General features: G+C 39.2%; 4 protein-coding genes and 1 pseudogene across 5 annotated transcripts; 1 reads left to right on the plus strand and 4 right to left on the minus strand.

Moving 5' to 3' along the window:
- Positions 1 to 8,562: 8,562 nt before the first annotated feature.
- LOC115734702 (glutathione S-transferase U8-like) lies at positions 8,563 to 10,066 on the minus strand. The gene is made up of 2 exons (XM_048281936.1): positions 9,726 to 10,066; positions 8,563 to 8,921 (listed from the first exon to the last, which is right to left on the minus strand). The coding sequence occupies exons 1-2, from the start codon at positions 10,036 to 10,038 to the stop codon at positions 8,563 to 8,565; spliced, it is 672 nt and encodes a 223-aa protein (XP_048137893.1). The 5' UTR covers positions 10,039 to 10,066.
- A 5,249-nt stretch (positions 10,067 to 15,315) lies between these two features.
- LOC115734703 lies at positions 15,316 to 17,541 on the minus strand (annotated as a pseudogene).
- Positions 17,542 to 29,729: 12,188 nt separating this feature from the next.
- Positions 29,730 to 33,512, minus strand: LOC115734648 (glutathione S-transferase U8-like). Its single transcript, XM_030665521.2, has 2 exons — positions 33,177 to 33,512; positions 29,730 to 30,107 (listed from the first exon to the last, which is right to left on the minus strand). Exons 1-2 carry the CDS (start codon positions 33,492 to 33,494, stop codon positions 29,730 to 29,732), a joined length of 696 nt encoding a protein of 231 aa, XP_030521381.1. The 5' UTR covers positions 33,495 to 33,512.
- A 5,237-nt stretch (positions 33,513 to 38,749) lies between these two features.
- LOC115734654 lies at positions 38,750 to 39,477 on the plus strand. Its single transcript, XM_030665527.2, has 2 exons — positions 38,750 to 39,138; positions 39,300 to 39,477. The coding sequence occupies exons 1-2, from the start codon at positions 38,796 to 38,798 to the stop codon at positions 39,314 to 39,316; spliced, it is 360 nt and encodes a 119-aa protein (XP_030521387.1). The 5' UTR covers positions 38,750 to 38,795; the 3' UTR covers positions 39,317 to 39,477.
- Positions 39,478 to 40,300: 823 nt separating this feature from the next.
- LOC115734972 (putative protein TPRXL) lies at positions 40,301 to 43,427 on the minus strand. Of its 2 annotated transcripts, none has more exons than XM_048281937.1 (6): positions 43,010 to 43,427; positions 42,452 to 42,539; positions 41,854 to 42,037; positions 41,388 to 41,445; positions 41,249 to 41,296; positions 40,301 to 40,687 (listed from the first exon to the last, which is right to left on the minus strand). In XM_048281937.1, the coding sequence occupies exons 1-6, from the start codon at positions 43,187 to 43,189 to the stop codon at positions 40,658 to 40,660; spliced, it is 588 nt and encodes a 195-aa protein (XP_048137894.1). In that variant the 5' UTR covers positions 43,190 to 43,427; the 3' UTR covers positions 40,301 to 40,657. The 2 variants fall into 2 exon arrangements, with proteins under 2 accessions (XP_048137894.1, XP_030521870.1); XM_030666010.2 differs by having other exon boundaries at positions 41,865 to 42,037; positions 43,010 to 43,421.
- Positions 43,428 to 72,089: the final 28,662 nt, after the last annotated feature.

Consider the following 72,089-nt stretch of genomic DNA (forward strand, 5'->3'; position numbering starts at 1 on the left):
TTATAATTTTTTTCTTGTGAAGCTTATCTTTATAATAACATAATTGGCAATAATTAATGTAAAAATTTATTAAGATCTATAATTAATAAATAATTTTATAATTATGTAATTAATTAAAAATATTCATAAAATAAAATTGGTAAGATATATGAAAAAAATGAGATTTTCATAATATATAACAATCGTCAACCGTAATTACATATACTAATGATGTCGTCCTCTTCTATGACCTCCTATTCCGCAATCGGGTCGTCTTCATTGTTCGGCGGGTCTAGTATTGTACCGACGTGGAGGACGATGATCCGGATGAGTAGGATATGTAGATGATGAAGGAATATCTTCTGAAAATATGCCCCGCCCGCACGCTACATATCCTACTGTATGAGGGTATTGAAAAAAAGGAGAGAAATCAAATTCATAGGGCTCCGCACAAGTAGCTGGAGTCTACGGAAGTGGATTGTCAAGAAATTGAAAAACAAATCCCCTGTGAGATGGGCCCGCAAATTGTGCGAACCCTACTTTGAAATATGAGTGACCAAACCCCGGAGTGAACCCCAAAGTGAAATCTGTCGTCCGATACTCCAAGGGGTAGGGGACGACATCACCATCCGGATGAGCTCGAGTAGTCCTCCGGATTGGCCGAGCAGTTTCGGGTGCATCATCATCTTGGGGCCCAACGGGTGCCGCCGTAGTTGCTAGTTGGGGCGGTGACATCATTGTTAGCCGTCTTTTCTCATTCTAAGCGTATAACATTGCCCTAGCTATATTCCCCATGACTACTCATGACTGACGAGATGGATTGACGTTATCTATAATATGTAAAATTTGTTCGACACCATCACCCTAGTAATGATATCAAAATTAACAAAAGTTATGAAATAATAATAAGTCACATTACTAAAAAATAATTAATGAATTAAATTGAAAGTATTTGAACGAACCGTTACACCCATTGTGGCCCCCGAAATAGAAATCCACCTCTGGGTATGTATACGGTACCACTTCATATATCCTGAATGATAGTGAAGTGCCTCCGTTGTAGGATCACCATTGACTAGGTAATCGATACGATGGTCCCACATATCAATCCACCGTCTGTGTTTACCTACCCAATCCATCCTAACTGGTTTTAATTCAATATCATGCAATGTCATATGATCATGCAAACGAGTATGTATTGGCTACTAAATACCGAACCGACAAAGTACTCGGCCTAGATAATGCCACTCAACTATCCAAGAACTGATGAGTGGGACACGAGCTCTCAAACTATCTTGTCCCCGTCGGCGGTAATATAGTAGAGCCTCCCGAATGTCATTGGAGTAGGGCTCCCAAATAATTTGATATCATAATAAAACATATCAAATTAAATCAATAATTAATTTATAAGCAAAAATTATATTAAACTCTTTAGTTTCTATCATTACTTACGTTTTCTGATTCCATTCTATCGAGTTGATAGCGCAAATATGGCAACGTATGTGTGGGGACCTCCGTTGTCAGTAGGCCTTGACTCTAGCTGCATAAACAAAAAAAAAATAAGATTTTCGTATATTATACGCATTGGAAAGAATTAATGACTTACGAATTAAAAAAAAGCAATAGATCACTTACCGACTACCGAGAGGTGCATCTTCTAAAGGATCACAATCCGTTAGGGATGGGGAGACACATCCGAAGCGTTCACACGCCCAAATCTGTAATACATGTAGGGCACCCCCGATTTGATGTTTTGATCGATCAATTGCACTACATAGCTCCCGATATAACCATGCAAGCGTTGCTGAATCCCAACCGTATCGCGTAGGGTTGTTGAGATCCGTCAACAGTGAAAAAAACAGCAAACTAACCCGTGCCCCGCATTTATCCGAAAAAATACATTCTCCAATCGAGCGGAGAATGAATGCCCTAGCATGTTGTACTATAGTAACGTCATCAGCATCTAGAGGAAAATCATCAAAGTGTTCTCTCGACCAACCTAAGTTTATCTGCGTTCCACGCAAATTGGGTAGGCGAGCACCAAGTAGATCATTACAGAGAGTGTCCCAATTGAAATTAGTAGGGCCAAGAATCGCACGTCCATTGATGGGAAGTCCCGTGAGCACCGCTATATCCTCAAGCGTGGTCGTACATTTACCTTTCGGCATATGGAAGGTGTGGGTCTCGGGTCTCGGGTCTCCACCACTCGACCAACGCAGTAATCAAATGTCAATCTAACTGAAAATTGCCTATCATATAAACTCCATAAAATCCCGAAGTTTGAAGATACGGGAGTATTCTTGATCATCCAAGTGCAGCATGGATCGTTGACATCTAAGGAGTGCATTTTGATATAGCTGTGAAATGTGATATGAACTGTTAGTAGCAATTTTGATATTGGTATTACGAATGACAGATGAATTGCTAAAATTTTCAATTACCTAAGCATTCCATACGGTCTTCGATCTATGTCGGGCATGTCGTGTAAGTAGTGAATTATCCCGAGGTCCCGACTAAATATGAGTCCTTTGTGCCATATCTACAATTGTGATATTATTTCCATCATTAAATTGACATATCTAATGTACATATGTAATAGAAGAAATGAATAAATATCGTGCAACCGTGATATTATAACATCACAATAAATTAATATATAAAAGGGTACACATTATTCAGTATAGGTAATTTACATAATTAACAAAAAAAAAAATCAGTATAGCTAATTTACATAATTCACACAAGTTTGCCGATCTATGATCTATTCCTAGATCGATCTGTGTCCTGTTATGCCCCGATTTCCCACATATCGTGCAATGGATACGGGAACTGCTACTACTCGACGTCCTCCAGTCCATCTCATTATGTATGCGTAATGCACAAGGCCTTCCTTTCTTCCTAATGCATCTCGGATCTGGCACTAATGGCAGCGCGTCCGATTCGGACCGGTACTCAACATGCCACAACGGATAAAATATATACCGATAGCACTGAAGGGTTTTATCCAGAGTGTACCACTCATCTGCGTACGTATCGTAATCAATTTCATATGCTTGACATGCTGCAATTACGTGAGAACATGAATTTTAATCTCTTGAAATTTTTCACATGTGCACGTTCGCAAGTCTAGGTGTACTATTTGTTTCGGCCCCCTTATCCTCCTGGATCCGTCACGTCCAGTTTTAACTTCGAAAATCCCTCCATCAGAGTCGAAACATGTAACTTCGTGCCCATTTTACACGTTGACTATTTTCCCCGAGCGTCTGACTTGCAAAATGTGTAAATACATGTTATTAGTCCTTCTGCATCCCGTACATTGTTCTTCTTGTGTCAAAATAGTGGACCAACCGATAGAATATCTTCTCCACCATAGCTTTTATTAGTAGACCACGATAACCCTTCAGTATGCCATTGATCGATTCAACTAAATTTGTTGTTATCAATCCATATCTTCTCCCTCCATCATAAGCCTTCATTCATTTGTCCCTTGGAATCTGGTTGCACCATGCCGTTGTGCGTGCATCCATACCCATAATTTCGTTCATGATGCGATCGAACTTTCGTTGTTGATTAGCCTAAGCTGTACATTACGATAATAATTAGTACTTCGTTCTCAAATATTGTGAACACGTATTTTCCTCAAATTTTAAAATTTCAAAATTTACCCGCCGCTTCAATAAGGGCTTTACCTTCGGCATTTTTGAATTGTTTGTTGTAGTTGCTTACAAGATAACAAACATAATATCTATGGTGGCCATGTAGAAGACGCCACCCCTTTGTCTCCATTGCTCTTTTATCTCCATATGTTTATCTGATATTACACAAATATCATCCCTACTAGTGACATATCTCCGCAAACGAGTCATAAACCAAGTCCAATTATCAATATCCTCTCAATTGACCACAGCAAATACCAACGGGAATATATGATTGTTGCCATCAAGTGAGGCCGCTACAAAGAGTGTTTCTCGGTGTTTCCCGTACAAATGAGTACCATCAACAAATATCACAAGCCGACAACTTGCGAAACCTTCAATCGTCCGCTTGAAAGTCCAAAATATCAGGTTGAAAACGGTGCAGCTTTGATCTAGGTTCATGTGATCATCGATCACAAAATGAGAACCTGGATTCCTTACCATCATTTCGTTCATGAACTTTCTCAACATACCATACGATTCATCCCATTTTCTAAAAACTTCCACAATTGCCATTTGTTTAGCTGCTTCGATTTTACGGTAAGTAGGTTCGAAGTGCAGCTTGTCTTGAATCTCCGCCATCGGTGCCTTGATTCTGATATCCGGTTAGGCGGTGACCATTGCTTTTATCTGGCTGCATATGTATCTCCGATCAAGTTATCGATGATCCCATGACATTTGAGGATGACTACATCTATGTGGCCCATTGTACTTAACTATTTTTCAAAATAGGGTACCCGCTTTATTAGATGCGCGAAGTCTCTAATCACACGGTCCATTCCGATTACCACACCTTATTACATATTAGGACTTATTTGTGATATCGCTGCGAAAGTGATGATTTTTTATCAAAGAATACTCTTTCGCAGCCAACCGTAACGCGTCCCGTGATGGAAATAACATGCCAACATCAAATTCTTTTGATGGATTAAATAACATACGTCCTGGCTTGGCTCTTGTCTCGACTTACATCATATCAAAGTCGATCTCCGAATATGGCGGCGGATGTACCAACGGCAAGATCGGATTGCTATAATGGGTGTTGTAGTAAGCCTCCATATTGTCACCTCTAATATATTCCTCATTCTTGTCATCAGTGTCCATCCAATCATCATCTTCTTCATTGCTATCATCTCCATCATTATTATCATTATGATAGGGGTCCACGAACCGATTATGTACACCAACGTCATCTTCACCAATATTACAACTTTCCTCAGCTGAATCATTTATCACTTGGTGTTCGGCTACGATTGCATAAAACTATAAAAATCCCGTAGCACCCGTCTAAAGTGTAAATTGCTTGATCATCCTAACGCTACCATCATCATGCACCTCTGTGATGTCTTATATGATACAATTCGATGTTAAAATCGGAAATCTATATATCGGCTTATGAATATACTGGTTGGGTGTTATATTCAACGCGCTCTCTATCGTAGTACGTAACTCATCAAATGTTGATATGTTTGCAAACTTGAACATGGTAGATTGTCCGCCTTCGTAATCATGTCCATATTCTTTTTGCACTATGCTATCTCCCCAGTATACAATCGCAAATAATACGGATGATATTCTGCTAAATAAAGAAATTACAAATTATTTCGGACATACAATTCAAGTAAACATTGTTCGAACACATTAACAAATTAACATTATAACAATTAAAATATCAAATGAAATAAATGTATGGTATAGCCCTAAGGGCTTTGATAATGTATGATCAAAGTGCATGGGAAAAATAGGAAAAATTTGAGAGCCAATTTGTCAAAAAGGGAAAAATCATCATTTTCAAAAGCACTGAAAGTCAAATTACAAAAATTAGGATTTGGCCAGTTGATTGTGGCCATTTACTATTCTTTTGGATTTTCTGGAATTCTAGCGATTTTTTTGGGAGAGATTTTGCTAGAAGGGCAAAATTATTATTATTATTTTTAAATCGGAGGCCAATATCCATAATAGTCCATGGCCAGTTAATTGTGGCCATTGTAGCAATGAATTTTTTGAATTTTCAATGAATTTTTTTGATTTTTTTTTTTTTTATGATTTTAATCAATTTTTTTTATTTTTTTTTGTATTTTTATTATTCGAATTTTGAAATTACTTTAAAAAAATATTTTTTGGACTAGGTCAAATTCGGCCTGCGATTCTCGGGCCATTTGATCACCTAGAAATGAATATGGACATAATTGCAAAAATGAGTAAAAAAAATTAACGAGATTAGGGCGAATTTTTTTATTTTCCCTGTCTCCAAATACGCTATCATGTTCTCCTTCATGGCTTTCTCTAGCGGCCGATAGCGTACTTGGAGTTAGGGAAAATAAAAAAATTCGTCCTAATCTCGTTAATTTTTTTTTAATCGAGTCAAATCCGGCCCACACTTCTCGTACTTTCTATCTGAGAACCTTTTTTTTTTTTTGTTCTTTTCCTAAAAATTCATTTTAAACTCCTAAAACAGTAAATATTTTCAAACAGTAGTTACATTCGCAAAAATTTTAAACAAATTACTAATAACCTATATATAACATAGATGATTCATATATAAATAACAATCACATAAATAAATCTATACTTACGAAACCGCAAAAAATAATGAAAACGAAATTTACTTTAAATTATAGAGAGAGCGCACGCACCGAATGAGGAGCTCAAACTATGAAGAAAAGTACCAAATTAATTTAAATATTAACATAAAAACGTAGTACTAACAATATATAAATCATATAAACAAAAATTCATACTTAACTATAAAAAAAAAAAAAGCGTCTAAGGGAGAGCGTTTGAAGGACAACAAGAGCGTCTAAGGGAGAGGGAGAGCGTCCGAAAGACGGAACAAGTGATGGAACGTTACGAGATGGAGGAAGAACGTCCGAGAGAGAGAGAGAGAGAGAGAGAGAGAGAGAGAGAGCGAGAGAGAGAGAGAGCGAGAACGCGTTCGGAAAGAGAGAAATTTTTTGGAATGAGCGAATGAGAGGGAAATTAAATTTTAAAAAAGAAAAGAAGGGGGGTAGGCGTAAAGATCGCAACGTCCGCACATTTGCAACGCCCGACGCTACAATGCGCAAAATGTGAGGAGCCCCCACTCTCGCTCGGCAGTTCAATTGCCGAGAGTGGGGACCCCTCCTTCCCCCACATACCAAGCGAGGGCGGCCGGGAAGGCCCCCCCGCAAACACGGAGAGGGGGGTGCCCCCCTCCTCCCGCTCAGCAATTGTATTGTCGAGCGAGACCCAAATCAGTATTTATTTATTTTTAAAAAATATTTTTGTAAATATTTTTAAAAAAAAATTAAATTGAAAAAAAGAAACCCGCTCTTATCACATGGAGTAGTAGGTGGATTTTAACTACATAAATTGGAAACCAAACGAGGGGTAATTTTAGAAATCAATTGAAAGATGATAAATTTGTTACCGGATAACAGAAGTTTGGGGACAAATTTGAGTTGTAATATAACGTGCAAAAGTTAATCGGGATCTTGCAAATTAAGTCAATGCGAAAAACATAAAAAATAACGAGAAACGATAAAGAACACCTGAAATTATGTGGTTCAATCCGAATATCGGTACCTACATCTACGAGCAGAGCCAACAATAACAATCCATTATAATCGGAAAATCGGACTTTCAATTGCTCAATACGCTCGTGTTTTTCGTACCTAAATTATACTCAAATTCAAAATATTTACAAATAAAATAATTCAATTGGATATAATAAGCTCGCTCCACGGATCGCCGTGTTCGAGCCCAAACAAATTCCAGACGAACGGCCGAAAATCATAACGTGCTGTACATTCTTTTCTAGTTTCCTTCGGGCGGCTGCTCTCCGCAAGCTTTCGGCTTTCTCTCGTTTGGCGTGCGGTCTCGTTTGGCGTGCCAGAGAAGAAAACCAGCAGCACAAAAACCTTCTTTATTTTCTTTCCTATATCTTCATCATGGGCCCCACAAACTTCCCTTTTAACAACGAAAAAAGATATGCACGACCTGCACCAAATTTGACCGTTCATATAGAGATATAATAAAAGATAAGTGGGCCCCTTTTTTTCGTCGTGTAGTGCCATCGTCAGAACAGAAGAAATTGTTATCCAGTGCACGCCGTAAGTGGATTTTGAACAAATCGATTTAATAAATCGATATATATATATTCATAAACAATTTAAATTCGAGACTTAATTTAATAATTTGTATCTAGATCGGAAGTTTGGATTTTTCAGAGAATCAAGCCAAAGAATCATCCAACAATTATACTCTAGCGTCGATTCATCATTGCCACTTTAGAATTCCAACACCTAGTAATATCTGCAATGGCATCGATGGCTTCGTCAATTGGGGAAGGTTCGCATCGATAACTGACATTTGGCATCTATGACTTCGTTGGTGAGTGCTGATTCCTTTTAAGTTATCGATTATTCTGACCCAAAGTTAGAACAGATCTAAACTTGATATTTATTAAAGAGAATTGGGCCAATTGGTTTTTGGGGTAGGCTGGTAGCATCCAATAGGAATGGGTTTCATAGGTTCACCGTTCAGCGATTCCCCTAGAGTACGACAAATACCATTACCTGTTCGTCAACTCTCGAATATGTTCGACCAAAAAAAAAAAACTCTCGAATATGACAAATACCCATGCACAGTGTCCAAGTCCAAGACGTTAAGATCTTATCAGACTAGTCGATCCACTCATCACGCCCACGAAAAGCACAATAAAAAAAGGCATTTTGAACTTCATTTATCCAATAAAAAAGGACATATATTTATATAGCAGCAAATTACAGCATATTGATGCTTAATTAAACCACGCCACTTGATTCAGCTTTATTACTAGTAAAAGTCATGACTCAAAACACAAGAACCCAATCACACCTCGACCCAAGGTTGACCCAAAACTCGCACTTCATTTTTGATGGCTATTCAACATCTCGGAATGAGTCTTCAAGAAGGCCAAGAGCCTGTCCTTTGGAGGCAGATTCTCCTTGACGACCGGGCAATTCCGAAGGTCTTCGGCCCACCTGCACAGCGCGGGGAACTTGTCCTCGGTCACGACGTCGACCCCGGCCGCTTCCTCGAGGACTCCGACCCAGTACCCGAGGATGACGGCCGCGATGTCGAGGAAACCGATGTTCTCGCCTCCGAAGAATTTCTTGCCCTTGAGCTCACCTTCGAGAGTGCTCAAGAGCTCATGTGCTTCCTCATGTGCCTTTTCCCTTTCGGGCCCCGAGCTCATGCAAGATTTCCAGATAGCTGGCAGACATTGTTTACAGCAGAAAGAACATATTTTTCTTAGGCAATTGATCTTCTGATCATGAATTAGATCTAGCTAGAGACGTTGTGGTCAGCAATTGCAACTGAAAAATTTCTTTGGTGGTGATCAAAGTCTAAGCTTATTATTATTGAAAGGAGGATTACATTGGAAATTCAAGTCCTAATGTAAACAAATCCTTGACCTTTTCTCTTTTCTCTAATGTAGTCTCGATCTAATGGAGATGCAATACGGTCCTTTCAAGTTCTCATGTCGGAGAAGTCACGGAAGCCATTGCTACGAGGACTTGGCGGAACATCTAACCTTAATAAGATTAGCACCGTTGCACCAATGAAGAAAGATTATGACTTTTTCACCTTTTTACCATCAATGGTCTACGACTTCCGATATCATTACTTAGTTTCTGAAGTATATTCATGATGTTAAGAAAAAACAAAATTGTTTTTTCCTTGTAAGCCAAATATTTACCCAGCAAATACAGGCACTACTAGTACTCGATCCAAAGATTCAGCTCAGCCTATCATAATTCACAGTTTCGAATCTCGCACTTTCAATGTCTTCCATGCTAGCTAGTCAAAGTCAACCCACAGTTTATGCCGCAACTACATTACCATAATACGTGGCCGGTTTCCCTACTTTCACAAAGGACGAAATAATATTATCTTCCGGCTCTTGCTCTGCTTGGCTCATTAAACCTCTGGAGTCCACTTCAACTTTTGCATATTAAGTGTAAACACAACCCAAATGAGTAGGTTACAGAGTGCGTCAAGCTCAATTTTAAGACGAGATGATTACCTTTTCATCCAAGACCTTAGCCCAGAAACGGGCCATCGCTCTCTCGTAGGGATCTCGTGGCAAGATTGGGTTGTCCTTCCATGTCTCGTCGATGTACTCGAGAATCACCTGAGACTCTGCGATGGGTTTGCCGTTATGGATGAGCACGGGCACCTTCTTGTGCACGGGATTGTACTTGAGAAGCGAAGCGCTCTTGTTGTGGAATATGTCCTCCTCCGAATACTCATACTCGACCCCCTTGAGCTTAAGAGCTATCTCGACTCGCCGGCTGAACGGGCTCACCCACGCACTCAACAGCTTCAGTTCTTCACCCATCTATCAGAACACGTATACCGCGCGCTCTGCCACACACTGAGAAACGCTCTTCTTGGGTAGTAGCCAAGTAAGAAGTTGTGAGAGTCACTCGTTTTTTCGTTGGCTTCTTATAGAGTTCAATTTTGGTGATGTTTCCATAGCGCCTAAGACAGCCCATCGACATCCATGTTTTTTGGTCAAACTGGAGTTGGTGGTTCGAAAACTTCTTGTTCAATGTTATTTAGACAAGTCAGTTCTACGAAATGTTTGGGGATTGGCTGAACTGAATTCTATGCATCTCGCACAGGGAAGGATGGTCGGATACACTGTTCAACGTGGACAGAATTATAAAAAAGAAAAAAAATGACAAAGTTTTATCAAATGATGGCTTCGTTCAATTTAGATTTTCATATGTGAAGCCCATTTTCAAAGATAAATATGAATTTTCAAGTGGTACTCGACTTGCATCGACTGGCAGTTGGTGACTTAGACGGGGTCAAGAAAGCTACTCAAGACACGATAATTAATTAAATGGTGGCTTTCGCTTTCAGGGTCAATTTGTGTCACTTTCTCGTGAAAAAATGAGAAAGCAAAAATTTTTCACACAGGAATTGGAAAATTGATGCTTGTTGGGAAAATCCCCTATAATATTTGAAGATGACAAAGACAATCAAAAGTTACTAACGCGTATATTGATCAAATAGTACTAGGTGATATATACTAGACATGGCCAAATGGGCCCGGCGGCTCCGGAACCAGCCCGTTGACCGGCCCGAAACAGGCCCAGAACCGTTGGTTCCGACCCATTTTTTTATAATAAAAAGAAAAGGAGAGGCACGGGAGAAAGAGCCGTTGGGCTCGGGAACTAACGGTTCCAAATCGGAACCGAAACTAGCCCGGAACTGCTAGTTCCACCTTTTTGTGGAACCGGAACCGGCGGTTCGGCCGAATTGGCCATGTCTAATATATACACTAGCCGCAGTGTAGATGGTGCCTTAATGAGTATCTGTTATGATGTTGAGAATTGGGAATGCTCTACCAATATGGAAGGATCACTGTCAATATTTGAGGAGAAAAGGACATTTGACGTGGAGATGTCTATAAGCTAGAAGGATTTCTACAAAGCTGAATAAGCTGGAAAAATTTTGATTAAGGGTAAACGAGCCCAGAAGAACGGAGATATTCGTGATGGTTTGGAAGGACCAAAATAAGGTGAACAGTTGGATGGAACTTAATGATGGTGAACAAGCCTGGAATATAGATGAGTCAATATGAATTGACAAAGGATATGAAGGGTCATTTGTTAATTTTGGATAATGGCATGACAATTAAACATACGAACACCGAAGACAATTAGCTATGTAAATTGCAGTAAAATGAAGATAAAGATGCATATGCAAGGCAGAGTTGAATTTTTTTAGTAATTGCAAGAAAGTTCAAAACGAATACACTTAAGATATTTATAACCTTCTACAGACTGTTACATACAACGATTACTAAATTTTCAAAAATAATTAACTTTCTAATCATACATGTAGTTACAAGAAGTGACTCTGTAATCTTTCTAATATTAAGCAACACTTATCTTAATTCGCTTAGGAGAGCAACGTATTGAGCCGGATCGAAAAGTTTATGCCCGGTCCGGTTCTTTCGATGGCGGTGTTAATGGCCTCGGAGACGTGATCCTCGTCGATGGGATGGCTTTGTCGTTGGACTCGAAGTAGAGTTTGAGGCGACCGATATAAGGGGTTCCTTGGAGTCAACATGATGAGAGGGATTCACAGGCAAAAGCCCAGCCCTCGTGGCCGGTGGATGCCCGCGAGGGATCGGAGGATGCTTGACTTACCGGAGGATCACTCATCAATGACGATGTTGGGGAGCTGCATTCCCTCATCCACGACGATAAGGTGTCTAAGCTTGTCGATTGCGACGGATTGTTTTAGGGGAGGGAGAGAGAAAGAGACAACTCAGGACATGGAATTAATTTGGGGGTTTATTTATTTTTTCTCTTTCGCCACTCTCTCCCAAGTTAAACTTCGTCAGAATGGTCGCTCTTATCACGTGGAGTAGCAGGTGGATTTTAACTACATAAATTGGAAACCAAACAGGGGGTAATTTTAGAAATAAATTGAAAGACGATAAATTTGTTACCAGATAACAGAAGTTTGGGAAAAATTTGAGTTGTAATATAACGTGCGAAAACTAATCAGGATCTTACAAATTAAGTCAATGCGAAAAACATAAAAAATAACGAGAAACGATAAAGAACACCAGAGATTACATGGTTCGATCCGAATATCGTACCTATATCGTACCTACATCCACAATGAGAGCCAACAATCACAATCCACTATAATTGGAAAATCGGACTTTCAATCCTCAATACGCTCCTGTTTTTCGCACCTAAATTAGACTCAAATCCAAAATATTTACAAATAAAATAATTCAATTGGATATAATAAGCTCGCTCCACGGATCGCCGTGTTCGAGCCCAAACAAATTCCAGATGAACGGCCGAAAATCAGAACGTGCTGTACGTTCTTTTCTCGTTTCCTTCGGGCGGCTGGTCTCCGCAAGTTTTCGGCTTTCTCTTGTATGGCTTGCGGTCTCCTTTGGCGTGCCGGAGAAGAAAACCAGCAGCACTTCTTTATTTTCTTTCCTATATCTTCATCATGGGCCCTACAAACTTCCCTTTTAACAACAAAAAAAGACATGCACGATCTGCACCAATTTTTTTTTTTTGGTCCTTCAACTTTCACTTATATTTTACTAACCATGAAAGGCGAAAAGTACAAGATAGATGGGCCTCCGAAGAAAGCAAAACCCAAAGTAGACAAGGAGGAGAGGAGGCTTGACATATCCAATGGGCTACTCGGTTTGCGTCTTTAGAATAGTGGTTGAACGAAACTGCGGGCCCAACTTGGTTGAGAATATGAAGACATTCTAGAAGGATGGGAGTTGTTTGCCATGAGGTCGGTGACGACCTCTGCTCCGATTGAGGATTTCGTTGATCCGCCGGAAGAGAAGCCATGAAGGTAAGGTCTACTACATTGGCACAATCGGATTCAATAATAAGAGATAGCGCGGTAGATTGCTGTGCGGTTTGAGATTGTTGACGATTCACCCACAATTGTGCCCCTTCCTTACAGGCCAACGCTTCAACTTATTTTGAGTCAATGGCGGGGACATCCTTGACAAAGCCGTCAATGCAATTTCCCTGCTCGTCGCGTAGAATGCCAACGACCACTCCCGACGTCTCACTTGAGAGGAAAGACGCGTCGACATTCAATTTCGTGTCCCGAGTTGAAGGAGGCTGCCATTGCTTAGGTAGGTTTTCTACTTGTAGCCGTCTATTTGGTTGCCATCCGCAATAGCTAGAATTATTAGCATGTGCAATGCAAACCATATGTTCTTGATTTAGTGATTGTTGGCGGAAGATCACTACATTTCTGGCTTTCCAAACCTGCCATAGAAGATGGGCGGTAAGGGTCACCGACAACCGGTTCGATGATGGTCTCTGCAGCGGGTATATTAACCATTCTTCAATTTGTGCTATTCTCTACGGATTAATCAGCATATTTATTAGTGGATGTGACCGGACATGTGTTGTCCAGGGGCACAACAATAACAAGTGTTCAACGGTTTCTGGGGCTTGGCGACATAGACTGCAATCGGGGTCGGGTATGATGTTTTGTCGAAATAGATTAGATGCTGTCGATATTGTATTATGACACACGCGCCATTGGAAATGTATGATCTTAGGAGGCACTGGTAGTTTCCATATTTGTCTCCATAACCGAGGAGGGGGCCGATAAGAGGTAGATGGGTGCACTATAGGCTTAGTAGGGGTGGACATTTGGAGTGCTCGACAAGTTGTTTTAACCGAATACCGACCTGAAGTAGATTGAGCCCACAACGATCGATCTTGGGAATTCTAGTCGGTGAGAGGGATTGTCATTATCTCTTCAACCTTTTGTGATGAGAAGAAATTGCGAAGGAGATGTTCATCCCATTGAAAGGACGGAGTAATAAAACGAACGAGTAGTTTAGGTTTTGAGGGTGCTGGTTCACCACCTATAGGTCCAGTTGGTAACCAATTATCATAGCGAATGTGGATTCTATTTCCATTACCAACTTGCCAACGCACAAAAAGGGCAATAGAGTCATGGCCAATCAATAGGCTTTGCCATCCCCAAGATGGCCTTGCCCCCTTTGTGGCTTCCCAAAATGTACTATGTGGGAAGTAGAGGTCCTTCAATAAGGTAGCCCAAAGCCTGGCAAGGTCAGAGTGGAGCCTCCATGTAGTTTTTCCAAGTATTGCATGGTTAAAGCAAATAAGATCACGAAAACCAAGTCCGCCATTAAGCTTGCTACTTTTAAGAAGCTCCCAACTGCGCCAATACAAACCAGAACTCGCACCTTATTAGACCACCAAAGGCTGCAATCCTCCTTATTAGACCACCACCGTGCATATAGAGATATAATAGAAGATAAGTGTGCCCCTTTTTTTTATTCCTGTAATGCCATTATCAGAACGGAAGAAATTGTTACCCAGTGCACGCCGTACATGGATTTTGAACAAATCGATTTAACAAATCGATATATATTCATAAACGATTTAAATTCAAAACATAATTTAACAATTTGGATCTAGACTTGAAGTTTGGATTTTTTAGAGAATCAAGCCAAATAACCACCCAACAACAATTATGCTCTAGCGTCGATTCATCTTTGCTACCTTAGAATTTCAACACCTAGTAAAATTTGCAATGCGTTGATGACTTCGTCAACTGGCGAAGGTTTGCATTGATTACTGATATTTGGTGTCGATGATTTCGTTGGAGAGTGCCGATTCCTTTTAAGTTATCGATTATTCTGACCCAAATTTAGAACAGATCTAAACTTGATATTTATTAAAGAGAATTGGGCCAATTGGTTTTTGGGGTAGGCTGGTAGCATCCAATAGGAATGGGTTTCATCGGTTCAGCGATTCCCCTAGAGTACGACAAATACCATTACCTATTCGTCAACTCTCGAATATGACAAATACCCATGCACAGTGTCCAAGTCCAAGACGGTATGGTCGATCCACTCATAACGCCCACGAAAAGCACACAAAAAAAGGCATTTTGAACTTCATTTATCCAATAAAAAAGGACATATATAGCAGCAAATTACAGCATATTGATGCTTAATTAAACCACGCCACTTGATTCAGCTTTATTACTAGTAAAAGCCATGACTCGAACACAAGAACCCAATCACACTTCGACCCAAGGTTGACCCAAAACTCGCACTTCATTTTTGACGGCTATTTAACATCACGGATTGAGTCTTGAAGAAGGCCAAGAGCTTGTCCCTTGGAGGCAGATTCTCCTTGAGGACTGGGCAATTCCGAAAGTCCTCGGCCCACCTGCACAGCACGGGGAACTTGTCCTCGGTCACGACGTCGACCCCGGCTGCTTCCTCGAGGACTCCGACCCAGTACCTGAGGACGTTGGCCACGATGTCGACGAAGCCGATGTTCTCGCCTCCGAAGAATTTCCTGCCCTTGAGCTCGCCTTCGAGAGTGCTTAGGAGCTCACGTGCTTCCTCATGTGCCTTTTCCCTTTGGACCCTGTGCTCATGCAAGATTTCCAAAGAGCTGGCAGGCATTGTTTACAGCGGAAAGAATAAAGTTATCTTGATTAAATGATCTTGTGTTCATGAATTAATCTAGCAAGAGAAATTGTGATCACCCATTGTCACTAAAAAATTTATACTTTCGTGGTGATTGATGTCTAAAATTTTTATTATCGAGAGGGAGACTGCATTCGAAATTCAAATATTAAATTTTATTCGTACATAAATTATAACAAATCCTCATTTACATATATGCTCAAATCATAGTAGTCGTGGAAGCCATTGCTCTGAAGACACGTCTCATATAATTATGATTAAGTTAGGATTCTTGCATTAATCAAAAGGATTATGACTTCGCTACCTTTTTACAATCAAGGTCCATGTCATTCGATATGATTGTTCATTTTACGAAGTATACTCATGATGTTAGGAGGCTAAAGAACACTAGAAGTGCCAAAACTTGTGTACAGCGCTCACTTTAATGCCGAGACTTTCAAAACGATCACTTAAGTGTCAACTTCTTTTCAAAATGATCACTTCGGTGCCAACTCCAATTTGAGCCGACGTGGCTTGCCGGAAATTCGACACGTGCTATTTTTTATTAATATTTGAGGCGACGTGGCTCGGTAGAGTTAACACTAAAGTGATTGTTTTTTAAAAAAATTGACACTTAAATGATCGTTTTTAAAAGAAATTGGCACTTAAGTAATCGTTTTGAAAGTTTTGGCACTGAAGTGATCGTTTTTCAAAAAATTTGGTATTTAAGTGATCGTTTTGAAAGTTTGGACACTAAAGTGAGCGCCGTACACAAGTTTTGGTACTTGTAGTGTACTTAAGCCGATGTTAGGAAAACACATATTATTTTGTATTTCAAGACTGGATGTATGAGGTCTCTTTATGATAATCACTAATTCAAACAATAAGAAAAAAAAATAATAGATTTGCTCGGTGCTCACTTGATGCATCAACGAATACCAATTACAATAGTACAGTTTAAAAATACGAGATGCCCATGTGCTCTGGAGCAAGCTTTAACGTAGGTTCAGTGTTCCTTTATGATGAACTACTTTTATCTTCAGTACGTTACAGAGAGCATCAAAGCTCAATTTCGAGACAAGAATGATTACCTTTTCATCCAAGAACTTAGCCCAGAAACGAGCCATGGCTCTCTCGTATGGATCTTGTGGAAGGATCGGGTTGCCCTTCCATGTCTCATCGATGTACTCGAGAATCACCTGAGACTCCGCAATGGGTTTGCCGTTGTGGACGAGCACGAGTACCTTCTTGTTCGTTGTACTTAAGAAGGAAAGCGCTCTTATTGTGCTATATTTCCTGCTCCAAGTACTCATATCCGACCCCTTTGATCTTCAGAGCCATCTCGACTCGCCGGCTAAACAGGCTCCCCCACATACCCAATAGCTTCAATTCTTCGCCCGTCTGTCCAGACACTCTCACACACACAGAGAAGAGCACTCTTCTCGTGCCTTGGCTAAGTAAGAACTTGTGAGAGTGGCTTTTCTTTTGGCGTCTTATAGGGTTCAATTTTCAGAGAAGAATCCTTAGCGGGTGAGACAGCGCATGGACATCGACGTTGTCCGGTGAAACAAACCGCCACAGAACATTGGAGTTGGTGGTTCGAGGACTTACTGTTTATAAAATAAGCAGAGACTGGTTGAACTGATTTCGGATACATCGCATATTCGCACCCAAACTGAACTACAACAAACCGACAAAAGTTTTCACGGGCACTGCTATTAAGAAATGACTTGATCAAAGCTCAGCCGTTCAGTTGGTTCGCTATATGACAAGCAAACCCTGCTGCATCGGCTTTCTAAGCATCTCTAGACTACCCGTGAAATCTTTTCTGATGGAGGACGCATCCCAGTAACATTTCTGATGCATGAATTTGTCACTGTCATTTAGTGGACTCGGTACTTTTGGTCATGGATAACATTCTTTCGACTCATGTTTTTGGTCATTTAAATAGAAAGTAAGTGTTGACACCTAAATTTTGACTATCTTTTTAGTCATTTATTTTGCATAAAAATGAGGAATTAATTTTAATTCCTACCAAAAATAATCAAATCATTTTTCATATTTATTTTTATCATCATGTTGCATTACATTGCATTTACATTTAATCGGATGGGCGGTGGAAAATGGATTCCAATCGAAGAGCGGTGGACCAAAGCTCAAAGAGCAGAATTCGGCTAGCTAGGGGGCAACTCCGAAAAAATTCATTAAGGTCTTGAGGTCCAATTTGAGTTTAAACCAGCCCATTTAATGTTTTATTTGGGAAAAAGCCTTTTAATTAAGGATGCTCATTAATTGAGAAAAAGACTTTATGAAATGGAATAATTTGTCTCTGGATCAAATTGCGATTACCTGAAGTTAAGGGACTACTTCGTAATTAAACGAAAGTCGCGAAACCCTAGTTTGTTCTATAAATAGGGAGCTTGTTCACAACATGACGGGGGGGAATGGAATCGAAAATCACACGGCCAGAAAGTAAGCTTTTTTCGCTTCATCCAAGACGAAGGAACCTCCCTCGCTTTTGTCGATGAACACTGATCACAAAAGACAAAAGGAGAGAGAGCGAGTTCAGCAAGGAGGATAATTTACAATTGAGGAGCACAAGACCCGTCTAATAAGCAAAATTCAAGAAGTCTTCAAGAGACTCACTCTTTCACTGTGATGATCACGGTTCATCAACTCCTTAGAAAGTCAGAGAAGACAAAAAGAGGCCATCTTTATCTGGATCTTTAACTTCTTCCCTGGAGGAACATGATCAATAGACACTGGGACAAAGGTAAGCCTTTTGACTCTTTTTGACGTGAACAGTTTCTAGACATCCAATCCTTCCTCGCCATCCGCTACTCCTTCAACGTCTCCATCCCCGGGACGACGTACGTGGTGCCTCGAGCCTCCCCACCAGTGAAGCTATTGCCACGTTACCAATTGCGATCGGTCATCAAGCTGTGCTGCCAACGCGACGAGCAAAGCCCACTTTGGCGACAATCGTTTCTTGGCATTTTCTGTCGTCACAGGTTATCCGGTGCCTCTATCGAGCTTCTGATCTCGCTGAATTCCCAAATCCAAGCTTGGCGTTTTTTTGGAGTTTCACAGTCTCCTTCTCGGTTCTATCTCGGAGGGGACTAATTTCAAGCACAAACTGAGGCGAATTGTCAAGCAATATCACAGGGAGCTCTTGATCCATTATAAGTTTCACTTTTGTTCCTTTCTTTGGAGCCATGCACAAGGTCTCATGCCACGTTCATATTCATTGACTAGAGACAAAAGAAAAGTGCGATTTTTATTTTTTTTATTTTTTATTTTTTTTGCAGGACTACAGAGGTCTCACGGCCAAATTAGAGAGGATGAGAAAGAGAAGGACTTTGACCACCGTTTGATGATGATGACTCTTTTGGAAAGTTAACAGATGGTTGTGAGTGCGGAAAAGAAGCCACGTTCTTTGCCCAACAACAATTTCATATGGGTCGCCTCGTGGAGCAAAGAAAAGTTTTCTGATTTTTGGGTGGATTCGTGGTCAAAATTACTGCTGCGAGTCGAGATGCGCTTTCACCAAAACCTTTGATTTGTGCACAAATCCCCTTAGCCAATCGGTTCAGTTTTCAAGCTTGAATCACGAGATTGGTTCGGAATTCGAATTCGGAAAGTTTTCCGCGAATTAGGTAACAATCGTAATCTGAATATATTTTAGATATATTGTTGCCTATTTCGAATTATTCTTATATAATCATATCTTGTAGAATATTGATATATTTTCGAAATATTAAATAACTCAAGATTCGATCAGATTTTTTTTAGGAATATTGAATGCATCTTTAAAATTCGGGAAGTTATCTAATATACTTTGAAAAATTTCAGAAGATAATCTTTCCATTTTTTTAAAAAGATATCAATCCTTTGTGGATAGGAGACTATCTCCTTGAAAATTTCAGAATCCCTTAAGGATTTTAAAAATTCAATAAATATTTGCACATCTTTAAACAAAGCTGCCTATAATGTATGCTCCTTGGTGCCTAGTCCCGTCGGAAAATTAAATCACACGCCTTAGCCACGATCTCGTGGAATGGGATGGTGATTTAAATATAGAAATTCGTATTCTGCCCTTTGGTGAGAAGGGATGTTGTATTTCTATATATTATCCGCATCTTGGCTCGAATCTTCGAGGATGTAGCGGATAAAATCTTGCTCTGGCCCGGATCTTCGGGGATGAGAAGATTTATCGGAAATCGGATTTAAAGGTATATTATGGGCATTTTTGTTTAATTTTGTTCAAATTCATCTGTTTCAATTCAAAAATCCGAAAATAAAAAAAGGGAGATCAAAAATCACAAATCATCAATCGGGAAAAGGCATTTTCATGAAACTTGGTGCCGAAAGGGTGTTAATTAAAAATTAACATAATCAAGTCCTCGAACACTAAATCTCTGGTTAGCAGAAAATAAAGTATTCTCCCGTACTTTATTTAGGTATCTAATCTACTTACCAAAAAAGATTAGTGGCGGCTCCTAAATCAAAAATCAAACCTAAGTTGCGAATTGGTAGGGCTTGGGAGAGTCCGTATTAGGTTAGTTAATTCATCTAATTAACCCAATAATCCATTAACCTAAATTAATTTTTAGGTCGCGACAGTAAGCAAACGTGCTATCAGACCACTTTCTTCTATTGCTCGTTCCGGTGCACACGAGCAGAACCTTCTTCACTCGCTCTTGGAGTTGTATTGATCGTGCCAAATTTCGATCCAAAGACATCTCTTCGTCCTCCACCGAGCTCGGGACCGTCACAGGTGTATCCTCGATTCTAAGTACAAAACTGTACGCTTCAATTTTCAATGTCGTGGCTTCTCCATTCATGATTAGGTGAGGATATTAAAATTGTTTGTGAATGCCGTTTGCTACTTTTTTGTATGAATCCGAACTCTCTGATTTCCAGTGCTATTGAAACTATAAGTTATGTCGTTATTGACCGTTCTTGATGGTCATGTCTAATCTTAAATTTATGAAAAATTTTACATTGCCTTAATTCTTCCTTTGATTAGCAAAATGAGATAAAGTGAACAAATGTAAAAACATCCTAATGAGATCAAGGAAATAGAAATTAAAATTTACACTTGAACAATATATTTGGCAACAATTAACATACTGGAATGTTAAGATCGATCTCTAGTGCTTTTCACATGCTCTTGGGAGATTAATATGTCATCCCCCGCAAAGAGATTTCCAATATATTTGGCAACAATTAACACACTGGAATGTTAAGACTGATCTCTAGTGCCTTTCACATGCTCTCCGATTTCCAATGCTGTTGAAACTATAAGTTATGTCGATTCTTATTGTTCTTGACGGTCATGTCTAATCTTAAATTTATGAAAAATTTTACATTACCTTAATTCTTCCTTTGGTTAGCAAAATGAGATAAAGTGAACAAATGTAAAAACATCCTAATGAGATCAAGGAAATAGAAATTAAAATTTTCACTTGAACAAAACATTTGGCAATAATTAACACACTGGAATGTTAAGACCGATCTCTAGTGCTTTTCACATGCTCTTGGGAGATTAATATGTCATCCCCCGCAAAGAGATTTCCAACAAGTCCAATATCACATGCAATCGCTAAATCATAAATTCAATATTTCAGGCTTAAGTACATTACAAGTACCAAAACTTGTGTATGACGCTCATTTTAGTGTTAAAACTTTTAAAACGATCACTTAAGTGTCAATTTTTTTGAAAAATGATCATTTCAATGCCAAAACTTTTAAAACGATTACTTGAGTATCAATTTTTTTTTTAAAATGATTACTTAAGTGCCAAATTTTTTGAAAACAATTCACTTCAGTGCCAACTCCGGCAAGCCATTTCAGCTCAAATGTTAATAAAAAATAGGCCACATCGGATTTTCGGTGACCTACGTCAACTCAAATCGAAGTTGGCACCGAAGTGATCGCTTTTTAAAAAAAGTCGGCACTTAAGTGATCGTTTTTAAAATAAGTTGGTACTTAAGTGATAGTTTTGAAAGTTTTAGCACTAAAGTAAGCGCGGTATATGGATTTTGGCACTTGAACTTGCACCCAGGCTTATCAGGTTTATGAACTATTTTCATGACCTTCCAAGAATCGGAAGCTAAGGGATTACTAATTCTAGAAACTTAGGTCGGTACTCTAAGTCCTACCCATCGCAAGTTGGGATTTAATTAACATGCAAAATTTAAGTCATCCAAGAGTTGTCACTAATCAAATTTTGACAGGTTGATAAGACATCTAAGTACACTATGGGAGTATACTTTATTTTTACGAAAGACTTTGGATTCAGAGACTTAATCATACTAAATTACTCTTAAAGCCCTTTCGGTTCCTTTTCTCTTGTATTTTGAAAAATATTTCACAGGTAATTTGAATTAGTTTAAAATATAGCCACTAACATGCAAAGTAATCATCCAGGTGCGCAATTAATAAGAATAACACTCAATAATAAAAAAAGTAAGGAATTGCATGAAAGTAAGAATCGGACATCTAAGGTTAGGGAATTGATTTTTTAGGGTTTTCTCTTTTTTAGTAAAAACTAAGCTATATGCTATGATACTTATTTAGATCTAAATGCAATGACACGGGACTACGCGAACTATTCTAAATGTAACATGGGAATGCATGACCTCAATGTAACGCTGTACAAATTAAATAAAACGTATGAACATGATATGTAAATTCTAATTAAATAAACCAAAACATGCAATTCTAAATTACATAGCATGAAATCATGGCAATGACGCAACGTAAAACTATATGACATGCACGATGGTGTTATTTTTAACTTTTTTATATTTTGTGAAAATTCTTAATAAAAAATAAATGGGACTAAATTACCTAAAGCATAACTAATAGCTTGACAAAAAAAAAAAACCTAATAGATAATTCCTAGCATGCAAATTCTATCAAAAAATTCCATCCTAATCTAGTTTGCATCGCTATCTTGAACCTTTTCTATTCTAACATGAAATATTACCTAAAAGGTATACTAATCTAACATGCAAAATTTATCTAGATTCTATCCTAATCTACACGAGATGCATTCTTTTTTGTATTTTCAAAATTAGGAAAGTTATCGGAGTCAAAAGGCAAGAACATATCCAACCCACCTTGTTATATCCATTAAATTTCAAAACAAAAAATTATGATAATTGAAAAAGTAATTCGATTTCTCATGACTTGAATAAACAATTATCCTAATATTAAAAAATCAACTAATAAAAAAAATGATCCAAGGTCTTGCGGATCAAGTTTATGATTACAATGATATTTTGTCAATCAAGTCCTAATCGGATAATGCCTAACATATCCAAAAAGAAAAATCCAAGTTAGATGACAATCTGATCAAAATAGGCAATTGAATCAGAGGTTCAAATTCAAATAAGGATAGTTAAACATCTTGCGAACTCCAACGGATTCAGACAGCGGAAGTGGTGGCCCGGTAGTCAGTGTAGTGTGTGGCTGTTGGTGATGAGCTCATGGAATGGAGAGGTGCTCGACCAAGGACGGTGGCTGGTGTGGTGGTCGCTTATGGTACAGGCTGCCAATTAACCTACAAAACAGAGACACTCACAACGCTGGTGAAAGGAGGCAGCTACGTTGAAGAATGTTGGACAGAATTGAAGGCGACGGTAGGCAGTTAGCTCCCGGAGACGTAGGCGCAGCGAAAGTGGGACTCATCGGATGGGTTTGTGCGCTAAGTAATACCGACAACGACATGTGACAAGTGACATGATATGACACGCCGATACGTCATTTCTAAAAAAATTAGAGAATTTCGACGCGTTGGGACGCATTGTATACCATATATATTTTCATATATACAAAAAAAATTATAATTTATATAATTATTTCAATCAAAATAATATGATTCAAATCCACAAATGAATAAAGGAAAGTTTTAAATAAGAGTTCCAAGTGCTCTCATTTTCTAAGATAATGTAATGACCACAAAATTCCAGTCAACTTACCCCTAAGCTAAGTGCCACACTAAGTGTGGATAAATATCCGTAAAGGATATTAGAAATTTACGATGAGACGATGGGGAATTACATTGCACTTAGATGCAGTCCTATTGAACCAAATACACGAGAAATTGGGACTAGATGAGAACAAATGGCAGACCACCACGTGGCAGCCGAAGGGCCATGTGTCCCCATCATGTGATGCTTTTGGGATAAAGCTTTAAAGAAATAAGAGAGGTTAGCAAGCATTTCTAGAAGCTCGTTGCGTGTTTGGGACACAAATAAGGGTCTAAAGTGGTTCTTATTTTAAATAAAGGGCATGAAGTACCATCATTGTTTCAAATAAGATCCGAAATGGCCATAACTGTTTCAAATAAGGGTCTAATCTTGCTCATCGGCTAAATATTCCGGCCAATCGGGGGTATTTTAGTCAAAATATAACTTCAACCTAATTTTTCTTTAAATTAAATTAAAAATAAAAAACTAAAACTAAAAAAAAAAAAAAAAAGAAGAAGAGGAAAACATAGGCTAAAGGGCCCCCTCCCGCTTATAGCGAACGCCCTAAAATCGAGGGGTAGTAGCGATGGCTAGTGACTACGCCAACCGGAGGTGTAGGCCAACGGGTTCGCCAAAGCAAGGAGAGGTCCTCAACCCTCGCCAAGTCCGGGGGAGGGGCTTAGCCCTCGGTCGGTCCATGGTGACAATCGCCGACCCTCCACCGATCTTCGCATTGGACCGGCCGAGGACCCGCGATCCTCACCCAAATGCGTGAAAGGGTCGGAGCCATCGTTGCCACCCCAACATGCGGGAGGCAACCTCCCACTTGTGTTTCATTTTTTTTTTCTTTTAGTTTTTTTAATATTTTGGAAACTAAAAAAAAAAGAAAAAGAAAAAGAATAAAATAATAGTAAAAATACTAAATGACCAAAATGCCCTACTAATAGATGAGTCAAGCCTTTTTTTTAGACTGATAAGGTCACTTCATGTCATTATTTGAAATAATGTCCAATTCGAGCCCTTATTTGAGACAATGAGGACGCTTCGGGATCTTATTTGAAATAATGTCAACTTCGGGCTCTTATTTGAAAAAATGAAGGCACTTTCGGGCCCTTTTTTTAAAATTTCCCATGAATAAATAATAAAAAAAGCCTAGAATGAATTTACACAAAAAACATTAATTCATTATTTGTTAATACATTCATTTTCTCGAATTGACAAATCAAACTACATTCCATTCCAATAATCCATCAAACTTGGAGAGAAAAAGACAAGCAATCCACATTCCACCATTAAATTTAATATTTAACAATAAGTCGAAAAAAACAATGCCCGTTTCACCATTAAATAATAAGAAGTCACTCATCTACATCATGCATTCCTTATGAAAAACAACAAGACTCCGTCTCCGACTCATCAAGTGAAAGATTCGTAATGTCAAGTAACCCAACATCTTCAAACGTGTCAAATCCATCTGCGTCAATATCCTATATCTCGATCTCTCCTTCTGTATGTTATGGGCTTTTTCTTGATAGAAGACAAAGCGTGTTGTGAATGAAAACTGAATCTTCTGCATGATTTGGGGTCATCTTATTTCTTGTCACCGAGTGAACAAAGGAGTAAGTGCTCCAGTTCCTCTTGTCACATGATGAGGAAGAAGATTGTACAAAAAGTTTTAAGGCCATGCTTGGAAGCATAGGTACACATGCACCTTGAATAACCTACCAAGCCTTAGGATCCATAGAATATCAATTTTGAATGGAATCAAATTCTCTAAAATCCTCATTTTTGCTCACAAAATCTACATACTTCAAATTCATCTTGTTGTGCTCATCCAAGTTAGGAAAGTATTTCCTAAAACATTTTAGTCTTTCTTGGTTGATCTCTGTATCTTTGTGTGGAGAAACTCAAGTAGGATCTTCATTGAGATATTTTAGTCTTTCTCAATTGATCATTCACTCTCACTTCCAATCTTCAATTTTTTTTTTTTTTTTTTTGGAGTCAAAGAATGGATCCATCCCACCACCACCTCCACCACTAATTGAAAAACTAGAAAGGGGGTAAAGGTACATTTTTAGGCACATTAATCTTTAATTTTGTATTGACCTCTTCATCTAATCTTTCCCTCTCCAAAAGATCCTTGTTTAACTTTTCCTCATTTTCCAATTTCTTTTTCACTTATCATCAACAAATGGGCCCAAACTCTCGTGTATGAACTCTTAAAATCTTTTTCACAAAAATCACATTTCAAAGACAAATTCCACCCCCCCCCCGCCCGTTCCCCGCATTGCTATGATTAGCTAACTTATTAATATGCCCCCATAGTGGTTTATTTAAATCTTCATTGCTATATGTAGGTGGTTGTGTACTAGAAGTGCTATTTGATGCTTAAAGTCATTCTACAAAAAATACAGTTACAGGAACTGTAACTTTAACATATACTACAAGTAAATGTGATGGACAAAAAAAAACATTTCTTTTAACACTCACTATCTCGCATAATATAATGGTAAATAATAATTTATTGTAAAATTGTGTCTAGATCGACAATCGTTGTGACAAAGCCCTTAATAACATTGCAGACCCAAGCCCCATTGTTTCTTGAAAACAAAAAACAAGGTACAATACATAGAAAACCGTTTCTAAATTCTTGCAGTACGCAGCTAAAAAAAAAAAAAAAATTCTTGCAGTACAATTGGAGTCTCCTTTTTGTTAGTCTGTACCTAGTGACACGGTCTCCTCTCTCTCTCTCTCTTTCTCTCTCTCTCTCTCTCAATTAAAAACCCTTCCTCTTTTTACATTAAGCTCTATCTATGATTTTTAAATTTAATTTCAAATTTGGATCCAATATTTTAATTATTATTGTTTTACTATCAAATGATTAATGAAGAGGCAACTCATGTAAAGACAAAGTGTATAGATCCGTAGAGAACCTTTCAAATTAGTGAAAGAGACTTTGAGAACGCGAGAACAAGAGAGATTGAGAAAGAGAGACACAAAGGGAGAAAGAGGACATACATATCAGCAGTGAGTTTTTTCTTCTTTTAAGGATTCACGATTAGGTATATTAATTTTGGGATGACTTGGTGAATGACTTAAGTATATAAATTTGTTATAGATTTGCATTTTGACCCATAATTTATTAAAAAAATGTAAAATTGACCCTGCATGTGTCGTCGGGATGCTAGACTCACGTGTTGCTGCCATGTTTCTAGCATTGACCACGTGTCCGTCCCCTGCACCAACTCGCATATGATACTGACGCAAAAACTCTCGGATAACGTCTGTGCTTCCTAGCCTAAGTTTGGAATAGTCGCCGAAGGAGCAAGCAACCGCTTTGTCGAGGGACAAGGCTGGGCCGAGACCTCGACTTCGGTGTGAGGTGGTACCTCCGCCGAATCAGCAGAAGGGCACAATGGCAGCAGTTTCTCATAGTTGTGATTTGAGTGGCTGGTCAATGCAGTAGCTCAGGGCGGCGAAGCAGGGACGAATGACGGAGCAAAGAAAACAAAGCAAGACTATTACACGAGCAGGGCAAATAGCTTTGTCGCTAGAGGGAGGCGTAGCTACTTCAAGGTTCAGTGGGACTCTTCACGGCGAAGGGAGTAGCCAGCGGCCACAGCAGATAGGGCAGCCTTCTCGGGATAGCCGGCAGATGTACAGTGAGGCACCAAAGTAAAACATGCTAGGCCGTGAATGAGACACGGCTGAGATTCCCTTTTCTACAAACTCTCTCACTCATGTGTTTCTTAATGCTTTGAAGTTCTAATTGCCAACCTTGATTAATGAAGACCTAATGTGTTTGTACAGCAAAAACTTAGGTCTAATTCTGATTATACAGGCTTCAACTTCGGCCTCATTGATGTAATGGGTTTTAATAATCCAAGGCTATTTTCAGACTAAACTTTAATGGACTGAATCAACTCAATTAGGTCCAGTTAAGTCTCATTTACTTGTAATTTTCTGCCAGCCTTCAGTTATGGGCTTAATTAATAACAGGCTTTATCCCTTTAGGGGCCTGCTCTAATTGAGCTCAAAGTCTCTAGCTCTAATGGGCTACATTCAGGTCCATTAAAGCGCCGAACTACCCATCCCCTCCATAAGTTTCGGCCGCCTGCTCCCCTTATAGCCTGGCCGAGTTCTACCCTCCCTTTGGGCTCAATCCTAATAATTCGATTAAGCCCGGGACCTTCTGCCGCGGGACCAAATTCAGAACGCAATTAATGAACCTATTTATATGCAAAATGCTCCTGAAATTACACGCAAGCTAATTAGTATTTTTGGTAGTATTTTTCTTCAGGGTTCGGCGTCGGTCCCTAATTTTCTATCCAAGAAACTTTTAAATGATTAGTCAAAATTTAGGTGTCAACAATCGTATATCGTTTTGGTGACTTATCATTTTAAAAAATCATTATTTATCATAACTTAGAGCCTTGACAGTTTTATTCGAATCAGAAACCTCTAGGGCCCTTTCATTTGGGTATCGAAAGGATTGGCTAAAGCTAACCGGCGATTAGTCCCTCGTTCGACATCTGTTCGACTTGATTTCGTTGCATTGGGATGTTCTAGATAAGTAATTGAAATCGAGAAACCGCAAGCTTTCCGACATTATGAAAAATGGGCAATCGTTTTGAAGGGTAGAACAAATTTACTGCGTCATACAATTGACAATACGAGTGTGAAGGGATTTGTTTGGATGTCTAGAATCCATTTCTTATTATTTCTAAAAAGTGTTTTTGGCCTTGTGTCTTGCCGGTCAACATTTAGTCAATCATGGTCAATCCTGGGTGAAACTTTATGATCTAATGAGAATGGGGACAAAATTTGAGGTGATAACAAGGGCTATCCGATCTGAGTGAATTGGGCATATTTGAAAAGCTCTTGCAGAGCATGGTCCCGTTATGTCCTTCGATCGTAATCTTAGCATAGTCTAGTTTCGATCAAATTCTTGGTCAAACCTGATGAAATTTACGTCCAAAACCGATTACACCCTATTTGCAAAACATTCCTTTAGGGGTTCAATCTACGTTTTTCTTTTATGCTGATAACATCTTCAATGGCTGAAGTGTCTTCTAGATGATTTTCATATTTAACACGTACAACCCATTTAATTGCACCGTGACAGTCAAGCGGCTCCAGATTAGTTTGAATTCATGAGTGTACTATGCACATTGAGATAGATCAACGTTAAGTTCTTGGGAAAGTCGAATATGGCCTGATTTATGTTTTTTTTTTTCCCGAAATCAAATTGCTGATTTATTCACGAAGGCTGTGGGTGAAGAAAAAGACGAACCAAATTTTGAATTTTCATATACAGTTTTCTTTGGATTGTCATATTGTGTACTTAGTTATCTCATAACTCGACAAAATACTGAGAAATAACAACGAGAAATGACACAGAATCGAATTCCCAATAATTTTCGATACAAAAACTATGCATATATTTATACACAATTCACAACTATATTTCATAAATTTACTCCGATATTTTAGGTAAGTACAAACAAAAGATTGAATATGACAACCCATCAAATAAAGACGCAATCGTGATATATTATCACGATCACAATCGGATCACGCTAAGAATCGCGGCATATTATCACAATCACGATCACAATCAAATCACGCCAAGAAATACGTTACATTAGTGAAACCGAGTCCCTATAGATATACATTGTGGGCTTGAAGTTGAGCTCTTCTTTTTCCGTAACTTCAGACAACGAAGGAATGGAACCAACTTCCCTATAATAATTGATCATCGTTTGATTGACAACCTCTATGGACAAACGGACATAGACGACTACAAAAACAAAAACAACAACAATGCCAACATGTGAGCATGCTCAGAATTTTACTCATTAAAAGGTAACCCCACAGCCATTATCATCCGGGACTAAGATTATCTAGAATATTGCCTAAATCAACCAGTTCTAATCCAAATGCAAGACATGAAGCATCCTTAAGAATTATTTAGGCACATAGCCAAACACACAAAGCAACTGTACGAATGCAAGTGCTTGCAGACACTGTTCTCTCTACCAACAGTCCGCGCGAATGCAAAATAGTCAATCTCCACTAATGGCGCGAGGCTACTTCGGCATCCTTCGAGCGACTGATCTTCTCGAAGTGGGCCTTGAAGAAGGCATAGAGTCTGTCTCTCGGAGGGAGGTTTTCCTTGACGACCGGGCAACTCTGGAACCCTTCAGCCCACCTGCACAACCTGGGGAACCTATCGGGGTTTAGGATATCGAACCCGCCTGCTTCTTGGATGACTCCCATCCAGAATCCCAGGAAGTTGGCGGCGATGTCCACGAACCCGAGGTTGTTGCCTCCGAAGAACTTCTTGTCCTTGAGCTCGCCCTCGAGAGTTTTCAGGACCCCGCATGCGTCTTCATATGCCTTCTCTTGTTCGTCCCCAAAGCTCCAGCAATACTTCCATAGAGCCGGCAAGCACTTCATTAAGGATATGTTACAAAGAGAACGAAAAACAGCCGACGTTTAGGAAAGGGATTTAGGGAGAAATCGCGCAACCAGTTCTAAATTTTCTCTATGAATTGGAATTTGAAGTTCCAAGCACTTTGATAATTCGCAATCCTTAATTAAACTTATAAAGTTCCCATTTAGTTCTACAAATTATGGAAGCTATGACAGGGACTACTTCACGTGCGCGCGTGCCCCCACACACACACATCCTGAGAAGTTCTGGAATTGTGTTATACAAAGGAAAAGATACAATACTTCATTTTATTCCAATTCATAAGATTTTTTTTTTTTATCCTTATATAGAGAATTGTATCTCAAAGTTTAAAGAGAATGAGTATTCTCTCTTCTTTCTCTTCAATCCTAAACATGCGAAAGAAACTCGTCAGATTTACGAAGAAAGTGACAATTAAAAATGCTACAGCGAATGGCAAAACATTTATGTTTAGTAGTTGTTTTTCGATTTCCTAATGTGTAATTGACAGTGTCAATTGCCGACCGAACGAAATTCTTTGTGAGCAACCTCATGTTTAAGCGAATATATAAACATTAATTTCACATATGTGAATACAGTACTTTTCGGTCCATGTTTTAGTAATTTTTCATGAAATAAGAAAGAGATGTTTTATATAAATTACTCACATATTTTTCAGAATTAGATACATCCGCAAGATTAGTTTGAGAAACTACAAGGGATATAAGGATGAACTGGCTTAGCACGCGTAACAAATTGTCAAAGTTAATAAGAAAGTGAAAATTGGAAACACTATAGTAAAATGTAAAAACCTTTAGGGGGAAATTACAAAGTTGCGCTCCTACTGTGATGCAAATTCAATTTTGGGACATGTTCTATTTGTTCGCAACTCTTCCCCCAACTTGTCTCTTTCGGGAATTTAAGGACAACGCACACTTTTCGGTCCAAATGAGGACAGAATATGCTAAGTCAACACTGGCAAATATCCGACCAAAAAAAAACAAAAAACACTGGCAAATCAACATGTTGAGCTTCCATGTGCGTGTAAGCTTGTTTTAGTCACAAAACTACTCCTTAAATTATTTCTGAACAAAGAAATAATTTCTTTCATCACAACTCCATCCGAAATTATATAAAAATTTTAAAGTCAGGACAACTGTTTGCGTCCAACATGTTTGGCAATCCAATTAGGGTTAATTCTGATACATGCAAGAACAACAATCTTATCTTCAGTAGAGATCCATACAGAAGTACCTAGGATATTTGTTGGAAAAATAGACACTTTTTAAATGTTCAAACCACAGCTTTAACTCGCAAGTTTATAGTGTCTTTCCACTTCTAATTCTTTGGAATCCCCACTAACCAATTATGTTACGATCGCTGAACAAACTTGATTGACGAACAGGATTTATGTGCCGCTTTTCAGAATTTAATTTTGCCAACAAGTGGGCATCATGTTGATTGTGAAGACTTTGGGGAGGCTACTCGATATTAATGTGGTTTTAAAAAAGGTTTCCTTATAAATAATAAAGCGTCCCCAGCAACATACATATGATGTAATAACTAATAGCTCTCGTCGTTTAAGGGTGGGTTTGGTTCAACATTTGAAATGAGCTCTGGAAAAATACAAATGCCTTCAACCTAAAGGGGTTTAGGAAAATGCTAATTGCGCTTGGTAAAATCTTATTAGAAAATGGATTTTGGGTTGAATGGTGTTTGGTAAAAACAACATTCCAAAGGGATTGTGAATGCAAGTTTTTAATTTTTAATTAAAAAAATTACCCATTGCCGAATCGGCGAAAAAGATAAATAGTAAAAAGAGGGCAAAATTGAAAATATAGGAAATTGATGAGATTAGTTTTTGAAAGAAAAAAACCTCTTAGCATTTGGCCAAATGCTGAGCTCAATGCTGGTCCCTACTAGCATTGGGCTTCCAGCTTTCTCAAGGCCAGTATTTGGTCAAAAGAAGCTGAATCAAATGCTTCGACATTCTCCCAATGGGCTTTGGGGGATGAAAGCCCCTTGAGAATGCTGAATCAAACGCACCTTAAGTCTCATAAGAATGGAAACACGAAAACCACATTTATAAACTTATCAATCCATGAAAGAGGTCTATGACCTCTGACATAATTATTTATTGTTGGGATAAGTGCATTAAAAATCTTAAAACTTGACACGAAAGTATAATTGAGTCCTAAAACTTTCAAAAAGTGCAATCAAGTCCTACAACTTGTCATGAAAGTGTAATTGCCAATCCTAAAACTTTCAAAAGATGCAATCAAGTCCCAAAATTTGTCATGAAAATGCTATTGAGTCCTAAAATTTTAAAAAATTCAATCTATAGAAGGACTTGATTGCACTTTTTGAAATTTTTAGAAGTCAAATGTATTTTCTAACAAGTTTTAGGACTTAATTACATTTATTGAAAGTTTTAAAACTCAATTACACTTTCGTGACAAATTTTAGGACTTCCAACGCACTTATCTCTATATTGTTTGACAAAAGTACTCTTGATGTTGAGCGTCAATGCATATTCTCTTGTCTTTGAAGACTAGATATATGAGGTCACTTCATGATAATCACTAATTCTAACATAAGTGAGAATAATAGATTCGTTCAGTGCTCACGCGATGCGCCAACGAATATCAACTGTAATATTAGGATTTAAAAGTTCGAGATGCCCATGTGCTCTAAGAGCAAGCTTTAGTATTGGTTCAGCGTTCCTCAGACGTGTGAGGGACTTAATTATTGAAATGGTTTTATACAATCCTTGTCGACTTTCGAATGCTTAGTCTTTCAAACCCAAATATATAAACCCACTAAAATCACACAGGCACTACGAGTACTCGAGCCGAAGATTCAGCTTTGCCTATCATCCTTTACGGTTTCGAAATCTCGCACTTTTCAATGCCTTCCAAATCCACACAAGTCTAAGTCAACCCACACATACGCCGCAACTAAATTACCATAGTACCCGGTCAGCTTCTTTACTTTCGCAGATGAAGAACTAATATTATCTTCCAACCTAAAGGAGAGCATTAAGCTCAATTTCAAGTCGAGATGATTACCTTTTCATCGAAGAACTTAGCCCAGAAACGAGCCAACGCTCTCTCGTGCGGATCTCGCGGCATGATCGGGTTGTCCTTCCATGTCTCGTCAATGTACTCGAGAATCACCAGGGACTCCGCAATGGGCTTACCATTGTGAACGAGCACGGGTACCTTCTTGTGCACTGGGTTGTACTTGAGAAGCAAAGCGCTCTTGCTGTGGAGTATGTCCTCCTCCTCCGAGTACTCATATTCGACCCCTTTGATCTTCAGAGCTATCTCGACTCGCCGGCTAAATGGGCTCCCCCACGCACCCAATAGTTTCAATTCTTCACCCATCTATGCAAACACGGTCGCGGGCTCTCAAGCACGATGAGAAAAACTTTCTTGGGTAGTATCAAGGTAAGGACATGTGAGAGTCACTTGGGTTTTTTGTTGGCATCTTATAGGGTTCAATGTAGAGAAGATTCCTCGCTGCGTTAGACAGCACATCAACATCGATGTCGTTTGGTCAAGGTCAATACCTTCAAAATTTTGGAGTTGGTGGTTCGAAGACTTATTGGCCAAGATATAATCAAAGGTTGGGCGTAGCGAATCTGGATACATTGCGCCCAGCGAAATACATAATTTATATGGGATTGTCGGGGTAGAACCTCCCGGGCTAGAACCTCCTCTCAATCTAGACAATCGTCCAATTTAGAGTTGGCATATGAATTCACTTTCAAGACGATCGCTAATTTTCTTGTGATACTCCACAAGTGCCTCAAGAATCCCCCACTGGTAGTAGCCATGTGGATCGGGTCGGATACATGGAAGGGTTGAAAACACGGGTGGGTTGGGTCATACGCGGAAGGGTGGAAAATGGTTTCGACTTAAATTGACCTCGGAAAATAGTTTCAATCCAAATTGACCCATTCAACTCGTATTTACTTATTGAGAAAATTATTTAAAAAATCTTAAATTTATTGTACGACAGCCAATTCAGTTCCAAATAATTCAATTGTGTCAATTTAGTCTTAAACATTTTAACGTATTGCCAATGTATTCCTTCTAGTCAATTATCCAAATAATAAGTTTTTGATTAAATTGACAAATCAAAAAAATGTTTGGGACTAAATTGACACGAATAAAAGTTTTAGGACTAAATTGGCATATCATCAAGAGGTTAAGGGCTAAATTAGCATAATTGAAAGGTTTAAGATTGAATTTTTTTTTTTTTGGTCAAAAAACATCTTCACTTCATTTCAAGTAAATGATGCAGAAGGACAACCCAAATGGGCTTCAGAACAAAGAACATCCAAAAGAGGTTGTGGGGGTCTTGAAACCCAATTTTGAGGAAGAGAATGACGAAGTTGAGCCTTAACAGCCCAGTCCGAAGCTTTATTTTGGCCTCTAGGACAATGGGTCAAGCAAATATGAGGTAAAGAAGCAAGTGCAACTTGGCCTTTGTTGATAAGCACAGTAACTTTCCATGGTGCGTGATCTGTTTCCAAAAGTAACTGAACAGAAGTTAGACAGTCAGACTCCAAAGTAGAAACACGACTTTCTTTTTCTCTCTCCCACTTGGCTGCGAACTCCAAGCCCTCAATAATCGCTAGGGTTTCTGCATGCAGCGCAAATTGCACCTTCACCTCACGGGGGAAACCACCAAGCAACACACCAGAGGCGTCTCTACATACTCCGGCGACGACTCTGATATTTGTTCCAGCTACGAAGGCGCCATCAACGTTAATTTTCAAAGAACCCAGATCTGGTGGCAACCATTTCGAGGGTAACTCTCGAGCCCTTACTGCTTAGGATTGAATTGGTCGCCGGACAATGAGTTTATTGGTTTTTGGGCAATTATCCCTTTACTTATTCATACATGGGGTTGATAACATTACAAATCCTAAACCGATACCCCATAATATATTTTTCTCAAATTAATTTTCGTCTCACAAAAAATTACAAGCTAGTATCGCATGACACATTTTACCCCAAACTAAATTTCTAATTTTAATCTCACAACAAATCATAAACTTGAATGTCATGATACATTTACCCCAAACTAATTGTCATCTCACCAAAATATTAAGCTCGTATCTTAGACCAAAACTTACCCCAAGTTAAAGTACATATATGTCAACACACATGGATTTTTCACGTCAAATCTGTCATTCTCCACATCAAATCCATCTTGCAGTCGTTTGGCGCGTGTGTTGACACATAGCATCTTAATGGGATATTGGATGGAATGCTACCATATGGTAGATTTGAGTCCAGAGTAATTTATGGTAAATGCGCCATGATATATCAGTTTAAGATTTTTTTTTAAGACGAAAATTAGTTTGAGGTAAATATATCATAAGTGTATTAGTTTGTGATAGGCCTAAATGTTCGCACCGCAGGAAGATGGACATTAGGGCTCAAAGTTGCCATAAGTTACATGGTTTTCCCCAAAGCAAACCCGTGGTTCTTGCAACGAATGTGATTACTCCGGTTTCAACTACTGCACCTCTCTTGGCTAATGATGCTTCATCATCTGATGCCCCTCTGCTTGTGTGGCTTGCAATCTTTAGGAGCCTCTGGCTCAAATCGCTTCAAGTTTCTAGAATCTTCCCAAATCTTAATTCCAGAATCTACATGGATAATCTACTCATTCTCTACTCAAGTTCGGAGTTGCCACCAACTCTACTCGTTTCCACTACGTCAGAAGCAAATTGAATTCATAAGTTCAAAAGATGATAGAGAATCATGTATCTTCACAAGTTTGAGTTGTTTTGAGAGCACACCCCTGAAATGCTGGTATTGAATTGTCTAACTCCAACAGGTTTCATACGGACAAACTTCCTGACTATTATTTTCTTGGCGGGACCGTGTCAAGTGTCAATAGACTCTCCAACCTCGAACCTCCATGTCGCATGACATGGAGTAGTCATGACTCAAATCGAAGATTCGGCAATAAGCATAGACCCTTATGGTAACGTCCATATGTGATTATTACCATTGACCGTTCTTGCTTGCACTTTTGCCAATTATAAGGGTGAAATGCATATGAGTTGAATTGAAACTCATCTTTCGAGTTCATACACGGTGCGTCATGAAGAGTGAAGGAATGTTTGTAGTCCACGCTTCGGAACGCACAAGAAAACAAGTGCCCTTTCACTTTGTTGAAGAAAAGCTTAGATTGGATCATCTTCGTGTTTCCCCATAAAATTCAACCGCCCACTTCATTTAACTTTTCTGATTCGCCCTATTTAGATGGTGTTTGAAAATGGGCGGTCTTTCTCGGAAACTTCAAAACTTAATTGAGTGAAATCTATGCTCTTTCCAAGAACATTTCGTCCTTTGATAGAGAGAAATCAGACCGTCAATGGATTCTTTTTTTGGTCTCTGTTTCTTGAGATGCCGTGTAATTTACATCATTCTTTCCTTTTTTATTACGGAACTACGGTTAGTTTTCGTCTGTACAAGCCGGCAACTCCAACTTCGAAACATGACGCGCTTCTTACGAGAATAATGAATTGACATTTTTATCGACCGGTGTGAAATCCGGTGGCTAATAGTTGATGGTGCATGATATAATGTTATCCGTTAACTAATCACGATCATGAGAATTACAAACAATGTACGCAAAATTGAGAGGCCGACGAACGAATGACCAATTCTCCCCGTGTTACATATTGAGGCGTGCAAGCTTATCTAACAATCGTAATAACAATTTCCGAGAGCCGATCGAAACAGTCTCCTATAAGGCAATTAGAATCAAATTCCGATGCTTTCGGCTGCAAGCATACCTTGTTTTCCACACTATCCTATGAAGTAACCGGCATTTAAGTACTACGCGAGCCCAAAAACTAGATCCTTGATGTTATCCAAAACCAAGTCCGATATACCGGCTCAAACCAATTTTTGGGGCTTGGATAGGCTGGCTCCGGGGCCTAGTTCTTATTTTTCTAGTTGGGCTGATCCGGCCCTTCGGGGCTATGATGCTCATACTTGAAATGGCCCGGGCCAGTCAAACTATTTTAAAATTTATGAGGCATATTTAAAAGATAGAAGGACAACATAATGTAGAAAATTATTGTACTAAGCTTCAGTATAGGTGATCAACAAGCGGGTGGCCTGTTTGGCCTGCTCAAGCTTATCCTGGCCCGAGAGATAAGTGGTCAGGTTTGGGCAAAGGTCTTGCATGAGAAATCCTTGCTTGTCCATCTTTGAGCTGGCTAAGTTCCAAAATTCTTATATAAATTTAACAATATGGGCGGGTTTGGGCAAGGCCCGATTGCCCAAACCCGCTTAGTGATCGTCTCCAATCTTCGGACACCCTAATAAAGTCATAAACAAGTTGAAGTACATTTCTATAGGGATGGAACCATGTGTTGGTAGTGGTGGGCTTCGGAAAATTGAGAAAAACATGTGTCATGGGTGGTTTTTAGGCCAAGATGCCCGGGCATTAAGCCCTATGGATTCTGGCTTTGGATGAACTTTTCGGATTGTACTAACCGATCTTGTCAAACCTGATAATCATTGAAGCCGAGGCGCGCGAAATTTCTGTATCCGAAAGGAATTCGAAAATTGACGTTAGAACACCAAAGGCACCCTTCATTGGTATTAAGCCCAAACGTGTAACGGAGGGCATCTATCAAACATTTTGCTGAGATGATTCAGATAGCCCGTCAAGTTTTCTTGGCTTTTACCACCATACACAGGTGCCAAAACACAGTCTAAACCCTAATGCCATGTAACAACCGCAAATCAGATTGGTTTAAACCTGTCCATGATCTATCGTTTTACTTACTTTCAGATATATCGATTCGACGATGAAAAATCTCTCCCCAACTTAATCCAGGACAAGTACGGGTGCAACAGCTGAGCATAGGCATTCGGGCAAAGGCTCCCAATGCATGCCGAAGAAACCAGTAGGATCGTCCGCCACGGCGATTTCTCCTTTCTGCTGAATACTTCACTAGATATAAGCTCCTACGTATCTCAGTGAAGACAACCCTTCTGTTCTTCCAATGCAAGGAGGAAGGAAGAAAAGATGGGTGCTCTAATCTTACGAACGCGGACAAAGGGGCAAATCCTCCTGTTCTTTTTTTTTTTTTTTTTGTCAATCCTCCTGTTCTTTGAGATGAGTATTATCACCCAATGATCGACAGTGCTCTTTCTGTAGTTGTGGTGGTTGGCTCGAAGTTGATTACACGTTTCCACTAATTCCCAGCCTCATTGGAAGTGATCGAACAAGGGTCACTCAACAATTGCATGCGTTTGTTCTGGAGTTCAGACAATCTGTCAGGTGTCTGTAGAACTAAGCTCCTCTTTAGTTTCCCACTTGCTAGTATTGCAACATCTGGAAAGTGGCCGACGCTATGTTGCAGATCACTACCTCAGTTGGTCCAAAAAAGGGACAATCCAAAGCCTCCAATACCGATTTCACCAAACCCAAGTGCAGCAAAAAGGAATTGCGTTCCTTTTTTTATTTTTGTTTTCAGAGACTGGTGCTATCTCCACTAGAACAAAGTGGGGAATTACATGAAATGAGACACCCTCACGAGCCCAGAATTTCAGTATAAAAACCCTGTCAGGTGGGGAGATTCTTGAGCACTACAACATCGTTCTTCCTCCTCACAAGTAGTTTTGTGACAGCAAGTTGAAGGAATGGAGTCTCCAATGGGCAAGTTCATTTGCATCCTCGCATTGCTCCTGATGGCAAGTGTGGCGTCCCGGGGGGCTCACGCTGCAGGCGAGTGCGGGAAGTCGACGACCCCTGACGCTGAGGCCATGAAGCTGGCCCCCTGTGCAGCGGCCGCACAGGACGCGAAAGCCCCCGTGTCCGACAGCTGCTGCGCCCAGGTGAAGAGGATAGGGCAGAACCCGAGCTGCCTCTGCGCCGTGATGCTCTCGAACATGGCTAAGGCTTCCGGTATCAAGCCCGAGATCGCCATCACAATCCCCAAGCGCTGCAACATCGCAGACCGCCCAGTGGGTTACAAGTGCGGAGGTATGTAAACGACCACATCGGCAGATCATTACTCTATGCCATTGCGCCCGTTGATTTCCCAATCTAAATGTGATTATTACCTTTTCTGAATTTTTGTGGAATTTCGCTGAATTTATTGGCCACCCTCTATGTTCCAAAATTGATCTCTTGTTCCTGTGCAGCTTATACCTTGCCATGATGGAAGACCATATGACTCGGATATGTGGCTGTTAATGGTTCCACAGTGACTGATGCTTCAGCTCTGTCGTTTCATAACAAATAAAAGGGACAGGAGCTTTGTTGTAATCTATGATCTACCTTAATAAATCGAAGCGCATCTGAGGGCGTTCTCAGTTGCAAGAATCTTCCAATCGTTTTCATTCCTTGCTGGTGTTCTTTTGGAACTTTTCCGCGCATAGCTCCCCAGCGGAAATTGCTAGAGAGAGACGCAACTCCACAGAGCCCAAAATTTTCAAAGATTCTTCAGGTCAACATGGCACAAGATCATTGGACTCAGCCGACACATATTCGTGGTTGCATCAATCAGGAAGACCCAGAAATCAAAAAGAAGGAAAAAGATCCAAAGACGCTTAGACCCGGAGATGTGGCTCCGGAATCTTTGTCGTCATCCCACCATCTAATCCTTTCATTTTCTGCTTTTTTTTTCCCCTTTAACGACCATAACTTAACAGGCAACTACCAAATTGGAAAAAGCAAAAACTGTCCCACAAGCTCACGGATCCGACTTTGCTTTTTTGCAACGGTGGATCACGCTTCGGATAGGGAATAACCTCAGAGGCTCTAAAGCTTAGGATAAGAGGAAAAGACGGTAGTAAAAAGGCAGAAAGAGAGAACAGTTTGAAAAAGACAAACATCACTTTGGTCTTAGAAAAGACAAAATAAAAACACGACTGGGGACAGATATAGGCCCATCCCCACGTGGAGCACGTAAATGAGATAGACCAGCCTAATGGGGCCATTCCACAGTCAACTAAAACTTGGAATCACAATAGACAAACGACATGTAGCAACAACAACATAAGATGATGCGTTTCAAAATGGAACAAGTATGTGCCTAGCTGGTCATGAAGCATTAAGCCATCCTCTGCATTCGTTCTGTGTATAAACCTCAATTTGAAACCGCACCACCATTCAAATGCTTCTCAAACACACAATGAACGAGTAAAGACGAAAATCATCCTCTCAGAGCGGCTACTGCAATAGATATTCACTGTATGAGATGAACCTATACTATAATGCGGTCATTTACAGCTGGTGAATAGAAAATTAAAACTAGGAAACGATAAAAGTTTATACATAGCACCCACTAGATTATAAGGTAACTTCAGTCCACCATAATAGGTTGTGGAGAAAGAAGTTGCCATCCAAACATCTTTTACAGTGAAGGAAAGCAATCCATACTCATGAAAAGGGATATGGAAGTCGCTAACTATAGTATCAGATGGCCACTTCGTTGTTAGGCTGGACAAACGGCGAGAACCTGACCATTATCTCCATATCCATGAGGAACCAAGTAAGACTATACTGCTAATATAATATTGCTATGTACCTGCCAAGAAGAAGTCCCGAATCACAACACAAGTAGAATATTCAAGGTTGCAGAATATAAACAACAGAAAATGCACTAGTGTTGCTAGAAATCTATTTGCCTCGATTAATTTGCAATATGGTATCAAACTGTTCATACTAGCTTTATGACAAATCTGTTCTTTGTATGGTAATGGGTTCTTTGTATGGTAATGGGCCAACAGTCACACGGAATTAAAGCAATCACTGCAAATGCTAGATTTTCAATCTAGCAGTCACTAAAATCTGATTATAGAAATAAAGGCCTGTGAAGTTCATGAATGTAAGGAAAAATATCTGAAAAGTGCCAACTATTTGAAGCAAATTCACACAATTTGCAAATGTATCATCTGATGACAGAACTTCAACAAAGAGCGAATTGCCTCTATTTACCATTTCTTACAGATAGAGCAAAGCTCTTGCACTAAATTCCTTCTAGGGCCAATTATGGACAGAAAAAATTTAAGCTAGAAGCTGCTATTTAAACAAATCCAGAGAGAATTTCCAACTCAGATGGATGCAAGACTAGTGCAAGGAGGAGTACCATGTTGACGACCGGCCTGACAGGTAACCTCTCAGTAATATAAAGACCCTGCAGGATTTAAAGCAACAACAGAAAGTTAAGTACCATAGTCACAGAAAGCAATCGATATACACACAGTGGAACAGCTGCAGTGCCATACCTTGCCACCAATTTCCCCTAGAAGCACTTCCGTCATCTTCTCCAGCATCTTTCTTGAACTGAAAAGAAGATGAAAGCTGTTAACAAAACTCTGAGACCGAGCAAGGGGCCTACATACTGTCCAAACAGGCCAAATCCAAATAATTTAAAGATAAATCATATCCCCATTTCAGAAACATTCACAATTGCAAGAGAAAACCTACTAAAAAGGGTTGAGCATCACGTATCTTCAAGAAACACTCGCAAGAAAAAATTGCTCCGGAAAATCCTTTAGGTCTACTTGCTTATCAAATCTAGATTCCAGGGAGGAAAAAAAATCTCCAAATCAAGCATCATGCAAAAAACCTTCTCTGGCTGGAGATGTGCAATCTTTTCAATCAGATTAGTCTTTCGCTTTAGAGTTTGGTTGAACCCAATGTTCATCGACCACCCTTACTGCATCTAAATAAACCAAAAGGCTACATTACTTTGTGCTCACCACAGGATTTAATCCAGATCCTTGAGTACTTGGAGGGTGGCAATAGTTCTCTTGGCCACCATAGAATATAGATGAGCTGAGGTGGCACGGTTGTACTCTCTGCTCTTGATAACTGGTACCCATATCTCTGTTCCACATGCTCTGACCTCCTCCGCTGACATTCGATGTATCATCTGGTCAATAGCATAATCAAGTTACTCTCTTGGTAATACACATCCAGGGGGGGTGTTATTAAGAAAGCATTAATCAAATGCACAACTCTGTATCTTTTGAGCACCTCATCTTCGTAAAAAGGGAGATAAATCAAAAGATAAACAGCAGATGTGGAATGTTCTCTAAACATCTCCGATTGACCGTTACAAGAACACAAAAGAGAAAGATCTAAGACACCGCCGTCAAATTCGAGCAATAACTGCCGGAGTACAATAATGGGAAGCAGAATCAATACATCAGGAAATAACGGGACCCTTACGGTGTAGAGATACCGGCCGCAACACTCTAAACATAGTAAGGACTCAATCTCGCATTCAGGTAGAATTCTACGGTGACACATAGAAGTACATGGAAGCAAGGCAGATCACACAAACCTGGAGTTCCGGATTTGCTTCTCCATGGCTCGTTCTCAAAATCGTGCTTCCTTCCGCTCTCGTAGCGCGCAGGTTCCTTCTCAGGAACCTAGTTTGCCAACAAGACACATAAGGACTCAGAAACAACTATATGTATAGCTTCTGAATAGAAAGCACGATATTAAGGAGCCACCAGGTGGGAAACAACAAGAAGTTTCGGAATCAAAGAGCATCATTTCAAGGTCGATTGCCTCTGTCTAGCGCTTTCTTCACAAGACAAATCACAACGGATGTGCACGATCAATTTGGTCACTGATAATGTCTATTTTAACTCCGATTGGCTGAATAAACTAGATTATCGTCTAATTAGGACGAACACAAAGCCTCATGCATCCCCCCGATCAAAGCAAATGATGAGCATCTCAACGAACGACTTCCAGTACACAGAGCAAAACAGAGCTGCTTTAAAGCATAATCATCCGAATTCCAATCGAAATGCGGCCAAAGCCGATTCAACAAACCAAGAACTCAATCGCGCATCACGAACAACAGGGCTTCAGGAGAGAGAAATGCGTCTACCTTAGACGGAGGCGCGAAGATGGAGCCGAACACGCCCGTCGAAGACGAAGATGGATACGTCTCCTTGGAACCGAACAGCTCCGAAGCAAAAGACGACGACGACGACGACGACGACGACGAAGAAGAGGAAGGGGAAGAGGCAGAGGGAGAAGACGATCCACCTTGCTTCCTTCCCTCCATTTTTTCCCTCCTCACTCACCGCCTTCCGCACCACAGTCGGCAACACGTTGCAGCGGGGAAGAGATACGAAGCCGGCGAGCCGCGACGAGTCGAGTGATGGCAATGGAAGGCGAGGCGGATACACGTTTATATATATAGACACGAACGATTGCCACCGCCAAAGGAAAGCGCGAAAAGGCAGACGAACACGATTAGCCCTCACGCTACGACCGAAGAAACAACCAAACAAAAAAAAAAAAGAGAAAGAGCCCCCACCACCCCAACCAAAAAAAGAAGAAGAGAGAATATAAAAAAAATAAAGGGGAAGAGAGAGAGAGAGAGAGAGAGAGGAGAGACGCGAGCTCGGGGCAAAAAGAGGAAGAAGAAAGCAAAACAGAAGAGGAACACCGAAAAGAAGAGAGAGGCGCGTCACGTGATAGATGGCACGCGATGCCGACGACCCCTCCCTAAAACGAAACCGTCGCTACGCTACGCTAACCCCCCCTAATTTATATACATTTTCCCCCAATTTAATAAAAAGAAAAAAAAATAAATATAAATAGTTTATCATAAATCTAAAAATAAATAATAATAATAATAAATAATTGCCATTGAAGCCTCTGAAGCTCGCCCCGCCTTCTCTCTGCCGTTCCTCTCCGTCCCCTGGGCGGGGCAGCTCGCTGCTCTACCTGTCGGGGAGGGCTAACGGATCGGCGCCACGTGGAGCCATCAACCGCCCAGGTGGGCCCTCCCTGCTGAACCCTCCAACCTGTTACTGCCACGAACGCCCTCCTGTGGATAATAACCACCCACCCCCACCCCCCCCCCCCAAAAGTCTCTTCACGCCTTTTGATTTGCCCTTTTTGGACCCATCCACGTCATTCTCTTCTTCTTCGTTTTTTACTTCCCTATTTTGGACCCTCCACTTTCTCTTGTTTTTGCGAATCCGCCCCCCTCGTTGAACGCCCCATTGACAAATCGCTGTCTAGCCATGGCGGTGACGAGGAGAGAATGCGAATAGTTCCAAACCCCACCCCCCAAAGAGAGAGAGAGAGAGAGAGAGAGAGGGACGTGAGCTTTTGACCTTATCGTTTTATCTTGTCCGAACCCCGACAAGGGTGGGTCGTCCCCAAGCTCAGATATGGAGCAACAGCTGCCGGAACATGGATGCAACTGTTGTTATACAACACGGCATTGCATTTCATATATTATATATTTCAGTGAGTTCGGTTGGGTTCTGGGCCCTTTGAGTTTAATGATGGGATCCCACCGGAGGAGGAAGCGAAGTTCATGATGGTTTGAGATAAGATCCTTTCTGGGTTGAGACCAAAAGCGATGGAGTCACGATTGACAATCATGTTGGGGGTGTGTGATTGAGTCCATGGGTGGGTAAAAGAAGAGGAAATTTCGTCATTGACTCTATGGTAAAGTTAAGTTTAGGGAGGGGAAATTTAAAATAAAAAAAAAAGTTGATATCGAGTTCCGTCCAGATCGATCCGTGCCCCGATACGCTGACCGTATTCATGTATAAATGAGTTGCGAATCGAGGGCAACGGAACGAAGAAGGATGTGCATTCTCGATCCTAATCGAATTGAGTTGACATGACGGGGAGGGAGTTGGGATATCGAAAAGGACGTCGGGCTGAGGGTGGGGCCCACGAGAGAGAGTGGGAGGTGGGGGACACGACCCTAGGACCCCCCGACTAGGAGTTAGGCTCACCACTGAGGATCGCCGCATGGGGGCTTTGGATTTTCGGTTTGCGACTTTTTTTTCGTTTGTTGAATAGTCCGGTGATTTGATAAAAAGGAGGGGGTTGAACTCGAAAAGATTCTGAGCCACATGGAGTGTTTGTCTCGACCGGTCGTGGTCTCTCTCCGCCGTGCCGTCCAAATTCCGCCTTAGGATCATGGGATGTGTCGACTTTCCCATCATACGATATGTGGTGATGGGCCCCGGTCTGGCTTTATCCTTTTGGGCGGGGCGGGGGGGTGTGTGCTGAGATGGGGTCGGTGATGTTTACCTTCGTTCGCCCTTTTGGAACGTTGCGGACGGAAGATAGTGGGCGTGGCTGTTCTCTAATTGCCCATATCATCTCGTGAATAGCGTATGCCTAGAGAGACATAATTTGTGCCTATGATCCGCGAACCGTTCGTAATGGTGCGAGGCTTCCGCATCGGTCATTTTTACCGTGGATGATCTGCTTTCGATCAGATTGAAGATTTAATTTTAAGTCCAGCATGACCACAAAAAAAATAAAATAAAAATTCTGGTATTAGAAAACGAAGCTGCAGATGAAACCGGGCAACTTTTACTTTTACTGATCAAGTAAGTTGGTTTCACATCATGAAAACGAGCAATATCTAATATGTGATTCTAATTTTGATAGTCACTTCTTAAATCGGGTTATCGTTAAGTATTTCAATAATCCTTTCTTATTGACACGAGTTATTAAATGGAAAGAAAGAGGATTGCACTTGAAAATTGCGATTATTCTTATTTAGAGACATCTCTAATTCGTTTCCTCTTAGTTTTTGTAACTCACTAACCAGTTTTAAATGGACCAAGCCTCCAGAAAAAAGTACTCGCAATACCGATACGGATCGGTGACCATTTGGGGGGGACGTTAGTTAGTATATGGCTCACCAAATTCTCTCGTATTAAATATGGGACTTAGAAAGTCACAAATTACGTACTCAAAGAATTGAAGTCATCGTCAAAGTTGGCCCTTATGGCCTCGAGAATATTCCCCTTATTTGATTTCTGATCACGTCCATTCTTATACATTGTAGGAGGGAGCGGTTCCAGATTCCGTACAAGTTACACTTGGAACCTGGAACATATCCGTCTATACAAGCTCTTTATTTTTTGGAACCTGGAACCTACCCCGTAAACCTTGAAACCTAGCACCTACCCCGCCATAGATTCTAGAGCCGGTTCCGGGTTCCGCCCAAGTTCAACATGTATAAGTTTCACCGCCTGGAACCCGGAATGTTACCGTCAGAACAGGTTCTCTAATTTTTGAAACCCGAAACCTACCCTCCACATGCTAGAACCTAAAACCGATCAATTCTCACCGGTCCGGTTCTCCAGGTTCCTAGTTCTATCCCGGAACTATGCTTACCCCTAATACATTGCACCATCCCAAAAACTTGTCAAGAGCCGCACCTTGTTCGAATCCTCTCGCTCCGACATACACTCTCTGTCCTTGTTGGATCGGGGTATAGGCCTAGTCTGCTCGGCGAACCACACTTTTGATAAGAGAGGTCCCACTCTAATACTATTTGTAAATAATCCAATGCCATGTGATTGCCAGTTGTCCTATTATCATGTACATGCATCCGCACCACATAGTGGAGTTGTCTAGATTGTAAGACACTTATCTCCTTTTCCTTTTTACCAAGGAAATGTTATGAAAAGCATCATGATTTTTCATCTCAATATCACTCTACGAGCTTTGTTTTTGCACTTGCACTTTGTGCTTAGGCACCAGGCTCTATCTAACAACAACTGTCCATAGGAGTTTATGTAACACAGTAGTTTTTCAAGAATTTCCCAAGCCTCTTGGAAGGTAAGCCTTGTAGCGCTCGGCCTCCACCGTAATGGTAATTTTCGTTATGAACTAATTTCTTTCGTACGATCCAACTCGATCTTCGCCTGCAACAAGTTAGCTATTATGCATAATATAAGCCACAATTATTAACCTTAAGTAGTGCTCTAAGATCGCTATGATTAGATACACGAATCAAAATTATGAAGTAGGGGATGCGGAATATCGATGTTTTAACGCTCAATAGCTTATCCTCTATAACTATAGCGTCCCATACCGCCGACACCCCGATGGGAACGCTTTCCAAAACCTCGCTCTCTTATTTAATTAATCTTTCCTTAACTAGAGTAATCGGCGCATGTAGAAGCTTTAAAATAGAAAATTGAGCGGGGCGGCCATGCGGGGCACAAGAGCATTGAATACAAAGCATTCAAATGGTGGGCATGCCTGTACAAAGGGTACTGCCTTTCGTAGTAATCGGCACATGCGGAAGCTTCAAAATAGAAAATCGAGTAGGATGGCCATACGGGCACAAGTGTATGGAATACAAAACATTCAATTGGTAGGCACATTTATACAAAAGGTATGGCCTTTCGTGATTTCGCTAACCATATAACACACATATTTCAAACAACGGTCTTTTATTCACATCTCGTATGTTCAACTACACAAACTATTCTTTCTTATATGTTCACACAGCCACTTCATTTATTTACAATATTTACATGGGAGGAGTGCAATAGAGGGAAATTAGATGGAAACTAAAGCGCTTCGAGTATTAATGACTCCATTTCCATTTGCTCGTATTTCATTCCTCTTCGAACCCGAATATCAAACCCGTATGAGGAATGAACACCTCACTATTGTCTTCATCATTCGCGATCCCAAACGCGTTGAACCGGTGAGGTGGAATAGGACCTAACCATCCCGATATCCCATGGCAAGAAATGACCTTGAACTCAAAGGCAACTAAACCAATTGGAGGTCCCTCTTCCCTATAAACCCTTGATCAAACGATCTTATAATGGCTTCTCAATGGACTGTTAGGTCGGACATGAACATGATCTCGTATGAACCTACCAATCCATAGAGGTTCACCATAGAGACATTGTTGTACCGGCATCGGATTATCCGACATACTTTCGATTTGAAAAAGGGTTTCCATTATTGGAGTGATTGGATTACACTCGGGAGTAGAATTCTATTCTAAATGACTAAACCAACTATAACATCACGGAATTGAGGATCATCCAAAACAACCAAACACACCTCATATCAACGGCAGATATCAGAATCCTACTAAAGCAATCACGATCTTCATAGAAAAAAGATTTGAGAATGATATCCAAATCCTCCATCACAACTCATCAATCATCAGAATCTAACACTCGCATCCGTAATCATAGAAATCATAGTAATAAAGATAGAGATATACTTGCCTCGACTAAGTGAGAAATCAAATGGACGAATGATCGGATGGACGAACATACAAATGAATGGACAGAATGGGACGCCAAAAAGCCAAGGGTGGTGGACGACTTAGGCCGACGCATTGAAGGCACAGACGATGGCACATGGTTCGATGGCAACGTGGACGGCTTACGACAGCATCATGGCGGTTGTCGACTATGGTACGGCCGAGAGGGAGGGTTGGCGGTGGTCGGCGATCTAGCGGGGTAACGACAAAGATTTCCAACAACGGTTGTTTAGTCCAATCAGCTTAGTACAGTAAGTTTGCGATCAGCGGCTCGTAGTGGAGTCAACTTACAACAAGTCAACAGCTTGAGCAGCTTGCGTAAACACCGGGATGCACCACGTGTCCACCACGTGTCCTAAGGCGGTGACATGTGGCTGCGACATGTCCTTCTATCGGCTATGCTCGTGGCATGCGACCCTCTGTTTGCCCATGTGCAACCATGTCCCATATTTTGTCTCCGATTGTCCAATTTCATACATACTTGACCCAAGGCGGTGACATGTGGCTGCGACATGTCCTCCTATCGGTTGTGCTCGTGGTATGCGACCCTCTGTTTGCCCATGTGCAACCATGTCCCATATTTTGTCTCCGATTGTCCAATTTCATACATACTTGACCCAAGGCGGTGACATGTGGCTGCGACATGTCCTCCTATTGGTTGCGCGACATGTCCTCCTATTGGTTGCGCTCGTGGCATGCGACCCTCTGTTTGCCCATGTGCAACCATGTCCCATATTTTGTCTCCGATTGTTCAATTTCATACATACTTGACCCGATGGGACCTAATTTCCACCTATTGTGTCCCTAAAAATAGGGTCGGGTCCATAAAAATTCCTTAAAAATACTCGAGAGTTCGGATAAAAATCCCTAAATACTTATTGAATAATCTAAACTCATTAAATACTACTTTACTCATAATCGGGTGAGGGTTTTCGGGTCATCACGAATCACGTTATGTGGCGACTCTTAATGTTAGTTTATGTGAGTATTAGAGTTTAAAGGATGGACTTGAGATCTATTTGTAGAGTTTGTAACATATCCCTTCATTATGAATTAGGTTTAACTCGACCCACCTATCCAGCCCCATATTAAACTAAATAGGAAATTGTATATCTTTCCTTTATTATACCAATTAATAATTTCAATAATAATTAATAAAGCCCAGATTAGAAATAACTTTTACATTCTCTCACTTGGGCTATATTAATTAAAATTGTACTAATTCTTAATAATTAAGCCAATCCCATAAAATCTCAAATGCCGAATCATATCAGTAACTACATCATAAAACATAAAGCCATTTATGGTCACAAGTTCACTTACCTTTACCGACATGGATTTAATATGATAGTGTGGCAAACAAATAACATTTCAAATAATAGAGTAACTTTATGTGTTATCCTCCTTGTTAGTCACCATTTTATTACTTTATGTGTCATGAAATCTAATGTGACACAAGAGAATATCCTTATGGTTTCAACGGAACCAGCATATGTCTTACCTTTATAGTCAAATATACTTTATGTGTAACAAGACATATGCATTTAACTAAAAATAAATGCCCCAGCCATCACTTAATGTTTACACAACCTTTGAGATTTTAAACAAAAATGTATTCAATTAGAAAATAATACATTTATAAATTCTTTATTGAATATAAGAGAGTCAATACATATCAAAATCGTTACTTAATATAACAAAACACAGATGTAAACTTTATTAGAGATAAAACTAAAGAGCTCCTACTAAACAACAACATCCTAGGATGCTTCTAAGTCCATGTTAATGACATGTCATTCAAATACAAAAGGGCGTAGACTTTTTAGTTAGGGGATTAGCAATCATATCATCCGTAAAAATATGTTATACTGTAGTGTCATCATTCTCATCTATTACCTTTATAGTAAAAAATTGAGCGCTAGATGCTTAGACCTCTTGTAGCTCTGTTGTTAATTAATAACACTATAGAGTTATTGTAATAATACGACCGTATAAGCCTATCAACAAAGTCAAATATGATCAACTCTCTAATGTTGTTTCAAAGCTAAATAGCCCGAGTAGTAGCCGAAAAACATGCTATAAACTCCCCTCGCTTTATAGAAGATGATACCATTTTTATGTTTCCCACGTTTTCATAGTACTGCACCTCCAATTAACATACAAATATATTAAGTTATTACTTCACATAATCCCGACAGCTAACAAAGTCTAAATCCGTATAAACTTCTAGCTGCAGGTGTTGAATATGTCTATAAATCAGCATATTGTCTTTTGTCATCTTTAAATACCTCAAAACTTTCTTAGCAGCAACCTAGTGATCGTGTTCTAGATTTAATCGATATTTGCCTTCAAGTCCTGTTGCAAAAGCAACATTTGGTTTGGTGCAAACTTGAGCATACATTATGTTTCTAAGTGTACCAGCATAAGTACATTATTTATTTGAGTTTTCCTAATATTTTTATGAGGACATTGTGACAAATTCAGTTTATCACCCTTAATGATTGGAGCAATTTCTGACTTGCAATACTGTTTACTGAATTTTTTCAAAATACGATCAACATGTATCCTTTAAAATAAATCCAATACATGGCAAGAACGATCCATATTGATCTCAATGCCTACGACAAAAGACGTCTTAACAAGATCCTTAATGTCAAAATGCTTTGACAACTTCACTTTGCCTTATATAGTAATTCAATATCACTTGCCGCAAGCAATACATTATCCACATGAAACATGAGGAAAATTAATTTTCTCCCACTGACCTTACATTATATACACCGATCTACATTATGCTCATCATAACTGAATGAAGTTACAACCTTATAATACTTTAAGTACCATTGTCTAAAAGCTTACTTGAAGCCATAAATTTTCAATTATACACAAGCTTACCCGCATCATCTCTTGCAAAACCTTCAGGTTATTTCATATAAACTTTCTTATCGTTGTCTCCATTCGGACAAGAAGTTCTAATATCCATCCGGTAAAGATCTATATCATAATGAGCTATAATGCCATAATAACTTTGAAATAATCTTTAGAAGAGATTGGAAGAAAATTTACTATACAATCTACTCTTTCTTTCTGAGTGAAACTTTTAACTACCAGCCTAGCTTTAAACTTCTCAATCTTTCATTCGGAGCTCCTTTTAGTCTTACTTACCCAATTGCAGCTGATGGGCTTGTGACCTTTAGGCATGTAAACAAGCTTTCAAACACCATTATGTTTCATAGATTGCACCCCTTCTATCGGTGCATCCAACCACGGATCCGATTGATGACAAGAAACAACATCTATATAAGTTATTAGATCAATCACACAGCCGATATGGTAGTCATGCTCTCCTAGATAGACTATCGGTGTGGTGGTATAATTAACCATCTCTGTTTGATGGATCTATAAAGTGGAGCTACTTCAACCTTACACCCCGCTTGTGGGGTTTGATAAACTTTATTAGTAACAATCTCAATAACAATATCTTGAACCCCAACAAGTTCGGTTTGTGGTTTGGGGGGCTACATAATCGTTTGTATAGGGAGAGAAAGAATGACACAGTAATCCCCATCGTACCGTTATCTTTAATAGTCCGTGAGTAGCTAATCTATTCGGCCATATCAATTTCTAGCAACTTAGCTATATGTGATTCCACAATTCTCGTAACTCCATTGGGATTATAAAATCAATATCCTTTCAAATGATCTAATTAAGGTACGAAATAAATTTGCCAGTTCTAGAGTCCAAGTTACTTAATGTTGGATTATATAATTTCACTTTTGCAAGAAAAACCAAATCTTAATATTGTTCAAACTAAGTTTACGTCCAGTCCATAACTCAAAAAAAGTTAATGGGACAGCTTTGGTAGAAACTCAATTCACAATGTAAAGGACCGCTTTAAAAGCTTCGCCTTACTAATCTTATTCTTCATCATATCTTCAAGGGTGTGATTGCACCTTTTGGCCACCCATTTTGATTTAAGACTCACCAAGAATAGTAAACCGAGTTACTATTCTAGAATCCTTTTAAGTATTTCGCAAATGGCCGTTTAAGCTATCTAGCATCGCCAAGCCTACCAAAATACTTGCTAACCCCGGTCAAATCTGACAACCTTTATGACTTTTCCCAACTATTTCTTGACTCTAGTCAAAAAAATAATGAACTTGTTAAGAAATCTAAACTTTACTTTAATTAAGTACAAATAACCATATAGGCAATAATCGTCAATAAATGGGATGAAATAAAAATTTCTAAGCAATGCTGCCGTATATGGTCCACTTATATGAGTGTGAATGACATCTAATGGATCATAACTACAAACTTCAGTTTTATTCTTTATCTTAGTCATCTTACCTCTATAACAGTCTATGCAAGTCTTAGATCACTTTTGAGACTAGGCAAGATGTTGGCATTTATCAGCCTTTCCACTCTTTCTTTAGAGAAGTGATTAAGACGTTTATACTATAACATATAAGACTGTTCCTTAGGTAGAAGTCTTTTGGAATCAACTTTTCAATTGTATAAGTGACTTTTGTCAATGGGAATAAAACATAATATATACAATCCATTGAACATATAGCAGCACCCAACCTTATTTGAATCAAAGAACATAGAGACACTATTATTCCTTATATCAAAATAGTAGCTACACAAGTCCGGACTTAATATGAAAACTAAATCCTGTCGTTAAGGAAAGTATATAAAATATGTTTCTTAATGTCAAATTAAAACCAGAATCCAGAATGGCATTCCCACGAACTCAACGCCAACTTTATTGTTGTTTCCATAGTGAGCTAGATTCCCACGAAATTACCAGTATTACTCCTACCCTTTGTATACACATACGGTCAAAAATCTCTCTCTCAAAAGGAAAATTTTCCTTCTTTGGTTTTTTTCACCTTTCTACAATTACTATAAAAAACTGTCTGTCTCTATTGTCTCCCTCAAGACTTTTCATTGGTAATGTCACGCGTAACCCTTCGAAAGCACTTGTTTGAGGACAGAGAGACAGAAACAAACCCGAAGTTAACAAGGGCTAATTGTTTCACCTATCATGTTTTCACACTAGCCTTAAAGAAAACTCAAACCGACTCTGCTTTTATCAATTTTCCCGAAACAAAACCTTCAAAGCCCGCCCTCCTCCAAAAAAAAAAAGCCAAAATGTGATTTCGAGATCTAAATTATGGTGGCTCTAATACTTACATGTAAGTTGCGATTATTAACCTTAAGCAATGCCCTAAGATCATCATGATTAGATACACGAATCACAATTATGAAGTAGGGGAATTTACCCACCTGACTTGGAATACATTGTTCTTGACACGGACTGTTGACTTCCAATGGTCAAGAGCTTTTCCTCTATAACCTCTTTAAACACTTGCTTCATTAAGACTACCCCTCACGTATGGCGTTCTGTGGTGACTCTTTATATGAGATTATGTGTGAGCATTAGAATTTAGAGGACGGACTTGAACTCTATTTATAGAGTTTGTAACCTATCCCCTCATTATGGATAAGGTTTAACTTCGCCCACACTATCCAACCTCATATTAAACCAAATAAGAAAGTATATATCTTTTCTTTATTAGACCAATTACTAATTACAATAATAATTAATAAAGCTCAAATTAGAAAGAACTTTTACACATAACTGATAGGTTCTTTTGCACGTAACGCATTTCATCTCTCATCTTTGGTACGTTTAATATTATCGGGCGTTTATTTTCTTTTTCTAGAGTATCTAATTATATTAATTGGGTCTTGACGGTCCTCCGGTCCCGTCGCAACCGGATAATTATCAGGGCAGGTGACTCACGGAATAGCCAGGAGGGAATTATACCCGAGTTGCAATTTGATCCTCCCAAGCTGCCAAGCTAGTTTTTGCAAATGCACGATGGAACCGAAGGAATGATATAACTATGATGTTGTCGGCCCGTGATGGTATGCTCGGTTTAAGCACGTCCGGTTCCTTGGGTATTGAATGAAGTCGCCCAAGAAATACAGCAAGATGGATGGATGGATGCAGCTCGATCGAATCTAATTTTAGTTAAATTTGTATGTGGGGATGTCCATATATGATACCCAACTAGGAAGAAAAAATATTTAACTTTTTCCGAAAGGTAGAAAAATAGCTGTAAACCTACTGCATTGATATCAATTCATTTCCAAACCTTCCAATTACATCAATTTAGTCATAAACATTTTCACATTTCACCAATTTAGTCCATTCAGTCAATTTTGACTGAAAATGGCTAATGTGGACACCGTTTATCCTATATGGCATGGTCGACACTAATGTGGATATTTTTTTTTCTATATTCTTTATAATTTATTAGTAATTGTTTTTTTTTTTCATTTCCTATGTTTTTTTCTTTACCTTTTTTATTTGCTGATGGCCGACTAGGCTAGTCTCGCCGAGACGCGGGTCATCACGCCAACCGAGGCTCATGAGGCCCAATGAGGCCTCCTTGGCTTGGGCGAGGGTCGGCTCCGCTAGGTCTAGCTAGGGGCCCTCGTCAGAGCTCACCCTTGCCTAGGTGATGCCCAACAAGGCCAACCCTTTCCTTTGGTTGGCGAGGTCGACCACCAACAAACAGAAAAGGGAAGGAAAAAAACGAAATACAAAATGGAAGAAATATATTAAAATATTCAAAAATGTTCGTGTCAGGGCCGATAGTACCACGTAGAACAATCGACAAATCACAACAACGATTTTCGGTCAAAATTGGCTGGATGGACTGAATTGGTACCAATGTGAAAATATTTAGGACTAATTTGGTATAATTGAAACGTTTAGGACTAAATTGATCTCGACGCAACAGGTTTAGTACTTTTTAGGTACTTTTCCCTTAACTTTTCATGTGACGTCCTTTAAGAAAACTCAGGATCTGTTACGATTGCGAAGATCCATTCAAATGCTTGTTTCGGTAAAGTTGCCTAATGGCGGGCTTTCCTTTCTTGGCCAGATACTTCAAAGGAAGGAGTTTTATAGATTTGTCCTTCCTTTATCTGCGCATTCGACGTTTTAAATCCTAGGTAAGTTAGTGTGATCAGGACGCTAGGGCTAAGAGTGCTTTATTGACTTCTGAGAAAGGAAGCAATCGTTGGGTTTAGTGAAAGCAGTATATATTCAAATGCAGTTTGGCAACAAGAAAGTCTCCCTACGTAATGTAAGCTTGCGTGCTCAAATAGGAATCACGTCGGTTCCGTAACAAAAGTAGCAGTAAGCATCTTGATTTAAATAAATACAGAGGGGAAATTACCAAAAACAAAAAAAAATCTCAAACATATTGCACGTGTGCTAATTCAGTATTAAACATTTTGTTTTGTTAAATTTAATTCTAAATTTTTTGACAATTTACCAATTTAGTACTTCTAACCAATTTTTGACCGCAAATTGCTGATGTGGACGCCAATCGTCCTACGTGGTATGACCCGAGCAATGAAGTGAGCAATTCTATAATTTCTTGAAAAAAATTCTGAATTTTTTCTATAACATTTTAGTTTTTATTTTTGTTCTTTCTTTCTTTCTTTTTCCTTTTCTTCTAAATCCGACAAGGTCTTCGCGGCTCTCGACTAGTGACCGACGAACCCCATTGGACTTCGAAGAAAAAAATGAAAAGAAATAAAGAAAAAAGGAAATTATTGTCCGTTAGTACTGATCGTCTTATGTGGCATTGCCGGTATCCATGCGAGCGATTTCCATCCAAAATTGATCGGAATGACTAAATTGGCAAATTGTCAAAAGGCTTAGAACTAAATTGATAAAAAAAATTAAAAGATTTATAACTAAATTGATATAAATGTGATATATTTAGAACTTTTTCAATAATTTTTCTTAAAATTGAAGGTAGCAACAAGTAACTATTGGAGTGAAGCATTAAAAGACCCATGCCCCTTGTTTCGGTCCTTAAGTACATGTGGCGTCGTTTCGTTGGTCGCGTGGACAACATCCACATTGACCTTGGTGACCTTGAATTTCGTTAGGTAGATGTCGTGCACGACCCGAGTCGAGAAAATGGCAGTAATTGCGGTGGACGCCTTTGGAATTACGTAACGCAGGATGGTCATTTTCACGTTTTACATGTGCAGAAGACATGACGGCAACGACTTGGTCGCGATATTGTAGTTCTCATTACCCTCCATTTTGTCGGCGGTATATTTTCTGTACAGATGCTTGGTTGGTATCATAGGTGTCTGATCGACCTAGGTAACAACCACGATCTGTGGCGACTCTACCGTTTCAAAAGAATCAGAAACCATCCGTGAGATTTGACGAGGATTAAATATTGAGGAAATTCTAATAACATTTATGCTCTATTTATTTGGCGAGAAATAAATGATTCGGAAAATAATTTTTTAAGAATAATTGCTTGTATTGCTTAAAATAATTAGTTGATAGAAAATGTTTTTATCGTCGACAACAAAATGAGGTCTAAGCATTTTCGTGAACGATGAAGACATTTTACGTCTATTTATTTTTGTAAGTAATATGAAACGTTAGATTAGGATAGAATGCCGAGTCTTTTCTTGGACGACCGCAAGCATAATAAAAGTATGGCTGAGTTGCGGTCAAGCAAGGTGAGGTAAAAAAAGTACAAAGAATTTCCCATTAGATACCCTGCCCATGTTAAAAATAATTTACACGTTCACGGCTAGATTATTAACATTTGGAAGAAATCAGTAACAAAGCTAACTCTAAATACACTTAAAATCCATTATTCGATGAATGTGTAAATAGTTTTTCACACAGACGATGAATCCGATAATGATCGTCTAAGAAGTCACAATCTTCAGATCCCTACGGACGGATGGTATGCACGAAAATGCAAATAATATTCTTGTTCTTGCAACTTACAAGTGCCCATGCACTCGTAGAGAAATTTTGAATGCAAATAATGGACACGATGATCGACAAATATTGTTGGAATCATTGTCTGGCATCTGCTGTTCGGCTTTGAATGCAAATAATAATAGTATGTGTTCAACTGCGAATAGACTCCCTATCATTGTCTGGCATCAAATCACACTATTTGAAGATCATGCGGAGCCTAGTTGGAATCGTCGATGCTTTAGAGACTGTTCATCCCACGCATCTTTTGTCCCATAATTTCAACGTCTCGCACTAATGATTGGACGGAACTCATCCACCAATTATTGATCTCCGTGCACGCCTTATCGATAACAGAAAAAGCTTTGCACTTTCGTGGGTTGCAAGACGGCGAGAAATTTGATTGCCAATGGTCAATATATGATTTGATGTTGGGAAAAATTCCAAAAAACGACTTTAAGTGCTCTCATCTTTTTATATAAAAATTTAAAGTGAATCTTGTTTTAAATAAAGGCCTGAAGTGCCTTTATTATATCAAATAAGGGTCCGAAGTGCACATTATTTCAAATAAATGCCTGAATTTACTATATTAATCTAAAAAAAAAGGATCTAAGTCGGTTTAGTTACGATCATTTTAGTTATTTACTATTTTATTTTATTTTTCAATTTTTAAGAGATTTTGAAAAAAAACCAAAAAGTACAAAAAAAAAAACAAAAAACAAAAAGCAAAGAAAGAAACACGGGCGGGAGAACTAACCTCTCGCCGGCCCCGCTAATTAGAGGTAAGGGCCTCAGGTGAGAGAGGACCACAACCCTCTCCCAAATCTAAGTGAGGGTCGGCGGGCCTCGTCCAAGCCAAGCCGAGGGCCGTAGCCCTCTGTTGTCACCGGGGTGGGTCGGAGGGCGCCATCTACCCCGGTCCAAGTCGATGGCTGCGACCTTTGGCCGGGCCTGGGTGAGGGCCACCGACCCTCGCCAATATTTGGGAGAGGGTCGCAGCCCTCTCCAGCTCGGATCTGGTCGGCATTTGAACCTTCAATTAGTAGTGTAAACAATTTAGTTAACGAAATCAATGGTTGATAAAACTTTGAACCATGATTCCAGTTGCCGATCAAAGTATCACATACATGAATTTATACAATCAGTTAGAAATTTCCTATGCCTAAGCACCCTTATGGCCTTGTGCTCACTCATGCATTCTTTACAAAAGTCCATTTGACTTTTCTTAGAAGCGAAACCAATTCTTATGTCCATATAAGTAAAGTTAGCATTGCTTTGCTTAAACTTTGAACTTCATTTAGAGTGTTTTCTTACACTCATCCTCCTAACTTTTCATGAGTACTAGCATTGTGCCCTAGTACTCGACCACCATCAAGGTACAATAGCTTGTTGTTACCCATTGAAATTTAGCAATTTCATTAGAAATTATAAAGTTGGATTTCTACTATGCTTGGCTATTATCAATTGGTATGCAATGCTACTATTAAACCTCTTGAGAGTCCCTTAGCGAATAGTCAGCCAAGATATTATTTATTGGACCATAAATTTCTAGAACAATCCCATCAGTAATTAATTAGCAAACATACTTACTTCGCAAGCCAATGTCTAGAATTTTCACTGCATATTTTACTATAGAATTTGTTGCCTCACTATCGCAACGTGAAGATATGGTTTTCATTGGTTGTGGTCACAACTTCATATTCAATAGCAAATTCTGCGACCATTCGGTCTCTTTACCAACCATCGATATTGGTATAAATTTAGATTCCATCATTGAATGATCTATATATTTTTGTTTCTTTGATGCCCAAGAGACTGCACCATTTGCACGCTTGAAAACCCATCCAAATGTCGATTTGTTATCAATTGTTAAGTAACATCTAAATATCCTTCTAATATTTTTGGCTATCTTTCATAAAATAGATGATAATGTATTGTTTTGTTTAAGTAACCAAGAACTCTACTTATGGCCTTCCAATGTATTGTTGAAAATATGTCTCGAGTTTAAGATAGAAACGGAAATTTAAATTCCAAAATACATATATCTTGATCTTGAAATTAAAGATAAGATTTGCTTGAATATCACCGAAATCTTGATGGAAGCGGTGGAAATTATATTTCCTGTTCGTATGATGCAAATCACGATCAAGATTGGATTTGATCCGTTGGAGTCAGCGAGAAAGAAATTAAAACAAGGGAAAGATAAGTCCAAGGTGGACTTGGTCAACTGGAGGTTTTTTTCTTCTTTTGCTAACCAACGTGGATTTCTCAAGTCGTGATATGAAGAACTCAAAGTTTTGTCTTTTTGTGGGACTCACTTACATGTAAAAGGAAATCAACACCGTGGCTGTCACTAGGAGTTCTTGAAGCGCCGTTGTTGAGTGCTTGGTAGTGGGTGCTTCCTTATTCATGAATTCCATATGAAGAAATCGTAGAAGTTCTTGAAGCGCCGTTGTTGAGTGCTTGGTAGTGGGTGCTTCCTTATTCATGAATTCCATCCGAAGAAATCGTAGAAGTTCTTGAAGCAACGTTTCTAAGTGAGTGCTTGACATTGGGACTTCGTTTTGTTCACGAAATTACATTAAGAATTCAAGTGTCGAAGCCGATTAAATCTTGAGGTTAGATTTGTTTTAACTCCTTTGCGAGATTGAGAGATTATTTCATTAGGAATTGGGGGCTAAATACTGTGTGCGTTTTTGGATGTAATTGGGGCTTGGGAAACACCGAGAGTGTTTGAGTTACTCGAGTTTGGTTTGTAATCTCGGTGTATCACTCGTTCTATAGTGGAATTCATTGATGCTCTCCCCGTGGACGTAGGTCTCTACGACCGAACCACGTACATCCGGTGTCCGATTTATTTTCTTGTTCTGTCTATTTTATCGTTCGATTGCTTATTCTGCGTAACAATTGGTATTAGAGTCGGGTTTATCGAGTTGAAGCGAATCGATGGCGACGGAAGAAGTAAAAGTGAAAATCGACAGATTTGAGGGGAAGGACTTTGGTTTCTGGAAGATGCAGATTGAAGACTATCTATATCGGATGAAGCTGCATTTGCCCTTGTCCGGGGAGAAACCAGAGACGATGAAACATGCTGATTGGGAATTGCTGGATAGACGAGCGCCGGGTGTTACTCGGCTGACGTTGGTTCGTAACGTCGTGTTTAATATCGTCAAAGAGAAGATCACTGCGTGTTTGATGAAAGCCCTATCGGATATGTATGAGAAGACCTCTGCGATCAACAAGGTCTATTTGATGCGACGTCTGTTTAATTTGAAGATGAGTGAAGGTGCGTCATTTACTAACCATATCAATGAATTCAATGTGATCGTTAGTCTATTGAGTTCTGTTGATATTGACTTTGAAGATGAAGTATGTGCTTTGATTCTATTATCCTCATTGCACGATAGTTGGAATACTACTATTATCGCTGTTAGTAATTCCTTTGGGTCAACAAGTTTGACGTTTGATGGTATTCGAGATTTGATTTTAAGTGAGGACATCCGTAGAAGAGAATCTGGTGAATATGTATCTACTGCTTTAGTAGGTGAAAATAGAGGAAGAACCGATACTCGTGGTAGTAGAAGTAGTATGAACTCAAATAGACGCAATCGATCTAGGAGTGGCGGTCTTGTCTGTTGGAATTGTGGCAAGAGAGGGCATCTTAGAAGGAATTGCTTAAAGCTGAAAAATGAAACGGGTAAGGGAATTATAGTTGAATCTACAGATGATGTTGCAGCTATAATCGATGATTCCGATGGTGTCGATAGGGTCTTGTCTCACATCGAGCATTCGTCATTTGACGGATGGATTATGGATTCTGGTTGTTCTTTTCATGCTACACCAAATAGGAGCTGGTTTGCTACATATCGGTGCACGGATAGTAGTAAAGTACGGTTGGGGAACAATGCTGAATGCGATGTTATGGGTGTTGGTGATGTTAAAATCGGGATGCATGATGGTATTGTGAGGACATTGACTGGAGTAAGACACATTCCGGAATTGAAAAAGAACTTAATTTCCTTGGGTGCCCTAGATTCAGTTGGATGCGGGTATTCTTCACAAGGTGGAGTTCTGAAGGTTGTTCGAAGTGCTCTGGTAATAATGAAAGGAATCAAGCATGGTAGCCTGTATGAACTTCAAGATGTGACATTGATAGGTTTCGCTTCGGAGACGTCGGCATTTGTTCGAGAGTCTAACGATTGCTCAAAGAAGGCACGGGTGTTCGTGCCGGTGCACAAGTTTGATGTTGTTGTCAGAAACACGCGGTCAAGAGGTTTGATCGAGGTGGAGACTGCTAAGTCATTCAAGCATGTGCGAACCGACAGGTAGCATGGAGTTCGTTCGAAGCTGGAAAATAAATTCTGCATGACAAAGGGCATAGTGAAACACCGCACTAGTGCCGGTAGACCACAACAGGTTGCGGAATTGATGAGCAGAACATTACTAGAGATGGCTCGTAAAATGATCTCTAGTGCTGGTATGGCTAGAAGAGTTCTAGCGGATGCGCTTAGTATGGCGAGCTACCTGGTGCACTGATTTCCATCGACTGCGATAAGATTTCGGACTCTTGAAGAAGTGTGGTCGGGTAACGTTGCTAATTATTCTACTTTTAGAATATTTGGTTGCCCATGTTATTATCGAGTAAGTGATGGTAAGCTCGATGTGAGGGCAAGGTGCATATTCCATGGCTATGCACGAGGTGAGTGGGGCTATCGGTTGTGGTGTTCAAATATAAATTTACCTGTTCGCAGTAGAAAAGTTACCTTTGACGAGTCTCCAGTATTTCGGGCTAGGAATGTTTGTGGCGGTGTTAATACGGATGCGGACGGTGTTCGGCTTAAGGTGGAGTTGCAACCGGAAACTCCCGAGGTAGCGAGTACTAGCGTGCTAATCGACACAGATGGTGCTTGTAGCGAGGTGGAGCCTGTAGAGCCAATGGTTGCTGTAACTGCTGATATTGATAGGATACGTATTCGATCTCTTGACAAATATGGATGCAATAAAGGTTTTGCTTTATATGTGGTTAAGGAGCTTGTATCGGAAAGTCCTTGTGGAGCAGCTAAAGGTGCATATGAGGTTGGTATTCCGATGAGGTCCACGGTTATGGCAAAGTTCAAGCGTAACTTGGACTTAGATGATGTCTGTGGCGGTTGAGCCCATTGGGGCTGTTAGGAGAGTAGTAGATGATGTTCGGATACTAGCAAAGCGATTATGACTTAGCTTAAACGTCGAGCCAAGGTGGAGATTGTTGAAAATATGTCTCGAGTTTAAGATCGAAACGGAAATTTAAATTCCAAAATACATATATCTTGATCTTGAAATTAAAGATAAGATTTGCTTGAATATCACCGAAATCTTGATGGGAGCAGTGGAAATTATATTTCCTGTTCGTATGATGCAAATCACGATCAAGATTGGATTTGATCTGTTGGAGTCAGTGAGAAAGAAATTAAAACAAGGGAAAGATAAGTCCAAGGTGGACTTAGTCAACTGGAGGTTTTTTTCTTCTTTTGCTAACCAACGTGGATTTCTCAAGTGGTGATATGAAGAACTCAAGGTTTTGTCTTTTTGTGGGAGTCACTTACATATAAAAGGAAATCAACACTGTGGCTGTCACTAGGAGTTCTTGAAGCGCCGTTGTTGAGTGCTTGGCAATGGGTGCTTCCTTATTCATGAATTCCATCCAAAGAAATCCTAGAAGTTCTTGAAGCGCCGTTTCTAAGTGAGTGCTTGACATTGGGACTTCGTTTTGTTCATGAAATTACATCAAGAATTCAAGTGTCGAAGCCGATTAAATCTTAATGTTAGATTTGTTTTAATTCCTTTGCGAGATTGAGAGATTATTTCGTTAGGAATTGTGGGCCAAATACTGTGTGCGTTCTTGGATGTAATTGGGGCTTGGGAAACACCGAGAGTGTTTGAGTTACTCGAGTTTGGTCCGTAATCTCCATGTATCGCTCGTTCTATAGTGGAATTCGTTGCTGCTCTTCCCGTGGACGTAGGTCTCTACGACCGAACCACGTACATCCGGTGTTCGATTTATTTTCTTGTTCTGTCTATTTTATCGTTCGATCGTTTGTTCCGCGCAACATGTATAATGTTAGGATTACTAGAAAATCAGGACAAGTTACGCACAATAAAGGCTATATACGATAAAGTGCATTGTTTAGGGTACATCAAACTTCCAATTACAGTAGCATATTCTGAGTGTGCTAAAGGTTGTCATGTATTTTTCATTAATATAATTGATATATCATATGGTACATTTGACTCTTTAATTCCTAGACTCTAATATCTTTGAATAATTTTCTCCATATAGTGGCATAGACTTAAAGCATATCGCCACTTTTTTTTTTTTTTTTATAACCGAGGTTCCGCGCGGCCGGCGAGCTTCGCTCAACCAACGGTAGAGCATGACTAGTCCTCGGGGGGGGGGCTAGAGCGGGAGCCCACCACCACGACCCCCCACTTAAGACATCGGCGCCGAGGAGTTTCGAACCCGGGACCTCTCGTAAAAGGAACCGAACTCGAACCAACTCGGCCACCAATTGGTGGGTTATCCCCACTTTGTTTGTTCACTTTAAAACCTTAAAATGGGAAGAAGGATACTAGAAGTGCCAAAAGTTATGTATTGAGCTAACTTTAGTGCCAAAAGTTTCTTTTAGATCACTTAAGTACCAAATTAGAGAAACAACGATCACATAAAGGTAAAATCGAAAAAAAAAAAAATTGGCAAATTGATTACATGGAGCTTATAATTAAAATTTTAATATGATGTGGAATATTTGTTATAAAATTCAGTCCACGTGGAGACCACCTAGCATATTTTATAAAAAAATCAGTCCATGCGGCATATTTTCTTTTAAAAAAATAAATTCAAGATATTTTAAATAATTAAACTTAAAAAAAATCAATAAAAAAAACACAAAACAAACTTGGGATGACTGTGGCTAAGCCCCCGCCAATGACCACTGCCACAAAGGCCCTCGTCGGGGGCCACCGGGCTTTGGAAAGGCCTAGGCAACCTCCACTGGCCCTCGTTGGGCTTCGAGAAGGCCATCGACCCTTCGTAACAACCGCCAACAAGGGCTTAGCCACAACCAACCGATTTTTTTTTAATTTAATCAAGTTTGTATTTCTTTTTTATTTTTTAACTTTCATTTGTTATGCTTTAGATCTTGATTGGACCTCTGGAGAGCCACGTTGGCTCAAGGTATTAATAAAAAAAAAAGCAATGTCGGATTTCTAGCCAAACATATCTGAGTTGGCACTGAAAAGATCGTTTTTCAAAAAATTTGGCACTCAAATAATTCGAAAAAAACTTTTGGCACTAAAGTGAGTTTCGTACACAACTTTTGGTACTTCTAATGTCTTTCCCTAGTAAAAGTGCATCAATTTCTCTCAAATCATTCATTTTAAATTGAGAAGATACATATTTTAGTTTCATTAATGCTAAGCATATGTGTACTAACAGATTGATCTGGCTTTATTTGCTCTGGCAATTTATCGCCCCGAAACCGGTCCCAATCGAATTAGAACATCAAGGGCCACAAAGCCCACCCCTTAGCGTTGCCGATTGTGGTCATTAAAGTTCAGCCTCCACAAAAGTTTAAACCTATGCGAGAAATGCTATTTGAGGAAGAAGCAAAGCAGCTAGATCGGATTCTGTCCAGGCCGACAGACCCATTTGTGCAAATTCATTCAAGTTGACCTATTAAAATTCAAAATTTGTCAAATTAAACTCCAAAATTGAACTCGGAGACATGGATTCCATCTAAAAACATGTTTTTTGGGAAAATTTTGCTCGAAATTGCACAAAACCCCCAAATTTTGAGTTTGACTTGGAAATGAAATTTTGAATAATCCATACCCCAAGCGTCGAACCGAACCAATTTTATCTCACCAGTATATTCAGAATGGTGAAAACTATAGGGGAGTGGTCTTATTTTTTCATGAACATCTCTAAATTTTGAGTAATTACACTTGGAGTGAAATCATGGATTAAATTGAAAATAAAAGTGCAATCGGGTCCTTTTTACCAAAATTGAGCAATTCCTCAATCAATTGGACTAAAATGCTATATGTGGTATTAAAGGAAAATGTCATCACTCATAAAAAGTGAAAAATGAGAGTAAAATGACTCAAGGTGTAATTTTTGGCTCAATTTGGGACTATGCTCAATGAAGACGCTTGTAATCCCGTATTGAATTTTTCAAATTTTAAGTGGCAAAAATGAAAAGGGCATTAAAATAAAAATATTGGCTATTTTTGTGTATGTTTACGACCACGAATGCTACTTTTCTTGATTTTTCAATCATTTTCCTAATATTGAAAAATATTTAAAAAATGCAAAAAAAAATTATATTTTGTTAAAAAATTGTTCCTTAGGCTTGGTCAAGGCTCCAAATTTGATTTTACGAAATTTATGAATTTTTTGTTAATTTTCTAAAAGGAAATGACTAAATATTAGGTGTCAACACACTCGTGAATAGCTCAAAGGTTATAGTTGTTAACACCTAATTTTATAAAATATTATAACTAATTTTAGTTTTAAACAAAAAATCAAATCAATTTTTCACATTTATTTTTAGCATGCATGCATTGCATTAGCATTGATTTGGATCCATGACGGAGGATTTGAATCTGAATTGAACAGACGATTGGATTTAAATTGGCATAAAATTTTTGGTGATTGGAGACAATTGTCCCAAAAATTTGAAGAGAATTTTGGGATTTTGCAGAGAATATAATTGAGAAGAAAGGCTTTAATTAAAATGTCAATTACTTGAATAAAGTCTAATTTAAGCTCAGAAAATGTGCTTTGAGCCCAAAATTGAATGAAAATTTTGGCTAAGAAATATGGGGGAATGTGCCAAAAATTTGAAAGGGCTTGGACCTATTTTCAAATTCAATTTAGCCCCTTTTTGGTCATTTAAATGTTTACGGCTTTTAATTAATTATCTAATTAATTAATTAAAGCTTGATTTGAGCCCGGAATTGAGCAATTAAACCCACAAGAACATGAAATTCAGCTAGCCCATTGGGACCCCTCTCTTGGCAAAAAAATTGAAGAGTTCTAATGGATTAGGACTCTTCAAGATCATAATTTCTAATCCTACAGCCAAAATCTAATGCTACTTCAACTGGGTTTTCTAATCTAACGGTCTAGAATGAGTCCTAGTTCTACTAGGCTTAGGAAAGCTCTTGTGCTATAAATAAAGCTTTATAGCCTAGGTTTAGGGGGATTCAGAATTTTCAGAGAGACATATAAAGAGAGAGCAAGGAGTCGGCTGAGACAACTCCCCTCGCCCGCACGTTGATTCACGACGTTTCTCAGCCCCGACGGTGCTGTTCCGCCTCGCCATCGTGCATCCAGCAGCCCCGTTGTATACCAGTTGTCCAGTAACCGCCCCGGTGCACCCACCAGCATCCCCATTGCCCATCCAGCAGCTCCGTTGACCGCTGCTCGTTTGATTTCCCTGTTGCCGTGCCATCCTAGCCGCTGATCCACCACTATTTGTGGTTGATCAGCCCCGTTTTTGGTCACAAGTTGAAGTCTAACCTAGCTGCTGCCTTGTGCTGGGAATCCCACCATTTAGGACTATTTTTTGCTATAAGTTTGGGTCCGAAGGAAGCTGATTTTGAGTGATTTATCGCTTGGTTCGGTGCAGAATTTTTGGGCTCAGTACACGGTAATTTTCTTTACTTTGATTTGCAAACATGTAATTGATTGGGTCAAGCGTGCATATATTCATGATTTTTCTTGAATTGATGCCTCTTTTTCTATCAAGTATTGAAACATGAGCCTTTTTGATGAACAATCATTGATTTTCAAGTTTTGATAATCAAATGAAGCAAACTTTGCAAGATCAATGCCAAAAAAGCTTTGATTTTTATTGAAAATTTCGGAAAGAGCTTGTTTAAATTGAGTTGGTACATGTTTTATGGCATATTTTCTTAATAAAAAATGCTATATTGGACAAGTCCTGTACGTAACTATTTGGGTACAATCCTCTGATTGGGAATTTAGTCGATCCAATCTATGACCATTTATATTCGATCCGCTATTTTTGATAAGCCAATTTTGGATCGGGAGTGCCATAATTTTCAAAAAATAAGAAGCTGGTTATTCATGATTTGATCTTGATTGCTTTCTTGCTCTATTTGAAGATTTGGACTCTTGATTGTTATCTTTATCTTGATTGAATTCCATGTCGGTTAAGATTCCTAAAATATTTAGTAAGATACGGTTTCTTAGAAACTTTATACAATTAAAAATTTTATGAAGATAAAGTTTCTTAGAAGCTTTATCTTCTCGGTTTTATTTGGAATGAAATCAAGATAATTGAATTACTCCTGTATATCCTAAATTGCCGAAAATTCAAAAATAAATACAAAACATTGAATCATATATTGCATATCCCATGTCATCTTGCATGATCTCATGCGCATATCTTATGTCATCCGTGCATATTTTGCATTATCTCATGCCTTTGCTTGTATATCTCGTCATCTTTGCATATCATTGTTTTCGAGTATCACCTATCTTACTACGATATTTTCTATATATATATATATATATATATATATATATCCACATGCCATCATCTTTGTTTTCCCATGTTTTGTGTAACTCATGTTTTTGACATGTCATATGTTCATATATTGCATAACATTATTTGCCCTCCATTATTGCTTGTCTTTATGCCATGTTATGATATGCTACGTAATGCGAAATTCATTTTGATCTTCATGTGTCTTAGGTTAATTAATTAAACATGCGCGTTTAAGTCATTAGATTAGAGTTGCATGTCCTTTTAATTAAGCGGGAGATTTTTGTATGTTATGTGTTTCTTGCATGTTTAGTCTATTTGTTTGCATAATTTTTTGAATGCTATTCATGTCATCCATGATTTTTGCATTTAACTAGAATAGATTGTCTTGCATTTTACATTAGGCTTTGTATCACATGTCGTCTTGCATACTTTAAATTAGTTAGTTAAATTTTGGCAAAAGGACACCTGGAGTGCCAATATGTGTACGACACACTTTGGTGTCAATATTTTTTTTTGGGTCACTTAAGTGCCAAATTGGAGAAAAAACGAATATTTAAGTGCCAATTCTGGCCAAAAACAACCATTTAAGTGTCAATTCCGATGAAACAATACACATGGTATTTTTTATTAGTTTTTTTAATATTATTTGGATTTTTTTTAAAAAAGAATACACATGGAAAAAAAAGCCAAAAATTAAAAACAATTTCCACATAATATTGAAAAAAATTTGAAAAAAGCTAAATAACTAAAAAAATATAAGCTAAAAATTAAGAAAAATAACAAAAAGAAATGAGATGTTGTAGCCCGGCCCCCTCATCGCCACCGGCAATGGCTAACAAGGGTGAAGGATGGGCCGGCGGGGGTCGCCGAGCCTTGGCCGGTGGCCGGTAACGCCCGCCCGGTGGGCGGCGGGGGCTCGACCTCACATATCCGGGTGAGGTCGAGCCTTGTCGGGGCTGGGCAACCTCGTCTAGCGATGGCCAAGCAAGGGCGACCCTAGCTTGGCCATCGTTGGGCTAGGTCGGCCTCGCCTGGTTGTAGTGAGGCTGGCGTCACCCGGCTCGACGAGGCTTGACCTCACCTAGGTGCGTGAGCTCGAGCCCCCGCAAGCCACAAGCGGGGGTCGCCGACCACCGGCTAAGGCTTGGCAAACCCCGCCTACCTATCCCCCAACGTCGTTGACCATTACTAGCGATGGTGGGGCAGCGGCGACGGCAAGAGCTACGCAAGTGAAATTTTTATGTTATTGACACCAAAGTATGCGAGAGATTTTTTATTGGCAAGATCATCAGGCCATTGCCGCTCTCATGAGAGCGTCGAGAGCTCGGCGACCCCCGCCAACCCATCCAAGGTCTGATTTCTATTTTTTATTTTCTAACTTATTTTTTGGTTGTTTAGCTTTTTTTTAATTTTTTAATATTACATGGAATTTTTTCAAAAATTTTGGCTTTTTCTTTTGTTGAGTGGCATCTTCCGGCGAACACATGGTCGTGTATGATTGTCGGTGATGTTCACCAAAGTTAGCACTCAAATAATCATTTTTCAAAAAAATTGGCACTTAAGTGATCCAAAAAAAAAAAAAAGTACCGACACTAACATGAGCGCTATACACAAATATTGGCACTCGGGTTTCCTTCTGTCGTTAAATTTTGCTTTAAATTAGTTAGTTAAATTTTGCATATAGGGAAACATGACTTAATTCTGAATGTTTTTTTTTTTTTTTGCATTGCATCCCATCATTTAGGTAGAATTCATTTGTCATTGCATTCATATCATTTATGCATTGCATTTAACAAGTGAAAATCCAATATCACTACTTTTAAACGTAGAGTGAAAACAAGTCAATTTGAGTTGCCAAACTTAGGATCTTTCATGAAATTTAAGGTATCGAAATGGCATTACTTTTAATTAATGTAACTAAATCCTCAAACTAAAAATCTCTAGTTCGTAGAAATAAATTATTTCTCCCGATACTTTATTTTTTTAATCAACCTACCAAAAATGGTTAGTGCAACTCCAAATCTTAAATCATTTGAACAAAACCAAAGTTGTGAATTGGTATGGCTTGGGAGTCCATATTAGGTTAGTCATCTAATTGACCTAATAATCCATTATCCCAATTTTAGGTCTTGACAACAACGCAATGACTACTCTCGAGTTACTAGACTTCCCGCTTAACACATTCTTCTCACTTGGGTATAAACCTCTAAGTATTACAGTGTTTGGATCAAAAGTATATGAAGGATGTTGCAGCTCTCTTGAACTTGGAATTATAGATTATGTTCTCTCTTTCTTTCTCTTCAGCCTTGAGGTCTCCTTTTATACTCCTCCACCGTCAAATTAGTCGTTGCAAGGTTTCCAAAGGATCACTCTCCAAGCTTCCCATTTGGATGAGATTGTATACAAAGGATTTTATAGCCGTTAAGAATATTCAAAGGAAGAATCTCCCTTTTGATCAAATCACACGTACAATCAAGATCCGGGTTTCTAAAGAAAGAGTTCTTCACATGGTAAGCCATCCTTGTCTCTCTTAATCCACCCTTTTGAATGATCTTCATGATTAATACTTTTAAGAAGGAATCTAGCTTGATTTGCAAGTCATTGTGATAATATAATATCTCAAATAAATTATCTAAAAAGTACTTCATAATAATCTTATCTGGGTTTCTAAAGAAAGAGTTCTTCACATGGTAAGCCATCCTTGTCTCTCTTAATCCACCCTTTTGAATGATCTTCATGATTAATACTTTTAAGAAGGAATCTAGCTTGATTTGCAAGTCATTGTGATAATATAATATCTCAAATAAATTATCTAAAAAGTACTTCATAATAATCTCATCGTTGCACTTCGAAATACTCCCTCAGAGCTTGAGCTTGCGATAGCGCCCGAACTCCTTTAAAACAGCCTCTAAGAACCTTAAAACAGATTCAATCCATTGTAACTATTCTTTAACAATTGAATGAACTTTAGGATAATATGCAAAACATTATTTCATTACATTTTCAAATATTAGAGAGTATAGGATTGTTTATCAACTTCAAAATAAATGAGGGGTTTTTTTTTTAAATCTCATTCATGTTGTTTGTAAATATTTTATGAAATATTTAGTTATGAATGGTTTATGGCATTTATTTTATAATGTGTTATTAGTGTTATATAGTAGAGTGGGAGTTCTCATAAGTTTTAGTAACTTTTGTAGAATGCAGTTTATTGCAAAAATGATTATATTAACGATACTTTCAAATTAGGATTCTTAGATGATTGGTGGAAAAATAGTGACCTGTCGATTCTAGGACCTTCGGTGAAACCATTCATTAATATGATTAGTATGTGTGATTGTGGTGCAGTTGTCACATTCCGATAGGCTTTAATAATTCGTGCGTACATGTCTAAAATGTTCAGATACAATGGTATTGGCAACAAAGAACATAGTGGCTAAATTGAACAAAGGTGAAAAGTTGAATGGCGATAATTATGAGAATTGAAATTTGAAAATCCACTATATGCTCGAAGAGCAAGAAGCACTCAAAGCTCTCAACCAGGTTATGGAAGAACCCGAGGATGGAACCAATGCTCAACACAAAAGAGATAAATAAGCATTTGCTACATGGAAAAAGAATAACTCCATAGATCGCATTACGTTGCTAAGTAGCGTGGAGAATGATATAATGTGTGACTTCGGGTGTTTTGATAAAGCTAAAGACATGTGGGAAGTACTAGTTGCTAAGTTTGGTCAAACTTATGTGACCAAATTGAGACAATTGATGATAAGGTTTGACTCTTACAAGATGCCTCATGGACATCATGAAACAACACTTGAGACATATGTCAAACATGATCGGTGAGCTGAAAGATGTTGACCATATATTCATCGATGAGCAGCAACTACAAGTAGTAATCCGTTCCTTGCCTCATAGCTAGGAGCATATGAAGATCCATCTTACCCACAATGAAAACATCAAGATATTTTAGAATGTTATGAACCTCCTCAAGCTAGATGAGGATCGGTTCTGGCGAGCGAGCCATAAGCTAATATTTATTTTGCTGGTTTTATCTCACATGGAGTTTCGAACTTTAAGCACAAGCATCCTGGGGGATTCAAGAAATGGAAGGGCAAGGAAGCGAGTTCCTTAGGCAAGAAACCAAGTATTAACCTACAAGAGGAGAAAACGCCCTTTCAAGAAGAACATTTCAAGAGTGAAATGGCAAGAAGGGTCACTTTATTCGCGATTGTAGTGAGCCAAAGAAGGTTGAAACCCTTGGTATTCTTGAGAGTAATACTTATTTATCACTCTAAGTTTTTCTAACTGAATCTAATTCTTTGTGGACTATAGACTTGGGCGCCACAAATCATGTATCGAAAGATAGAGATGCATTCATGGAGTTCCGACAAGTTCCACAAGGAACAAAGTGGATTTACGTAGGAAACAATTCAAGGGTGGAAGTTAAAGGGATTGGCACCTGTCAATTGAATATGTGTGGTGGTCGCACATTGCTCCTACATGATGTATT

This window comes from Rhodamnia argentea, chromosome 7 (assembly GCF_020921035.1).
Source record: "Rhodamnia argentea isolate NSW1041297 chromosome 7, ASM2092103v1, whole genome shotgun sequence".
NCBI classification, from domain to species: Eukaryota; Viridiplantae; Streptophyta; class Magnoliopsida; order Myrtales; family Myrtaceae; genus Rhodamnia; species Rhodamnia argentea.

Bases quoted from the DNA above. Each gene is read 5' to 3' on its own strand.
- LOC115734702 (XM_048281936.1), bottom strand. From the start codon at position 10,038: ATGGGTGAAGAACTGAAGCTGTTGAGTGCGTGGGTGAGCCCGTTCAGC. The intron at 8,922-9,725 runs AGGTAATCATCT...TCTGCTGTAAAC, and splicing joins GGCTAAGGTCTTGGATGAAA to AATGTCTGCCAGCTATCTGG.
- LOC115734648 (XM_030665521.2), bottom strand. From the start codon at position 33,494: ATGGGTGAAGAATTGAAACTATTGGGTGCGTGGGGGAGCCCATTTAGC. The intron at 30,108-33,176 runs GTAATCATCTCG...TCCTTAATGAAG, and splicing joins CTAAGTTCTTCGATGAAAAG to TGCTTGCCGGCTCTATGGAA.
- LOC115734654 (XM_030665527.2), top strand. From the start codon at position 38,796: ATGGAGTCTCCAATGGGCAAGTTCATTTGCATCCTCGCATTGCTCCTG.
- LOC115734972 (XM_048281937.1), bottom strand. From the start codon at position 43,189: ATGGAGGGAAGGAAGCAAGGTGGATCGTCTTCTCCCTCTGCCTCTTCC. The intron at 42,038-42,451 runs GTTTGTGTGATC...GCTATTGACCAG, and splicing joins AAGCAAATCCGGAACTCCAG to ATGATACATCGAATGTCAGC. The intron at 40,688-41,248 runs GTACTCCTCCTT...TCTTCTTGGCAG, and splicing joins TCAGGCCGGTCGTCAACATG to GTACATAGCAATATTATATT.